A 65,284-nucleotide genomic window follows, 5' to 3' on the forward strand; every position below is an offset into this window, starting at 1 on the left:
AAGATGTTGTCACCGGGACATTGCTCAGCGCTGCATGGCGAGACCATGGTGCCATGACAAGCTTGGATAAGACGCCATGACATCATTAATCAGTATAAATCCCTCAATTTTCATCCAATCACCATCACACTTACAGTGATTAATCAGGGTCTGCTCCTGAACAGATACATACAACTACTTCTGGTCTTGACCTAAGCCCTGCCCACTTGAAACAGGAAATGCCCCTTTCAGACACGCGGGTCCCTTTCTTCAGGAATGAGTCTCACACATTCTAAAGTGCTTCAGATAAGGTCAAACCCTTTCATGATACTACAGAAAAAAGCCCTCAAGTTCCTTCGCTAAGTAAAACCATGGCGAATGGCGTCCACCGCCATGAAACAGGAAGTACTTGTAACTGACCCAATGTACTCCCGATCTCCACAAAAGTCGGCAGGGAGGACAGTGGTCAGACCTGTATCTGATTCAAATGGACATATGCTGGTTATGTGGCTCTATAGCGCCATCTATAAATATTAAATCTATCAGCTCCAACCACTGCTTTGACTAACATTGATGAAATGTAGCATATTTATTTAACATGCCAGGAAATACAAAAAAGCCTCGTCGAGTCCTGATGTTGTCAACGCCATAGCCGCGCCCCCTGGGAATAGGAAGTCCCACCATTTTAACCCTTTATTATCTGTAAAACCAATTCAGACTCATTAATATCATCCTGCATGAACTCATGGTTGAAAATAGAACTGAATTCTTGCAGCATCATGATTAAAATAGTTTCCTGTTCCGCTGGAGGGAGGCTGCTGGCTGATGGGGCGGTACAATAGGCCGAAGCGGCGCCAGAGGTGCGAGGGCCTCCAACGCTGCTTGCAGCTTTAATTCTTCTTCTTCTTCTTCTTCTTCTTCTTCTTCTTCTTCTTAAACATTGGAGGCATTTTTGGGGACCTGAACATGCACGAAAACGCGCCTATTTTTGTGTACCCCCCCAAAGGAATGTGAAAAATTTGATATTTTGGGGTGCTTGGGACTGTTCGGGCAAAATTGAATGAGAGCGCCACCTATTTACGATGCCCCGCCACTGCACGTCATCAATCTTTATGAAAATTGCTACAAATATTCTAAATGTTCGGGCGAACAAAAAATCCTCTTGGAGCAACAGACTAAAACCAACAGGAAGTCGGCCATTTTGGGTCAAAGTCGCCATTTTGGCGTTTTACTGACATTTTCAAAATCTATCTCCTCCTAGAGATTTTATCGTACCGCTACCAAAATAGCTCAGGATGTCCAGAAGGCATGTGTCTTTAAAAGTTATTGAAAGTTTTCTAATAGGAGAAAGGGCATGGAGGGGGTGGGGCCTCAAATTTTGATGTGTCGCCGTGAAGAACGAAAGTGATATAGCTTCCACATAAAACAATGTATCTGAACCAAAATGGCCATGTATGATGCCAGTCCCATCCTGAACACATCTACATGTCAATATTTGGGTTATGAATTGGCCACGCCCCCTGGCGACAGTAAGTCATGGTTTTTACTTGGAGACCCTCTTATCTGACGTTTTGAACACAACCAGGTCCAAACTGGGTCAGACAGCAGAAAACAAGTTGGTGATGATAACCAGTGAAAACTGTTGCTCTATGCTGCAGGGCGAGACCGTGGCGCCATGGCGAACTTTGATAAGACGCCATGACATCATAAATCACTATAAATCCCTCAATTCTGATCCAATCCCCATCAGACTTGCAGGGATTAATCAGGGTCCGGCCCTGAACAGATTCATATCACCAATTCCGGTCTAGCCCTAAGCCCCGCCCACTTCCAACAGGAAGTGCTTTTTTTCAGACGCAGGGGTCCATCTCCTCAGGAATAAAACGTGCACACTTGAAAGTACTTCACAACAGGTCAAACCCTTTCATGATACCACAATAAAAATCTCAAGCTCCTTCGCCAAACGTAACCATGGCGAATAGCGGTCCGACGCCATCAAACAGGAAGTACTTGTAACTGACCCATTGTACTGCTGATCTACACCAAACCTGGCAGGGAGGAGCGCGGACCAGCCGAGAACTCAGCCACATTGACATATGTTGGAAAAATTGCAATATGGCTCTATAGCGCCACCTACAAATATTTAATTGATCATATCTGCCCACTACATTGACTGATATGGCTGAAATCCAGTATATTGATAGAACTTGGAAGGATGTACAAAAAAGCCTCTTGGACCTATATGATAACTTCAACAGGAAGTCAGCCATTTTGAAAAAAGTGTCATTTTTGGGGTCATTTTTGCATGTTTCTTTGCCTTGCATTTGAACGAACTCCTCCTACAGATTTTATCGTATTTACCTCAAACTCAGTCTGAACACTCCAGAGGCATGCGTGGTCAAAAGTTATTGAAAATTTTCTAATAGGAGGTGGCGTTCAGCGGCGGCGCCTCATCAAGTTTTGATGTTTCGCCAACAAGCACGGAATCTATTATTTCTGCAATACAACACTCATTCTGTACCAAACTGCATATATTTCTCTTCACTTCCATGCCGACCACATCTACAAGTCCTGATGTTGTCATCTGGACATTGCTCAACGCTGCATGGCGAGACCGTGGCGCCATGACAAGGTTGGATAAAACGCCATGACATCATTATTGAGTATAAATCCCTCAATTTTCATCCAATCAGCATCACACTTGCACTGATTAATCAGAGTCTGCTTCTTAACAGATATATGTAATTACTTCTGGTCTTGGCCTAAGCCCCGCCCACTTGAAACAGGAAGTGCCTTTTTCCTGCAGCAGGGTCCCTCTCGTCAGGGATTAACCTCACACACTCTACAGTGCTTCAGATCAGGTCAAACCCTTTCATGATATAAGAGAAAAAAAAACCTCAAGTTCCTTCCTCAAGCAAAACATGGCAAATGGCGTCCACCGCCATGAAACAGGAAGTACTTGTAACTGACCCAATGTACTCCTGATCTCGACCAAACTTGGCAGGGAGGACAGTGGTCAGGCCTGGAACTGATTCAAATACACATATGCTGGTAATATGGCTCTATAGCGCCCCCTATCAATATTTAGTCTATCAGCTCCACCCACTGCTTTGAACGACATAGTAAAATGTGGCATATTTATATAACATGCCAGGACAAACAAAAAAGCCAGTTCATGTCCTGATGTTCTCAACACCATAGCCCTGGGAAAAGGAAGTCCCACCATTTTAACCCTTTATCCTCTGTATAACTAATTCAAACTCATTAACATCGCCCTTCATGAACTCATGGTTGATAAGTTGACTGTCTTCTTGCAGCATCATGATTAAAATGGCTTCCTGTGATGGTTATATCATTCACCATGAAACAGGAATTGGCTCTAAACCTGCAGTCAGTTGACCAATTGATCTGATACTTTCCTGTTCTCATTAGAGTTCCAACCTGAACATGGTCCTACATTAAAACAACTTCACCACCACCTAGTGGCCACGTGGAATTTTCCTCTTGATGAAATCATTTTCCAGTTTGTGGGAATTCAACACAGTTTGTAAGAAACAAGGTCATGAACGCTTCAGATGTCATCACTGGTCAGACTGAGGTGCAAGCTGATCCTCACATGATGAAAATCACCTCTTCATGGAGATAAGCTCTGGAAGAATGGGCATATGGATGTGGGAGCGATTGCGTTCGTGCTGCAGGAGGGAGGTTGCTGGCTGATAGGGCGGTGCAATAGGCCGAAGCGGCGCCAGAGGTGCGAGGGCCTCCAACGCTGCTTGCAGCTTTAATCTTCTTCTTATTATTCTTCTTAAAAGTAAATCGCATTTTAGGGAACCTGAACATGCGCGAAAACGCGCCTAATTTTGCGTACCCCCCCAAAGGAATGCGTAAATTTAGGTATTTTGGGGTGCTCGGGACTGTTCGGGCAAAATTGAACGAGAGCGCCACCTATTTATGATGCCCCGCCACTGCACATCATCAATCTTTATGAAAATCACTACACATATTCCAAATGCTCGGGTGAACAAAAAATCCTCTTGGAGCAACAGCCTAAAACCAACAGGAAGTTGGCCATTTTGGGTCAAAGCCGCCATTTTGGCGTTTTACTGACATTCTCAAAATCTATCTCCTCCTAGAGATTTTATCGTACCGCTACCAAAATAGCTCAGGATGTCCAGAAGGCATGTGTCTTTGAAAGTTATTGAAAGTTTTCTAATAGGAGAAAGGGCATGGAGGGGGCGGGGCCTCAAAGTTTGACGTCTCGCCATGAAGAACGAAAGTGATATAACTTCCACATAAAACAATATATCCCAACCAGAATGGCCATGTATGATGCCAGTCCCATCCTGAAAACATCTACATGTCAATATTTGGGTTATGCATTGGCCACACCCCCTGGCGACAGGAAGTCATGGTTTTTACTCGGACACCCAATGATCTCATGTTTTGGACACAACCAGGTCCAAACTGGGTCAGACAGCAGAAAACAAATTGGTGATGATATCCAGTGCAAACTGTTGCTCTACGCTGCAGGGCAAGACCGTGGCGCCATGGCGATCTTCAATAAGACGCCATGACATCATAAATCACTATAAATCCCTCAATTTTCACCCGATCCTCATCAGACTTTCAGGGATTAATAAGGGTCTGGCCCTGAACAGATCCATTTCAACAATTCCGGTCTAGCCGTAAGCCCCGCCCACTTTCAACAGGAAGTGCTTTTTTTCAGACGCCGGGGTCCATCTCCTCAGGAATGAAACTTACGCACTTGAAACTGCTTCACAACACGTCAAACCCTTTCATGATACCACAATAAAAATCTCAAGTTCCTTCGCCAAACGTAACCATGGCGAATAGTGGTCCGACGCCATCAAACAGGAAGTACTTGTGACTGAACCATTGTAACGTTGATCTCCACCAAACTTGGCAGGAAGGAACGCGGTCAGGCCTTGAACTCAGCCACATTGACATATGCTGGAAAAATTGCAATATGGCTCTATAGCGCCCCCTACAAATATTTAATTGATCATAACTGCCCACTACATTGTCCGATATGGCTGAAATCCAGTATATTGATAGAACTTGGGAGGATGTACAAAAAAGTCTCTTGGACCTATATGACAACTTCAACAGGAAGTCGGCCATTTTGAAAAGACTGTCATTTTTGGGGTCATTTTTGCATGTTTCTTTGCCTTGCATTTGAACGAACTCCTCCTACAGATTTTATCGTATTTACCTCAAACTCAGTCAGAACACTCCAGAGGCATGTGTGGTCAAAAGTTATTGAAAATTTTCTAATAGGAGGTGGCGTTCAGCGGCGGCGCCTCATCAAGTTTTGATGTTTCGCCATCAAGCACAGAATCCATTATTTCTGAAATACAACACTCAGTCTCCACCAAACTGCCCATGTTTCACTTCAGTTCCATGCCGACCACATCTACATGTCCAGATGTTGTCATCTCGACATTGCTCAACGCTGCATGGCGAGACGATGGCGCCATGACAAGGTTGGATAAGACGCCATGACATCATTAATCATTATAAATCCCTCAATTTTCATGTTATCACCATCACACTTACAGTGATTAATCAGGGTCTGCTCCTGAACAGATACATAGAACTACTTCTGGTCTTGGCCTAAGCCCCGCCCACTAGAACCAGGAAGTGCCTTTCTCAGACACCGGGGTCCCTCTCATCAGGGATTAACCTCACACACTCAAAAGTCCTTCAGATCAGGTCAAACCCTTTCATGATACTACAGAAAAAAACCTCAAGTTCCTCCCTCAAGCAAAACATGGCAAATGGCGTCCACCGCCATGAAACAGGAAGTACTTGTAACTGACCCAATGTACTCCTGATCTCCACCAAACTTGGCAGGGGGGACAGTGGTCAGGCCTGGAACTGATTCAAATACACATATGCTGGTAACATGGCTCTATAGCGCCCCCTGTAAATATTTAATCTATCAGCTACAACCACTGCTTTGAACGACATGATAAAATGTGGCATATTTATGTAACATGCCAGGACAAACAAAAAAGTCTCTTCATGTCCTGATGTTCTCAACACCACAGCCCGGCCCCCTGGGAACAGGGAGTCCCACCATTTTAACCCTTTATCCTCTGTATAACTAATTCAAACTCATTAATATCATCCTTCATGAACTCATGGTTGAAAATATCACTGACTTCTCACAGCAGCATGATTAAAATGGCTTCCTGTGATGGTTATATCATTCGCCATTATACAAGAAGTGGCACAAACCCTGCTGTCAGTTGACCAATTGAGCTAATATTTTCCTATTCTCATTAGAGTTCCAACCTACATTAAAACAACTTTACCACCACCTAGTGGCCACGTGGAATTTTCCTCTTGATGAAATCATGCTCCAGATTGTGGGAATTCAACACAGTTTGTAAGAAACAAGGTCATGAATGCTTCAGATGTCATCACTGGACAGGCTGACGTGCAAGTTGATCTTCTGATGAGGAAAATCACCTCTTGATGGAGATAAACTCTGGAAGAATGGGTATATGGCTGTGGGCAAGAGAGGCTGTGTTGCTGGAGGGAGGTTGCCGGCTGATGGGGCGGTGCAATAGGCCGGAGCGGCGCCAGAGGTGCGAGGGCCTCCAACGCTGCTTGCAGCTTTAATTAACTTTATTTCTCTTCCTACTGTGTAAAATGACATTTTCATTATTGCCATAAAAATAAAGAGTTCTTATAAAGAGTTCCTATCGGTTCTAAGACGCCCTCACATGCAGGCTGACATCTTGTCTGTACAGTAAGGGCATCTTACAACTATCACTGAAACCCAAGAAGTCCTTGAAGGGTCCAGTTATCTACTCCATGTTTTCATCTTCTTATTTTAAACTCTGGTAGCAGTGGTCTCTGATTTCCTGTTTCTACCGCGTAAGGTCCCCGTATCTTTCTAGCTCAGTTTGCTCAACATGTTGAAATGTTTTCCCAGTGTGGACGCTTGTGTCTGCAGTAATCATAAGAACTTGTGCTTCAGCAACAAGGAAAAAAAACATTTTGTATGATGGCATGGAATACGTTTAACATAATAAGCAATGAGAATATTTTTACACTTTTGGGCGGCTATATTTAACAAACAACCCGTGATGAAATGTTTTAAACTGAAAGTTTTGCATACATCTGCCCCGTGGCTGTAACATAGTGGTGGAAAAATGTTTCTGATTCTTACATTTTTAAAATATGTCGTTGTATAAAATTTTAAGTTTTTATGGCTTTTTTTTTTTTTTTTGGATTTCTTTAGTATTTTAGCTGGTGGGGATTCTTAATGCAGTAATGCAGTACAGCCTAAAGTAAAACAAAATATTGTGCAGAGGAATGCAGAGGAAGGTAGAAAGTGTGTGTGAGCTGAGGTGAATTCAGCAGCATGGATCAGTGTGAGGACACGGATGAGACGGCTCCTCTGCTCCGGCATCAGCAGAGTCGGAGCAAAGCTCAGAGGTGAGATAATAATGTCCATGATCTCTCCTCCATGTCGGAGCTCATCTTATATCTCTGCATCATCAGCGTTCATACTGAGTTTTATCTGTGTGTGTTGCTACAGTGCAGCACAGCAGAGCACACAACGTTCTGCAGGACCTGAACCGGAACCCAGCAGCGAGTCCTCCAATCTGGTCTCTAGATGTCTGCAGTGGTGTTGCTCTCTCTGGTACCTTCTGTTTTTAGCTTCTCCTTCTTCTGCAGCCCTGAGACGTTTATCCACCTGACAGGAATCCTTAAACTCATTTGTGACTTCACAAAGTTTTTAAGTCAGACTTTAAACTCTGATGGAGCAGTTCAGGTGGAAGTTTGGAGAAATCCACACTTAAGGACCCACTTTCAATTAGTTCTGATCTCTGAGGTCCAAGAAATCTCACCTCAGACCTGATCAGACCAGGTCCTGTTTCCACACCAGTTCTAACTCTATAATCAGAAAACTTCATTTGAAAGAGGAGTTGTGTTCAAACATGTGACCAGCTGTAAGTCTTTAAGTCTTCATCAGAACACCGAGACACTAGAACCAGAACCAGAGTCCCTGTACATGCAGACCTTTTCTACCAGCAGCGTTTTAGTCCAGGTGTGGGCTCGACACAGAGCTGCAGCCAGTGTTCATCTGAACATCTTCATTGTGGTCTTCATCACTGTTTTGCAGTAATACTCAGAGACCAGACTCTCCTGAACCTGGACCTGAACCCATGCCAGAATCTGAGCCAGTATTGGGATTCGAACCAGAACCAGAACCTGCTGAATCAGAAGCTGAGCCTACGTCTGAACCTGCTGTTTTAGAATCTGAACCAACACCTGAACTTGTGCCAGGACCTGAACCAGGATCTGAATCTGTTCCTGAACCTGTACCCGAGTCTCTACTTGTTGAATCAGAAGGTGAACCAGGACCTGGACCTGAACCCGTCTCTCAACCCGAATGTTCTCCTGTAATCTTTCAAGTTCACCTTGATGCTGCTGCACCCAGTTCTTCCAGGTATGTAGCAGGAAGATGGTTCAACATACTGCAGGTCTTTCTACAGGCCTCTGGTGGACCTGGAGTTCTGATCCCAGTTATCAGCATCCCTGTAGTGTGAGTACAGATTTAAAAACGTCTTTCTGGACAGCTGAAATAATTTTAGACTGAAAGACACGGTGAGTCTGCCACTGCTGTTTGGTTCTGTAGTTTAAACAGCCGGTGTTATCAGTCTGCTGATTGGCTGCTTGGAACAGGTAAAAGTTCACAGTAAAACTAAAGTACCGTCCAACTGGTCCAGCCAGAGAGGAGGAGGCAGCCAAATCAGCAGTCTGCAACCACATTCAGCCGTCACAACCCGACAGAGGCCCGAGACACTGACAGAAACCTTTATTAGTCCCTCGGTGGGGAAACTGGTTCAACTGTAAGCAGAAGGTGTAACAACACAATAAGTAATATGTACAGTCTGACAGGGTGATTATGTACAGTATGTAAACATGTACATAAACATGTAAACACCATTTACATGTGTTCATTGTACAGTCTGACAGGGTGAATATGTACAGTATGTAAACATGTACATAAACATGTACATAAACACGTAAACACCATTTACATGTGTTCATTGTACAGTCTGACAGGGTGAATATGTACAGTATATAAACATGTACATAAACACGTATATAAACACGTAAACACCATTTACATGTGTTCATTGTACAGTCTGACAGGGTGAATATGTACAGTATGTAAACATGTACATAAACATGTACATAAACACGTAAACACCATTTACATGTGTTCATTGTACAGTCTGACGGCAGCACGGAGGAAATATCAGTAAAATTCGGGCCCTGTGATTTCTGAGATGCAGTAAACGTGGACAGAATCACAATATTTGACAATGTCCGTGGATCAATAATAAAATGTGGAATCTTGTGGAGTTTGCTCATACGACGGTGTAGATAAATGTCTCCTTACCAGACCTCTGCAGAGCTGAATGAATTCAGTCATTTGACTGAAATTGGGCACCTCTGGTGATCTGTTAATCTCCACCAATTCACACCTTCCTCAGCCAAGAAGGAAAGAACAAGAAAAGCCAGATGAGAGCTTGAATGAATTTTGACTTCTGCAGCTCAGTCTGGTGACGTCACCTTAACCAACGGGGCTGTGGTGGACCCATCAGACCCTTTTCTTAATTTATACATACATCACTCGCACAAAACTGCTTCAGGAGTGCAGAGAGCGTGGCTGTTAGGTCAGCTAGGTTGGGTTTTTCTTTACCGAGGAAATTAGAGCAGTGCTGGACAGTTGTGTATTTGACTGTTAAAACTGCTGAGGTGAGAAGGCATGCGTTCAGGAAATAGGTTTTCAGCAGTTATTTGTGAAGAAACACCGGTGAGTAGCCAGGATTTGTTTCATCAGCTGCACAAACTGGAAGGCAATGGCTGGCACCGGTGTTACACCAAAATCTGTGGCCCATCAGAATCTGTGACCGCAGGGAGGCGATAGTACATTTCTCTGTGTGTGCGTCTTTGAAGACGAGTGAAGTCTTGAAAACAGATGCTGAAGTTGCTGATGCTTTAGTAGTGCATGGCCACATCTGGTGTTAGTGATGCGTTGACACAGCTTGATAATATGTGGCTGCTGAATAACATCTTGTGGCCTTGAAAAGATTGAGTCACATAATGAGACACAAAGTTCAGGATTTGTTGGACTGTCCTCAAATAGAAATGATCTTTTCATGTTGTGCACATGTGTGTAAGTAGGACACTGTGATGGTAGGATGGAGTGTTAGGACACCAACCTGATTTTTAGCTACACAAACTACACCTTGGACCTGTCGGTGTGTGTGGGCCACATATTTAGTCAGGATTAATCATCAGCTCTGCACATTTGCAGGATCCACAGACCCGACCATGTGAACTCTGAGGATCAGGATAAACGCTGTGAAGAGATCCACAGACTGTGGGACGATTCTGTAAGTCCATGTTCATCCACCTCCTGTTCTCTAGTGGAGCCTCGTAGTTTTGTTTTCACTGTGATTCTGACCTTAATTTCCAGGAATGTTGTTGAATGTTCTCCGTGATGTTCATCTGAGGGTGGACTTACTGAAAGACTTTCTTTTTGGTCCCGTTACTTTAAACATTAGAAGGAAGCTGAACTTTCTTTTTCACGTTTTTAAGTAAATTTCTAGATGTAAATATATTAAAATAAAATAGATAAATATAAATTATGGTGAGAAGATGTCGGATGTTTGAATTATTCCATGAAAAAAACTGAAAAACTACAAAAAAAAACAGAATTAGTTATTATATCTATATTTAAAAACATTAGTTCATTCTTTAGCATTTTTAGCCGTGCATTAAGAGCCAGGGTGAAAAGTCCAGAGGGCCACTTGCTGCTCCGGAGCCGCAGGTTGAACACCCCTGAATTAGTGTTGGTAAAGAAAAGATTACTGTATTTTCTTCACATAGCAATAGGCCTTATTTTAAAGGAAAAGGACATTTTGTGCTTAACAATGCGATAATTAATCACGATAAATCACGTTTTTTTTACAATTAATTACGATTTTTAAAAAATTGTAATTGTTTTTTAACCTGGTTCATGTTTTTATTGTGACTAGTTTTGAATGAATAAGTTGAATTTTAACTCGTACTAAAGGTTTTGATGAAAATAGAATTGTTTCTTAGTTTTACCAAAGTCTGGTTGGTCAACAGTTCAAATGAATGAATGAATGAATGAATGAATGAGCGAGCGAACGAACGAACGAACGAACGAACGAACGAACGTTTAAAAGACATAAAAAGAACAGAAACATCATTTAAATTCAACATGTTGAAAAAGTGGTAGGAAAAATCAGTCTGTTTAATAATAATAATGTTAACGCTACTTATTCATTATTTCAGGAATTAAAATGTTGGCTGTTGGAAACTTTGGAAGATTTGGACACCAGGGAGCTGAAATATTTCCACTGGTACCTGCAGAATGCCGATGAATCAGTGGACGGCTTCAGATCCATCAAAAAGAGTCGTCTGGAGCATGCGGACAGGTTGGACACAGTAGATCTGATGGTGCAGATGTACACCACCGAGGCCAGAGAGGTGGCGGAGAAGATTTTAACAAAGCTCGACAGCATTACAGGTCTGTCAGAGGGAAAGAAAACAGAAGAAATGAGATATTATACTCAAAGGTTATGACCATGATGTATTGTAGGAACAAATCTTTCTTGGTCTCCAACAGAAAAGTGTTTTCCTGAAGAGATGCTGCAGGATGACGCTTCCGTTCCCGCTGCTGCAGCAGGTGGGTTCAGCATCGGAAATCCAAGGAAAACTGGTTGAACTGAAGCTGGGATGTAATGATTGTTTATTTTTATTTCAACTACAGTAATATCAGATCCTTCTCAAAGTCCATCCAATTGTTTTTCCCCCATTCAGCGTAGTTATTAAAGTAAAACTAACTATGATGGTCCCAAATTCAGGTGGTGGAGTTTTATTCTGATTATAAAATGTGTTTGAATAATGAAATAAAGGTTTTTTGTTGTGTTTAACCTGCTGCAGACAGATAAGTTTGGAGGTTAAGAGGATTAGAAACGGACTGAGAGATGATATTTAAGGCTAATACTAAACTCTGAAGACAACCCCAGTTCTAAAAATGTGGAGCTTTGTGTAAAATGTCAGAAGTAGAATGATTTCCAAATCTCATGAACCCATATTTTATTTCCAGTAGAACACAAACATCACATGGAACTACTTTTTACAGACGTGCTGCTGCTCATATTTTCCATCACATAGTAAAATTTCAGTTTTATCATCTGATGTGTTGATGATGGTCTGTTGGGAATAAAATTAAAAGTATTTTAGTAAACATATGGGCTGATAAGGTTTAGACATCACTGTATTCTGTTTTATTCACAGTTACAACGTCTTCGGAGTTGAGGTTGTAGAAACACTTTGCTAGTTTGAGTTTATGCACAGAAACGACCGTCAGAACAAGCGATAATTCAATATGGTGTTTAAATAAACCAGCATATGACATCGTCACATCCAGTAATTATGCTGCTGCTCTGCTGGCTCATACATGCAGAATGATTAAAGACTAAAGGATGGATGCTGTCTGTGTTGAACATGACTCTAAATGTAAATTGACCCACACATGATAGACTGAGGAAGTCATTGTGATAGTGTGACTCTGGATCTCAGCGCACCATTGTCCCTGTAAGCTCATTTCCCTGAAACAACACAGTTTGATGTATTCGTCTTCTTCCTCTTCCTGTAGATAAAGAGCTTTCTGTGATGCTGAGTGACTTCATTAAGAAGGTGTCGAAAGAAAACCTTACGCAGCTCTTGGAGTCTCTGATAACAGACAACGTTCTGACTGATCTGGAAAGGGCCTCCATACTCGAGGAGAACCACACCAGAGTAAATAAGGCCAGCTGCTTTGCTGATGTTGTGAGAGAAAAAGGAGATGAAGCCTGCAAGAGGATGATCGGACATCTTGAAATCATAAATCCTTCACTATCCTCCGAGCTGGGTTTGCCCTCTGAACACGTACCTAAATCTGAAACTAAATCACAGCCTGAACCTGTTCCTGAGCCTGAACCTGCACCTCGTCCTGAACAATATTCCCCCTCTCCTCAGAAGTAAGTTTTAATAACATATTTATCTAATGCAGGTATTATGACTGTATGTCAAACATGTTTCATCGTTATTTACAAGCCAAGGATCAGATTCATTAACTTACTGTTAAGCGCCGCATCCAGCATGTAGCAGGTGAGAGGCAGGTACAGTTTTTTTTTATACTATGAGAGATGTTAGCTTCGTAAAAACATGTTCAGTGCAGGCCATCAAAATAAATGTGGCAAAGAAGCTAAAGCCAGAGATCTTTACCTCTGTCACGTTATTTCTCTGAGCTCAGGGCTGGTGATGCTGCAAAGCTCTAACTGAAAGGTGAGGTGTACGTATACGAGGTACTTAGTAAAAAGTGATTATAAACATGTGCTGCAGGAGACTTTTAAATTAACCACAGGAATGACCCAGAAAAACCCCACCTATACCCAGTTTCTGAAGGAATATGACAGAGAGGTTGTTCAACATCTTAAAGAATGTTCCACAGACTTTCAGTTCTTATTTTGCTGTTTGGTCATTTAGTGGTTCGGAAATTAAAATCTGGCTTGAAGAAGGAGTTCCAGTGTGTGTTTGAGGGGATCGCTAAAGCAGGAAACCCAACCCTTCTGAACCAGATCTACACAGAGCTCTACATCACAGAGGGAGGAACTGCAGAGGTCAATGATGAACATGAGGTCAGACAGATTGAAACAGCATCCAGGAAACCAAACAGACCAGAAACAACCATCAGACAAGAAGACATCTTTAAACTCCCACCTGGAAGAGATGAACCAATCAGAACAGTGATGACAAAGGGAGTGGCTGGCATTGGGAAAACTGTCTTAACACAGAAGTTCACTCTGGACTGGGCTGAAGACAAAGCCCACCAGGACATCCAGTTCTTGTTTCCACTGACTTTCAGAGAGCTGAATGTGCTGAAAGAGAGAAAGTTCAGCTTGGTAGAACTTGTTCATCACTTTTTTACTGAAACCAAAGAAGCAGGAATCTGCAGCTTTGAAGAGCTCCACGTTGTCTTCATCTTGGACGGTCTGGATGAGAGTCGATTTCCTCTGGACTTCCACAACAATGAGTCCCTGACTGATGTTACAGAGTCCACCTCAGTGGATGTGCTGCTGACTAACCTCATCAGGAGGAACCTGCTTCCCTCTGCTCGCCTCTGGATAACCACAAGACCTGCAGCAGCCAATCAGATCCCTCCTGACTGTGTTGGCATGGTGACAGAGGTCAGAGGGTTCACTCACCCTCAGAAGGAGGAGTACTTCAGGAAGACGTTCTTAGATGAGGAGCAGGCCAGCAGGATCATCTCCCACATCAAGACATCACGAAGCCTCCACATCATGTGCCACATCCCAGTCTTCTGCTGGATCACTGCTACAGTTCTGAAAGGTTGTTCTGGAAACCAGAGAGGGAGGAGAGCTGCCCAAGACCCTGACTGAGATGTACATCCACTTCCTGGTGGTCCAGACCAAAGTCAAGAAGGTCAAGTATGATGGAATCAGAATCAGAATCAGAATACTTTATTAATCCCTTTGGAATTCCTCAGGGAAATTTGTGTTTCCAGTACAACCCATCCAAGACTAGACAATAACAACAACATATAACACAAACAGGATCAGGCAAACTGAGGCAGCAGCCGTTTCTACAGTGCTCCTTTGTCTTAGATATAGGTGAAAGGTAACATTAGGGGAGTAAGATGCAGCTGGAGAGGATAAAAAAAGGCATCTCCACACTGGGCCTAAGGGCCCATTATTGAGATACAAAAAACACTCCTCAATACATAAAGAACATAACTCAGACATTCACAACGTCAGAAACGCGTGGCGGGGGGTCTCCCGTCGCAGCAAGTGCAGACACAGCTGAGCGCGTCCGATCAACCCGCTGCCAGGGAATGGAGGGAGGGGGGAAGGGACAACCAAGGCAGTGAATCACGGGGAGGTGTATCTGTAGTGGTGTACTTGAGTGTGGTGCGTGTGTGTGCGTAAAAGTGAGCATATGAACTTTGTCCCAGTTCTCCATCACAGTCTCTGCCGCCTGATGATAGTGGGGCATCCTTGGGAGCTGGATCCAGGTTAAAGTCCACCGCCCGTGAGGAGGGTGGGGGACTGAGCATCTGTCAACATAACATTCCAGGGAGCTTTTAACCAGCCATCCAAGGCCAGTACAGGGAGCCGAATTTGATAACAGCATTTGTTTTGGTTCAGGCCAGAGCTGTTTCGTCTGCCTTGAGTCTCTCAGTGGTCCCACTGGCAACTCCAATCATCCGAATTGTGGGTCATTTTCCATCCAGCCGAGCCGACAACTTCTCCAAGTTGGTGACCACCTTACGTACAAGCTCAGAAATCGCAACCAGTTTGCCATCCAGAGCTTGAATAGCCTCCAGTTTACGATTTAGCTCCTGCAACGCCAAAGTCTGATTGTTCATAGCTCGACACACACCAGCACAGAAATCCGGCAGCTTGCCAGTGACCGCCGACAGTGTCCGAATTTTGCGATATGCCAGGAAACCGCCCGCTCCAAACAGCAGGAACCCAGTTATCATGAATCCGAATGTATAGATGTCTTCAGCGTCCTCGACAGACAGGATCGACAGACACATGACTTTCCACGCTCCCCAGGAATCCATCACATATCCAGCCGAAAACGTTCCGCCAGGGCAAGCAGGCTCCCCTACGCCTGTTTTCCGGTTCGAATAAATTTGGTCGACTGCATTTAGGGACCAACTGATCAAATCCATATTCAAGATTTGAGTTTTGGAAAGAAATGCAGAGAGAGACTCAGAGATGACAGGACAAGTAGCAGGGCAGAGTGGGAGAGGGAGGGAGAAGAAAAGCGTCTGCCTCGGTTGAGAGCCGGAAGAAGACGAAACAAACAAGAAATGTAAAACATCTCAATCAGAGAGATGTGGACGAGGCCTTACTGAGTCCAAATGGACACCTGGACTTGTTCCTCCGCTTCCTCCTGGGTCTTTCACTGCAGACCAATCAGAGTCTCCTACGAGGTCTGATGACACAGACAGGAAGTAGCTCACAGACCAATCAGGAAACAGTCCAGTACATCAAGAAGAAGATCAGTGAGAATCATTCTGAAGAGAGAATCATCAATCTGTTCCACTGTCTGAATGAACTGAATGATCGTTCTCTAGAGAAGGAGATCCAACAGTCCCTGAGATAAGGAAGTCTCTCCACAGAGAACCTGTCTCCTGCTCAGTGGTCAGCTCTGGCCTTCATCTTACTGTCATCAGAACAAGATCTGGATGTGTTTGACCTGCAGAAATACTCTGCTTCAGAGGAGGCGCCGCACAACAAACACAGCAGCTGAGGCCGGCCTGCAGCAGTCTTTGTTATTGTCATGGTTGGAGGCGAGGCCAGATGTTGTAGATGTGGTTTTCCCATGTCAGAAAATGGCTGAATGCAGTGCTCAGGTATTTTGTTTAGCACTCAAATTAAAGCATCTCACTTTTGAATTCAGTCTTACTTTAAACATTTTATTTTTTAATGAAGATGGTCCTACAAACATAATCAGGCCTGAAGAAGGGTAGGAGGATGAGGGCGGATGCTCGGCTGGTGTAAAACCCTTAGTTGCTGGCTACCTACGCTGATTTGTGGAGACTGATATATTGTGTGTTTTCCAGAATATGTGCCTTAAGGATGCTCAGGTTTATTTAGAACAAATTTTATATTTAGAGCATGATTGTAAGAATATTTACCTCAAACTGTCTAAATGACTTTAAAAGCTGCCTACAAAGGTTTCTATAAACCTCAGTAATACACAAGAACGAAATGTGTATTGGAAAACTTTACTAATAATCGGAATATTGAATTTTTGGTCTTAATCATAATTTTGTCATTTCTTCATGTTTAGTGACGGAAAAGACATGGAAGCAATTGGTAATTTTCTGGTTTGGCTGGGAGATTCCCTTGCATGACATGCGGGTGGAGGTGGTACAAGCAGACCATCCGACATCTTCCACCTGCTTCCACATCCTACGCTTGCATAGCCACTAAATACGATCAGTTCCAACTAAGTCTGGAAGGCTGCATTACAACTAATGACTCTGACTTTGGACTAATATGAACTCTAAAACATGACATCACAAGCAGTTTGGCTGCATTCTTTTGTTAGGCCACTTTACACAGATTGTACAACACCAGAATTAGTTAAAAGCATCCATTTTGTTAATGGTAAGTATAGTAAGTTTTTATTACAAATGGTATCAAAACGAAAATGTTTTTCATGCATGCAGCGCTGGCGTTGAAGTCTGCCGTCCCACAGAGACATCAGAGTTGGTGACCCCTGACTGGAATGCAGGCACTGGGTCCTAAGACCCACGGGGATGGGAAACCCTGTTCTAATCCTCATGTTCATGAAAAAAACGAGGAAATGATTTTTATGTTGTTTGCATCTTCATTCTTAATTTTCAAACCTGTTTGGTTTTCTCTAAAATTGCAAGTTAGTGTCTGTTTTACCATTTTAGACAACATTAAGAATAGAAAATATTGGGTCATTGAATTTGTGTAAAGTTTGGCAGTTTGATTGCAGTTTCCATTGTACATGGCAATAAACTTTATCAAAAACCATCTAAAGAAGCCGACTCAGTTCAGGAGAAACGTTTTTGGAACCGATTAAACCAGGGGTCTGTGACCTTTACAATCCAAAGAGCCAATTTTCCCTCAGTCCAGGTAAATAAAACTCTTTAAAAAAACAACTTTTGATAAAGATCTACTATAGGAAATTGTCATTTTTAAATAACCACATTTTTATTTCTATTTTTAGCTTTTAAAATAAACATAAAACTTTTGAAAAAATAGGATAAACAGACTTTCTTCTATGGTATGTAGATATTTGTGGAAAATGATGCATAAGAAAAACAGCCCAGAGTTTCTGACCTTATGACACGGTACTTTTAGTGTCATTATGTTGTGGAAATTCAATGCAATTTTTCCATGAAAAAAATAAAAACAAAAATGCTAAAAACCTGCATTTATTATATCTATATTTAAAATCATTAGGTATTTCTTTAGCATGTTTAGCCATGTATTAAGAGCCATTGTGGAAGGTCCAAAGAGCCACTTGTGGCTCCGGAGCCGCAGGTTGCAGACCTCTGGATTAAACTAAAATCAACTTGTACCAGAATGGTGGGAAGAAGAAAGTATGGATCAGGCCGGGAACTAATCACATACTGTGGAAGCAACAAAGGATTTTTTTAAAAATAAAGAAATATATTATTCTGCAATGGATGAGTCAGTCATCAGATATCAACACTACTGGCCATGAAGGTCCCTTGCTTTAGACAAAACTTAAAGCAGAAAGACCCACAAACAGCCACTGACAGAAGACAGTTGCTGTAAAGGTGGAGAAACAGATCACAGAGGAGAAAACCAAATGTTTGATTATGTCCATGGGTTCCAGACTTTATTCAGTCGTTGCTTGCAAAGGATTTTCACACAGTAAACAAACATTTATGGTAAAGTTGACTGATCCATTAACTTTTGAGCCCATGAACTGAGGATAATTCCCATAAAATTTCATAGCATATTTTTTTTCCAACTACTTGAATTATAATTGAAAGCCTGCACTTCAATTACATCTTGGTTGGCTCAAATCAAGTCCTGTGTGGTGGCATGCAGAGCCCAAATCATGGAAATTGTTTTACGGTCCAAATATTTCAGGGCCTAACTGTGATTACTAAAATTAGCTCCAAGAGTGGCGTTGGATGACTCGATCAGTTATTTTTTACAACACTCTTTACTTATTCACAACAAATGATTTTGAAACAAGTGAAATGTTGCCAAGGCATCAAGAAAGAGTACAATGCCTTTATTTCTTCTGTACTAGATTATCAAACCTAGGCAGATTACATGTAGGCAATGCTAGTGTTGCTAAATAAACATCAGTGCCGATGTTTTTTACAGTAACAGTCAAGCCACCAAGTTCCTGCTGGCTCAGTGGGCATTCAGTCTCTGGAATGGAGATGCCAGAGTTGGGTCACTGGGTAAGAGGCCGCTGCTTTCCCAGTCAATTTGTGGAATCTGTAGATCCTGTATGTTAAGTGAGATATAATTATGTAGAAAATAAATGAAGTCTTAATAGCTGTAATATTTGCACAGTAGACAAGCCAACCTCCTCACACTGCTGGGAATGATGCTGCTGCCCCGAATGCCACAGCTGACTGGGAGAGAGGTTCCCCTCTGCTGAAAGGGGAAGGTCATCCCAGCCTCTGAATATGTTGAGGTGTTCTTGAATAAGGGGAGTGAAGACATAATGGAAGCAAAAGATGTGAAAGATCGAGATGGCCCTCCTCTTTAAACTGGTGGAGGACTTCATAGAAGCGACTGGTGACGACAGTGATCTCGCCACAACCGTTCGATCCTGCTTTAAGCACATATGGTACATCAGTAAATATTCATTACATTAGCACATATCTACAAAGAATTATGAATATCTAGATACTTGTCAGCCTTTTCTGCATGGTAATACATCAACAACCATAAACTTAAGAAAAGAAAAACTATAAACGTTGATGATAAACTCAGATGGGGTTGCTTTAGTATTCATGCTGGAATGATTAAAAAACACTTGCCTCTGGTTGTGAACCCTTTTGCCTGCAATGAAACTACTCCTTCCTGTTCCTCGGACAGAAAACATGAAGCAAGCTACATCAGCATTCTCCACACCGTGATCACCACGAACCCTGATGAAATACAGTTGAGACAAAGCACACAGTCCATGGTACTGACATTAGGCACTCTACCTTACACAATTATGTGTAATCTATATTATATCTCGTCTACACAGATCAAGTTTTATGTTAAATGGTTTGTGTAAAAATTGGAGTAACAGATAACTTGACATTGACAAAACTGGATTTTACCTAACTGGTAAACCAAAAGTCTCCACTGCTTCCTGGAAGAAGGCCAGGGTTGTTGATGCCAGATTAATGTTTGAGACCCGTAGATACACGATGTAGGTGTAAAAATATACCAAACATGGCATAAGTACTCAAATGAATACTTAAATATTGTTACATTAAGATTAAATTTCAAATAATAACACAAAATTACAAAGTATGTGCATATGTGTCCTAAGCCGTTTAACCAATAAAATTATATTTAACCAATAAAACTGTACAGATGGAGAGCCTTTGGCAAAAATAATTTTAAATGCCATTACAACAATATGACAACAGGCATGGTATGACATGGACCATAAAGTCCAGGAAATATCAGGAATGAACATCAGTATTGATACTTAGTATTGTTGTACACATCACAATAAAACCATCATAGATTCCCAACAATTGTGTAGGCATATCAGTCAAACACTGCATATATTACTGAAACAAAACCATTTTTATACGGTTCAGTACCTTTCTGGAAAAGCCATCTATGCCTCCGAAAATGACAATGTTGTACCTTTGTTGATGTAAAAAACAAAAGAAAACGTGCATCAAAAAACACGAACACATAAAATAAAGAAACACTATCAATCTCAACGTTACTTACCGTATTAATTTGTGATTTGTGACAACATGCATCAGAGATTTTGAGCTCGGGACAGAGCATGTTCTTCTGACCAAACAACGAAGCTGGGACATCCTGGAAACAATGCTTGTGGTGTCTACTCAGTGCATTGAAGACTGAACTCTGTCCCACTGCACTCTATGTCCCCGAGCTCTCAGAAAACCCACCATCATCCTTTACCCTGCATCTGGATTACTGTTGTGGATCTCAGACACACTGGAGTCCAGTTCCTCATCAGTAAGTTACTATAGCTTCCTCTGACTGGTAAACCCCATTCTGTCATATGCCTGGAGTTGGGCGATACATGCCAATGGTAATCCTATACTGAGAAGGTGTGGCGCGTACTCTTGTGACATCAATATTCTAGGTTGTCCAAGCCTTCCTGTTTCGTGTGCAACAATAATAAAAAAAAATAAAAAACAGCGTTAAAAGTGCCATTTTATGTGACAAAATGGTGTCAAATACTGTATGCCGTTTCTTAAAGCTTCGGTAAACGCAGAAAAATACGACGTTTTTGGTGGTCATTAAACACACATAAAAAGCGCCGTTTTGTTGTATTATAATTATCCCAGCCCCTTTTTTGTACAGCCAGTAAAACTGAACCGTGATCATCCAGTCAGTAAAGAATAAGAGCAGACCCTCCAGTTCATCACTGGTCTCTGCTGAAGGATTGTCTGCATTGTTCCAGTAACCATGTGGTCTGCTGGTGTGTTTACATCTCCAGCCATATGCCAGGATACAGATTCAGATATAGATTAAATTTGTTTTATATTTTCTAAAGAAATAAAAGAAAGAAAGAATTCTTTCTTCACAGATGTCGACATACATACATTATTGTCTGAAACCACACTGAGGACCAACCTATGCATTACAATGACACACTAAATTAATAGCATCTATATTTAATAATATAGATAATAAAGTATATATACTACTATATTTACTATAGTATAATGTACTTATAGAAGAACAGCATGATAAAAGATAAGAAAAAACCTTATTAATCCCACAACAGGTAAATTTGTGTGTTACTATAAATCAACTACAGAAAAAAAGAGGGAGAAAAGCAGATAAAAAAAAAATACAAATATTAAATACAAATGCAATAGAATGAAAACTATATACCACAGTAACTGGTGTTCTATGTACATGCACACACAGCACACACATTATGGAGGAAGGGTTTATGTATGGACATACATATATACACACATATTCAAATATCTATCCATACGCATACATGTACTGTATGTTCATATGTGTGAATAATCATTGTGAAATGTAAATAGTTTGTGTTTACACGAATCTATTTATTATACGTGTAGTATAAATGACTAAAGGAACTATAGCACATAGAGCCTAAAGAACAACATATTAAGATGTAGCACATGACACATGCTGTTGACTTGAAGGTAGTTTTTGATGCTTATGTCTCTGGAGCAAAAGCTGTATAGAAATTGTGTGGTGCCTCTTCTTAGTGGATCTGCATCATTTAGCAACTGGATTTAGAAAAATTTATCTTCCATTCTTCATGCTTTTCCTCCAGCATGTTGGTATTGACAGAACATGAAGGTCCTCTGTGATGTGGCTGCTCAGGATTTTAAAGCTTATTACCGTATCCAGATTCTCACTGTTGATATACAGTGTTGTGTTATTCTTTTTATTAAAGGCAATAATGACTTGTTTCTATTTTGTTTGATTTTTTTACATAGTGTGTCATGTTATTTTCTTTGCATGACACTGTCAGCCCTCGTCCTTCCTCCCTGTAGTCAGACTCATCGTTCTTACAGATCAACCACATTGTTGTCACATCATTTGTGGATGGAACTGGTGTAACGTGACGGAGTACAGTCATGTGTGTACAGCCAGGAAAGGAAGTAGCTCAGCACACAACCCTGTAGGGTTCCTGTGGTCAGGGTCAGGGTGGAGCAATGAAAGGGTCCCATCCTGACAGACTGACTGTGGCCTATTTGGTGAAGAAGACCTTTATCCACAGGCAGATGTTTTGTTGTAACTAGCTTGGACATCTTGCAGTGCAGTGTGTTGATATGGTCTCATCCTGTCCTGTCTGCAGACTGATGAGGATCCAGGACGGTTGGAAAGCCACCTTGATCAGACTTTACTCTTCCTCATGTTCTTTGCACATTGTACTGTCATGTGACCTGCTTTAACAGGTTGTTTTCCCTACTGTGGGATCAATAAAGATTTTTTGTTGGTCTTCTTTTTGCATCAGTCTCATGAAACATTTTGTGATGTTTAAAGCCTCTGAACTGGAATCATTTAGGGATGCCAGAGTGACAGGTCTTCAGACAGGTGAGAACAGTACAAGGTACCAGTAAATATCCTCAGCTAACTGAAGCACAGTCCCTAGGAACCATCCTGGGACTCATCTAGGCCAGCTGCCTTCTGCATGCAGATGTTCTGGAAGGTACAAATGTAACAGCTCAGTGTGGTTTCAGACAATAATGTATGTATGTCGACATCTGTGAAGAAAGAATTCTTTCTTTCTTTTATTTCTTTAGAAAATATAAAACAAATTTAATCTATATCTGAATCTGTATCCTGGCATATGACTGGAGATGTAAACACACCAGCAGACCACATGGTTACTGGAACAATGCAGACAATCCTTCAGCAGAGACCAGTGATGAACTGGAGGGTCTGCTCTTATTCTTTACTGATTGGATGATCACGGTTCAGTTTTACTGGCTGTACAAAAAAGGGGCTGGGATAATTATAATACAACAAAACGGCGCTTTTTACGTGCGTTAAAGTGCGACAAAACTATGGAAGCTGAATGGACCAAAACGTCTATTTTGACGTTCGTGTTAAGACGAACAAAATTAACATCTAAAGATGTAAAAAATTGGGTGCTACCACTTCATCAGTTTCTGAGGGGAATTCTTACATACAATCCCTGGAAATGATAAATTGATGTTTTTTTGACAAACGCCACTAGATGACGCTGCGGTACTGCAGTTACCATTTTGGGCTAGAGACACCAATGGGACCCAATGACACAGCACAGGACCTACAGACAGAGACAACCTGAGCCAAAAAGAAAAGTTGGATAACAAATCAATCTTCAGTAAACCACTGCAAAAAAACAAAAGGACAAACACATTTTGTTTAATAGCTGTTGGCATCCAGCTTATCGGTCTTTGTCAAACACATGACCTAACTAGTCGACACACACCCCTGGGCCGTATAATTTGCACCTCGGATATAAACAAGCAACACCAGGAGCTGTACTTTAGTTACTAATACGTTTTAAAACCGTTTACTCGGTCATCAATATGGATAAAAAGAAGAATGATGAGAGGATACCGTACAGGGACAAGCTTATCAAGGAGGCCCGGGATCGGTATTTGGCCAAATTGTCAACAATCAATAACATAGATCCTTACGACCTCAAAGCTAAGGAATGGAGCTCTGATGCTACATTACTACCTCCAACCTCATCGCTGGACATAAGCTACCTCATTTATGGTATCAGTGTTTACACGTATGAACAGTTCAGAAAATACAAATCTCTGGAAGCTCACGGACGTTTCAGGAATGTCTGGATGCAGATCTGTTCACACTTCCACCGCAGGACTGAACAACACCGTCTCACTGCAAAGGTAAGCTCACCTGCTGTTCCTGAAGTTATGATGCTGCTTAGGGTTACTTTACTTGTGTTGTCTGATTTCTTTACTTATTTAAACTCTGAGAATAAAGGATTCATGTCCATTACAATGTTGCAAAAGAAACAACTTCATATTTATTTTACATAACTCAGAAAAAGATTTAAATGATCTAATAATCCTCCACATGTTCATACAACATAATTACTGAAGCTAACACGTCAGTCTGGCATCAGCCTGTAAACAGAACCTGTAATAATATAAACGTCCTTTAAATGAAGCTAAATAAAGCAAACGGCTGAACACTGTTGTAAACGGTTGTTGTCTACCAGTGTGTGTCTACAGGTCTCCCAGCACCTGACTGACTCTCCACTGAAGCTCTGGGTCATCATGGAGGTCTACAGCCTGCAGCAGATAAAGAAGACGTCTGGATCTGTTCATTGTTGCTCTTGTTACAAATTTGCTCATATTTTGCAGTTTTTAGCACAATTGCACATTATATGTATTCAGTGTTGAAATTGCCATCAAAGATGTAAAATTGTCTCTCTACATTACTTGAAGATGTTGCGCCACAACTTCAGTGTTTTTATTATATCACGTGTGCATATTCTGTATTTTCTTTTATTGAAATTTCATGTTTTATCTGCTGCTAGTGTTTATTCTGACAGAGAATTTCAATAAAAACTGATATGAAAAAGTAAAACTGTCAAGCTTCTCGTCTGTTTAACAATCATGTTTCTATTCAGTGTTTATCTCCACAAGATTTTTATATGTAATTAAAATTTAATGTAATTTTCATTTTCAAAACTGACACTGGTTATTTATGTGCTTAAGAGGCAACAAAGAGTCAAAATACTTGAAAATGCCTTTGACACACTTTATTATTCATGTTTAAGCCATGTACAAAAAAAAGTGCACATTTTTGCTGCACAAATAGTATAAAAAAAACTTCCAACTGTCTGACTGAACACATAGATCTTCATCATCATGTGTCTCATCCTCTGTGATCAGCTGATCACCATCCTCTCCAGCATCAGGTGTTCTCTTCATGGTCTGTACATCTCCAGTGTCTGGATCCTGGTGGACTCCATCTCTGCTGCTTGCAGTGTCTCTTTCCTCAGCGGATGCGTCTTCTTCGTCTTGCAGATGTGTAGCGTTTGTGGGTGGAACTGATGTGTGTCCTAGAAGCAGGAATGGTGCACAGTCTTAAGCTGGTTGACCTGCAATCATATATTTGGTGTTATTAAAAAACTAGTTAAAATTGGTGCTTCCATTATATTTTACAATCTTAACCACTTAATCCAACCAGTTAACCATCCAATCAGATCTCAAAGAGCACTCTTGGTATTTACATGTGTGGCAGGTCTAGTGGGGTGGGAGGAATTGAATGAATGCGACAACTCCATCGAAGGTGCATTCAGCCCTCTAAGCAAAAAAGGGGTTAAACATGCAACAGAACATGCATTACTTAAATCAAAATTAAAACGGGCAACCAAGGAAAACTCAAACAACGTTACATCCTGGGCAGCACCCACAATAATGATCAGTCCGTGCTTTACCCCTCACTGGGGCACAAGAGCATATTTGTCAGTCTCAGAAGTTAAGCTCCACCTGCTGATGCACTGGAGGAGCCAATAGGAAATCACATGGAGACAAAACTGGAAGGTGTCCACACACAGATAGCTTGGGTCACGCTAGTCCCCTTACCTAAAAGAGAAACAGACCCTGTTATTACCTACATTAATGTTCTGCTCTGCCTGCAGAGCAAATGCCGTCTTACCCGTAGCTACAACCCCCTCTCGTAGGGAGGGAGAAAGAAGAAAAGTCTCCCGACACCTGAATAATTTTCTTCAGCAGAGTGACAGAACACCCAGTCCCTCAAAGTTTCCTCCAGATTTATCTCAGTTCTACATGTCTCACTTACATATTCTGACAACAGAAACAGAAACCGCCATGAAGCTCTTCAAAGATCATCCACCAACTCTGGCTGATCTATTATGACAAGACTTTATATTTCAGCTGGAGAGTCACTTTTCTCAGTCTCGGTTCAAACCATAGTTCTAGTCTTTTCTCCTTGTATAAATTCTCAGTTTTGTAATAAAGAAGTCTTTAACTCCACGTAACAATCTGATAATGTAACAGAGGAACGTCTTGCTGCTTGATGAACAGCAAACATGTTGGCAGCAAATCTCAAAAGCTGAGAGGCTGCTGCAGGAAATCCTCCACCACTGTGATCAAAGTGATGCAGGTTGAGCAGCTGTGGTGGTGAGGTGTTGCTGAGATCTGTTGTTTAACATCATCATCAAATGGATAACTGGCTGGATCATTTGAAAGCTGAGTGTACATAAATTAATGTATGTATGCATGAAGCAGAGACATAGAAGAAAAAAAAACATCACTAATAAAATCCTCGTTTCTCTTCCTCATCACAGCATTTTATTTCTAACATTTTAGCCATTTTAGGAGTACTGCAGCAGGTCTCGATGAACTGCCCTGGCACCAAACTCGATTGTTAAGCAGGACGCCGCCGAAGTGAAACTACATGGAATGCAGCATTCAACACGGCCTGGACAGCCAGTGGACTGCAACAGTTTGCAGGGGAGATGATATTGACACTGGCACGCAACATGTCAGCAAATAAAGCTTACTCATTAACATTACTTACACAATAAAATCAACAAAAACAACAAAAACTCTCCTACTTGCCTTTATGAAAATGTCGAGCAAACATGCATGAAGGGAGATGGTGGTGACAGTGATGTCCTTCTCTCACCGCTGTGACCCAGGCCATAACCTGCTGTCCAAAGCCTTGTTTACAAGTGGAAAGCTGAAAAAAACGTTGTGGGCTACTTTTTAAAAGTTTTTTGTCGTCTTTTTGCAGTCTTTCACACAACAGGAGACTCCCATTTTATCAAAGATTATAACGCAGGCAAAGACGATACACAGCTGCTAACAACAATGCAACCAACATGGCGACCGACTCGCCACCTTCTGCTCCAGACTTTGGAACAGACAATAGACTTGCTACATTTCCCCCACATTAATAGACTGTCCCAAACAGTGAATCACAGTTGCGTATACAACAGCTGACAGGTACGTAGCCCAAACATATCCAATAGTAAGAGCGCATAAGACCAGAATGTAGGTAAAGTACAGCCCAACATAGCACTGACGTACTATGAGGGGAGGGTATGTTGATGCCAACCAATCAGATGGAAACCTTAAGGTCCAAACATCTTAAGATGTTAACTTTGTACGTCTTAACACGTAAAAAATGTACGTTTTAACACTAACGTCAAAATAGACGTTTTGGTCCATTCGGCCTTCCATACAAGTCCAAGGCCAGGAGGCGGGCTTATCGCACCAAACATCTGACTCCAGGTTGGCTTGCCTCTGTTGTTAGGCAGAGTTTCTTCTTATCAGTCACTGCTCTTTGATCTGGACCTGTGTGTGACAGGAGACTCACAGAGAGTTTGCACACCAAAAACTGCAGTTATTAAGAGTACCCACCCTTTTTGGAGTCCAGGGACTCCCTCGTTCTGCTTGGGGACTTCAATGCCAATGTGGGCAATGACAGCAAGACCTGGAGGGGTGCGATTGGGAGGAATGGCCCCCCTGATCTAAATCCAAGTGGTGCTTGTCATGGATTGTCCATAACGAACACCTTGTTCAGGTATAAGAGCGTCCACACGTGCACCAAGACACTGTAGGCCGCAGTTCAACTTTGTAGTCGTGTTGTCTGACTTGCAGCTGCATGTCTTGGACACTCGGGTGAAGAGAGGGGCGGAGATGTTAACTGATCACCACCTGGTTGTGAGTTGGCTCAGATGATGGGGGAGGATGCCAGTCAGGCCTGGCAGACCCAAGCGTGTTGTGAGGGTCTGCTGGAAACGTCTGGCGGAGTCCCCTGTCAGAAAGAGTTTCAACTCCCATTTCCGGGAGAGCTTCAACCATGTCCTGGGTGAAGCGTGGGACATTGAGTCCAAGTGGGCTGTGTTCGGTGCTTCTATTGTTGAGGCGGCCAGCCACAGCTGTGGCAGCAAGGTCTTTGGTACCTGTCGTGGCGGTAACTCTCGAACTCGTTGGTGGACACCAGCAGTGAGGGATGTTGTCAAGCTGAAGGAGGAGTCCTGTTGGGCCTTTTTGGCCTGTGGGACTCCAGAGGCAGCTGATGAGTATCGACGGGCGAAGTGGAGCGCAGCTTCAGCAGTCACTAAGGCAAAAACTCACGCATGGGAGGAGTTAGGAGAGGCCATGGAGAATGACTTCCGGACGGCTTCAAGGAGATTCTGGTACACCATCCGGCAGCTCAGGAGGGGAAAGCAGTGCTTCGTCAACACTGTGTACAGTAGGGATGGGGGGCTGCTGACCTCAACTCGGGATGTTGTGTGGCAGTGGGGGGAATACTTTGAAGACCTTCTCAATCCCACCAACACGTCTTCCGATGTGGAAGCAGAGTCTGGGGACCCTGGTGTTGGCTTTCCCATTTCTGGGGCTGGTTAAAAAGCTCCTCGGTGGCAGGGCTCTGGGGGTGGATGAAGTCCGCCCGGAGTTCCTTAAGGCTCTGGATGCTGTATGGCTGTCTTGGCTGACACGCCTCTGCAGCATCGTATGGACATCGGGGACAGTTCCCCTGGACCGGCAGCCTGGGGTGGTGGTCCCCCTCTTCAAAAAGAGGGATCAGAGGGTGTGCTCCAACTACAGGGGGATCCCTCTACTCAGTCGGCCTGGTAAGGTCTATTCAGGGGTGCTGGGGTCAGTCGGATTGTTGAACCTTGGATTGAGGAGGAGCAGGTTGGTTTTGTCCTGGTCGTGGAACAGTGGACCAGCTCTACACTCTCTTCAGGGTCTTGGAGGGGGGATGGGAGTTTGCTGAACCTGTCTACATGTGAGGCTGCAAATGTGCTTTGTGGATTTGGAGAAGGCATTCAACCGGGGACTCTTGTGGGGGGTACTCCGGCAGTATGGAGTGCCGGACCCCCTTGTGTGAGCTGTCCAGTCCCTGTACAAACGGTGTCAGAGCTTGGTCCACGTCGCCGGCAGTAAATCCGAGTCGTTTCCAGTGAGGTTTGGACTCCCCCAGGGCTGCCCTTTGTCATCAATTCTGTTCAAAAGACAAAAGACAGAATTAATAAGCGCAGTCAAGGTGTTGAGGGGATCAAGTTTGGTGACCTCAGGACTGGGTCTCTGCCCTTTGCAGATGATGTGGTTCTGTTGGCTTTATCGGGCCGTGATCTTCAGCTCTCACTGGAGTGATTCTCCCAAGTGTGAAGCGGCTGGGATGAGAATCAGCACCTCCAAATCCAAGACCATGGTCCTCAGCTGGAAAGGGGTGGAGTGCCTTCTCCGGGTTGGCAATGAGGTCCTGCCCCAAGTGGAGTTCACGTATCTCGGGGTCTTGTTCATGAGTAAGGGAAGGATGGAGCGGGAGATCGACAGGCGGATCAGTGCGGCATCTGCAGTGATGCTGACTCTGCATCAGTTTGTTGTGCTGAAGAGGGAGCTGAGCAAAAAAGCAAGGCTCTCAATTTACCGGTCGATCTACGTTCCTACCCTCACCTATGGTCACGAGCTGTGGGTAGAGACCAAAAGAACAAGATCGCGAATACAGGCGACTGAAATGAGTTTTCTCCGCAGGGTGGCTGGGCTCTCCTTTAGAGATAGGGTGAGAAGCTTGGTGATCCGGGAGGGGCTGAGTGGAGTCGCTGCTTCTCCGCATCGAGAGGAGCCAGATGAGGTGGCTTGGGCATCTGGTCTGGATGTCTCCTGGACGGCTCCCTGGTGAGGTGTTCCAGGCACGTCCCACCGGAAAGAGGCCCCGAGGAAGACCCAGGATACGCTGGATGGACTACATCTCTCGGCTAGCCTGGTAACGCCTCAGGATCTTTCTGGATGAGCTGGTGAATGTGGCCGGAGAGAGGGAAGTCTGGGTTTCCCTGCTTAGACAGCTGCCCCCGGGACCCGATTCTGCATAAGCGGCAGAAAATGGCTGGAAAATGAATGAATGGGATGCTGCTTCTAGAGCAGTAAATCTCAAACTTTTTTTAACTTTAGAACCCCATTTCGATGACCACAAACATTCAAAACACAATTTTACTTATTTTTATACCACATTTAGTCTATTTCATGTATGAAAATGTAGGTTAAAGTTGTGTAGTACCTGTCCCATGTAACTCGTAGTTAAACAAATGTTATGATACTATGGGCAGGGCCCTGGGTTTTTTTCTCAGACTGACAGGTATGTTTAAAGTTTTTTGTGATACCTGCATGTTACCTGTTACAACTCAAAATTAGTTGGTGCCTCCGCTTGTTAATATATAACTTATAAATATGAAAAATTTAAACCAAACAAATTAGGACTAAAGACACGTTATTCGAATAGAAACAAATTTTAGTAATATAAACATACATAATACATACAAATAAAACATATAAGATTAAGGGCTTTTCAAAACACGTTGTGTTTATACCTTCTTATTTAAAGATAAAAATAGTATTAAATAAAATAGCACCATAAAATAATACCAGCCTTTTACGTTTTTCCAAATCAGCCCTCAAATTAACTCAAATAGTTGCAGGCCTGAAGCGAAGCTTGGGAACGTTGTGGTCTAAAACTGGATAACCCGTTTACTTGCAAGCAAGCAAAAGAGAAATATAGCATGTGCAAACTGTTTTGGTTACTCACATCCTCTTATATCAGTCAGCGGAAACCTCAGGAGTTGAAATGGCATGATGAGGGATGAAAAGGGGCTTTGATGAGTTGATGTTGCAGACAGACGTTGGTAGCTGCAGACCTCCACGTGGCATACGCTGTCGGCCAGAACTCTGATTATCTATGCTCAACACCAACTAATCAATAACTGATCAATAACTGATTTTAACATTGAACATATGTTATATCCTCCTGACTACCAGAAAAAAAATGGTTTAATCAATATTTTTTTTAATTTCCCCGACTGTTTGAAGGGTAATGAGAAAACTTTGACAATGAAACTCGTTCTTCTTAATTAAAAAATACAGAACAAAATTCAGGTAATAGCAACAAATGTCCACTACAGAAGACAATTCTTAAACTTATGTTGTGGTAAAATGTTGTTATATTCATTTAGAAAATGTGTTCTCAAGAGATATTATAAAGAAATATTACAATAATACTTCAGGACTACATTTGCACAAAAAGAAGTTATGCACTTACTTTTCCTCTTCTTATGAAATGTGATTGTGGTAATGAATGCCATTTTCCTTGAGGAAAAACAGGATGTTCCCAAGGCCCCAACCCTATAAATGTGGTACCATTCAAAGGCCCTGGATGTCCTTTTTAGAGAACAAAATGAGTGGGTTTAATAGCATGCAGGGGGATGGAGATATTCAGCTTTACAAATGTCCTCCACAGAGGACAAATTTGAACTACTGGTAGTCAGGAGGATATGAACTGAACATAAACTTTATAAACTAACAATGACTTAGGCCCAATCCCATTTCACCCCTTACCCCTACCGCTTGCCCCTTACCCCTTACAACGGAGCTAGAAGGTGTAGGGCTGAAAAGTCAACCCCTACGAATTGGGACACCCCTTCAACAGTCACATATGTCATCAGTAGTCACTAAAGAACATTTTACACAGGAACTGGAAGAAACTAAATAAAATCAAAACAATAAATATATTAAAAAATATTAAACATGGGGCTAAAACAGGAAAAACCAGCAAAACTGCCGGCTGTTTTTAAAAAAACTAGGAAAAACTATATTGTGCATCGTTGCCGTCTGTGAAGCTGAAATATCTCCCTCATCACTGCGTGTCAGTCTGATCTATGAGGAGTGAGCGAACCGCTGCTGCAACGCGACACTGCGTCTTTTTGACATATACGCCGGGACACCGACCCAGAAGTAATGCGGCCCACTGGGAATCCTCTAGAACTTCTTAGTTAGCCAGCATTGCTCTTAAAGTGTATTCCAGCGTGAGAAATAAGAGGTTTAGCGTGAGAGCGTAAGAAGCCACTCAAATGCATGAGTCTAACGGCCGATGCGTGACAGTAGCCCTGTAAACAAATGCAGCGTACCGGCTCGCACAGGTTAGTGGTTCACCATGATCTCGTGCTGCTACATGCTGCTGTCATACATGACATGAGAGAGATCACTCCGCAAGAGTGTTCAGTCGAGATACTCCTAGTGAAACCTGTTGTCATACAGTCTATGGTGAAGTAAGATGGGGGAGACTAATAAAATCGCGGCGGCAAACTTGTTGCGCTCATTTTTTCGTTACAGTGCAATTAATTCACTTATTGCTTATCGACAGGCATATGTGGGACGTAATGTACGAATTTTGCATGCAACTAAAATTAATCGTGTGCTGTTATACTCTCTTTTACTCTGAGGCTGTTTTTTTTTGTGCGAGTGTGTGTTGCCCTGCACCTCAAGAAAGCGTGATGTGCGTAGAAACACTTGCTTTCTCATATAGAACAGGAAATTTTTCATACCCCTCCGTTTCAAGTGGGCCTCTGAAAAATCTTCGTTTGAAGGGGTATATAGCCCTACCCCTTACCTATGGTCACGAGCTGTGGGTAGAACAAGATCGCGAATACAGGCGACTGAAATGAGTTTTCTCCGCAGGGTGGCCGGGCTCTCCTTTAGAGATAGGGTGAGAAGCTTGGTGATCCGGGAGGGGCTGAGTGGAGTCGCTGCTTCTCCACATCGAGAGGAGCCAGATGAGGTGGCTCGGGCATCTGGTCAGGATGTCTCCTGGACGCCTCCCTGGTGAGGTGTTCCAGGCACGTCCCACCGGAAAGAGGCCCCGAGGAAGACCCAGGATACTCTGGATGGACTACATCTCTCGGCTAGCCTGGGAACGCCTCAGGATCTTTCTGGATGAGCTGGTGAATGTGGCCGGGGAGAGGGAAGTCTGGGTTTCCCTGCTTAGACAGCTGCCCCCGGGACCCGATTCTGCATAAGCGGCAAAAAATGGCTGGAAAATGAATGAATGGGATGCTGCTCCTAGAGCAGTAAATCTCAAACTTTTTTTAGCTTAAAACCCCATTTTGATGACCACAAACATTCAAAACACAATTTTACTTATTTTTATACCACATTTAGTCTATTTCATGTATGAAAATGTAGGTTAAAGTTGTGTAGTACCTGTCCCATGTAACTCGTAGTTAAACAAATGGTATGATACTATGGGCAGGGCCCTGGGTTTTTTTCTCAGACTGACAGGTGCTTCTGTATGTTTAAAGTTTTTTGTGATACCTGCATGTTACCTGTTACAACTCAAAATTAGTCGGTGCCTCCGCTTGTTAATATATAACTTATAAATATGAAAAATTTAAACCAAACAAATTAGGACTAAAGACACGTTATTCGAATAGAAACAAATTTTAGTAATATAAACATACATAATACATACAAATAAAACATATAAGATTAAGGGCTTTTCAAAACACGTTGTGTTTATACCTTCTTATTTAAAGATAAAAATAGTATTAAATAAAATAGCACCATAAAATAATACCAGCCTTTTACGTTTTTCCAAATCAGCCCTCAAATTAACTCAAATAGTTGCAGGCCTGGAGCGAAGCTTGGGAACGTTGTGGTCTAAAACTGGATGACCCGTTTACTTGCAAGCAAGCAAAAGAGAAATATAGCATGTGCAAACTGTTTTGGTTACTCACAACCTCTTATATCAGTCAGCGGAAACCTCAGGAGTTGAAATGGCATGATGAGGGATGAAAAGGGGGTTTGTTGGGTTGATGTTGCAGACAGACATTGGTAGCTGCAGACCTCCACGTGGCATACGCTGTCGGCCAGAACTCTGATTATCTATGCTCAACACCAACTAATCAATAACTGATCAATAACTGATTTTAACATTGAACATATGTTATATCCTCCTGACTACTAGAAAAAAAATTGTTTAATCAATATTTTTTTTAATTTCCCCGACTGTTTGAAGGGTAATGAGAAAACTTTGACAATGAAACTCGTTCTTCTTAATTGAAAAATACAGAACAAAATTCAGGAAATAGCAACAAATGTCCACTACAGAAGACAATTCTCAAACTTATGTTGTGGTAAAATGTTGTTATATTCATTTAGAAAATGGTTTAATGTGTTCTCAAGAGATATTATAAAGAAATATTACAATAATACTTCAGGACTACATTTGCACAAAAAGAAGTTATGCACTTACTTTTCCTCTTCTTATGAAATGTGATTGTGGTAATGAATGCCATTTTCCTTGAGGAAAACAGGATGTTCCCAAGGCCCCACCCCTATAAATGTGGTACCATTCAAAGGCCCTGGATGTCCTTTTTAGAGAACAAAATGAGTGGGTTTAATAGTATGCAGGGGGATGGAGATATTCGGCTTTACAAATGTCCTCCACAGAGGACAAATTTGAACTACTGGTAGTCAGGAGGATATGAACTGAACATAAACTTTATAAACTAACAATGACTTAAGCCCAATCCCATTTCACCCCTTACCCCTACCCCTTGCCCCTTACCCCTTACAACGGAGCTAGGTGTAGGGCTGAAAAGTCAACCCCTACGAATTGGGACACCCCTTCAACAGTCACATATGTCATCAGTAGTCACTAAAGAACATTTTAAACAGGAACTGGAAGAAACTAAATAAAATCAAAACAATAAATATATAAAAAAAATATTAAACATGGGGCTAAAACAGGAAAAACCAGCAAAACTGCCGGCTCTATTTAAAAAAAATAGGAAAAACTATATTGTGCATCGTTGCCGTCTGTGAAGCTGAAATATCTCCCTCATCACTGCGTGTCAGTCTGATCTATGAGCAGTGAGCGAACCGCTGCTGCAACGCGACACTGCGTCTTCTTGACATATACGCCGGGACACCGACCCAGAAGTAATGCGGCCCACTGGGAATCCTCTAGAACCTCTTAGTTAGCCGGCATTGCTCTTAAAGTGTATTCCAGCGTGAGAAATAAGAGGTTTAGCGTGAGAGCGTAAGAAGCCACTCAAATGCTTGAGTCTAACGGCTGATGCGTGACAGTAGCCCTGTAAACAAATGCAGCGTACCGGCTCGCACAGGTTAGTGGTTCACCACGATCTCGTGCTGCTACATGCTGCTGTCAAACATGACATGAGGGAGATCACTCTGCAAGAGCGTTCAGTCTAGATACTTCATAGTGAAACCTGTTGTCATACACAGTCTATGGTGAAGTAAGATGGGGGAAACTAATAAAATCGCGGCGGCAAACTTGTTGCGCTCATTTTTTCATTACAGTGCAATTAATTGACTTATTGCTTATCGACAGGCATATGTGGGACGTAATGTACGAATTTTGCATGCAATTAAAATTAAAGCCGCAAGCGGCATCCATCGGGTCCGAGCGGCCTGGACCCCGCCACCCGATGTCGCCATGACAACAGGTGGTGTAATTCGTTAAGGACCCAAACTGTATGAATCCTGTCAAGTTTGGTGGAGATCCCATGTATTCCTGTGGAGATATAAGCAAACCGTGTTTCATGGCGAGAAGGTCATTTTCCGTCGGTTGCCACGGTAACACGCTTTCTGCTATTAGAAACACTTGAATAGCGTTTTGTCCCCAACTTGTCAGGAAGCTTCCCACCAAGTTTGGAGTCAATCGCACGAATCCCCTCAGACTAGTTCGTTCAAATGGCAGTGAAATCCAAGATGGCGGGCACCCCGTTGCCATGGCAACAGGTGTTCGATTGACCTCTTTGCTGGACTTGGGGTGTCACAGGTATGAGTCCTGTGAACTTTGGTGCAGATCCCGTGTATTTCTATGGAGATATTAGCAAACCGTGTTTCATGGCGAGGTCATTTTCCGTCGGTTGCCACGGTAACACGCTTTCTGCTATTAGAAAGATTTGAATAGCGTTTGGTCCCCAACTTGTCAGGAAGCTTCCCACCAAGTTTGGAGTCAGTCGCACGAATCCCCTCAGACTAGTTCGTTCAAATACGATGTGTGTAAAGTGCAAAAAATGGCAAAAAAATGGCCGAACACGCCAAGATGGCGGGCACGCCGTTGCCATGGCAACAGGTGTTTGATTGACTTTTTTGCTCAGCTTGGGGTGTTAGACGTATGTGCCGAGTTTCGTCTTCCTACGTCGAAGTAGACTTTCAGGACCCCATTCATTTGGGGATTTTTGGGGTGTCTAGGGGGCGCTGTTGAGCCACTTTTGCATTGAAGTGTATGCAGACCTTAGAATATCGCGATTTTCACCGGGCTTGACGTGTGTGCCAAGTTTCACAACTTTTCATGGGTGTTTAGGGGGTGAAATTTGGCCTTGAAGAGCTTAGGAGTATAATAAACATTTGGAAAACAATAGGGTCCTTCCATACTTCGTATGGCTCGGACCCTAATTAATCGTGTGCTGGTATACTCTCTTTTACTCTGAGGCTGTTTTTTTTTTGTGCGAGTGTGTGTTGCCCTGCACCTCAAGAAAGCGTGATGTGCGTAGAAACACTTGCTTTCTCATATAGAACAGGAAATTTTTCATACCCCTCCGTTTCAAGTGGGCCTCTGAAAAATCTTCGTTTGAAGGGGTACATAGCCCTACCCCTTACCCCTACCCCTCTGTCCTAAAAGGAATTGGGACACCCCTACCCCTTCACGTGAACGCGCAAAACGGAGGGGAAGGGCTAAGGGGTAGGGCAAAGGGGTGAAATGGGATTCACCCTTAAACACTTTTTAGACATTTTTTTAAACTATTTATTGTTTTAATATTTTAAGCTTTTCCCCCAAAATACAAGGCAACTGTATCTGGGCTACACTTGTTTTGAATTAAGTGTGGCGTATTATTTTATTTCATCTAGATTATTTGTTTTAGTACATTTTAGTTTTTAGTTTGCATCCATGTGTAGCTGCCCAGGTGTTTTGTGTTCACTATAGTTTGCTAGTGTGGCAGTATGAGGTGAGTGGTTGCAGTATCAACCAATCAGCAGAGGGGGCGACATATTTAAGCAGGCGTAGAGCTAGCTTTGGAAAGATTCGTCTGGTCGACAGGTCACCTGACTTCCGGTTGTCGCGGAGATTATCACCGCTGCGCGTAGAACTGGCTCTCACACCAAGACTGCTGTGGTAGGTTAACTTTGCTTTCCCCGGTATCGGGTTCTCTGGTTAAACCGACGTTAACAGGCTGTGCTCCTGTAGGGAAACTCCCTTGTTGTGCTGCCTCTCGCGCCGAGCCGACTTTCGTGTGTGGCTTCCGTGTGTGGCAAACCCCCGTCATCCGGGTAGGTGAATCCATGGCTTGTGGGCATGTTCCTGTCTGTCGGATGTTTATGGTTGTTTTGTTTTTTTTTTTTTTGCTTTTAGGGGGAATTATTGGACGGCCTTTTAACAACTTAGCTGCCTTCCAGGCGGCTGACAGTGGCTGTGGCGGCGTGTGGTGCTGGAGGATCTACAGTCGTTCCCACACCTACAGATTGGCGTCCTAATTGCTACTGCTTTGCTTTGCTTTGTTTTAATTGCTTTAACATTGACTCTTTTAATTGTTTTGGGACACTTTTATGCCCTGCCGCTCCACTAGAGGCCCGGGACGCGGTCTGTAGCGAGGACTTGGTTGATGGCTGGCCTCTAGTGTATATGTTTTATGTTACGGCAGTTTTATTTTGTTTATCCGTTGTCCCTTTTATTGTGTTTAACTCCACTGTTTCTAACACTTGTATTTCTTTTTATTTTAGTGGTCTGAGAGCTTGGAGTGGTGGTGCCTCTGCGGTGCGGGTCTCCGGTCTAGTCTAATCCTCCCCTCATCTGCATGCTGATCACGTTTGCCTGTGCTGTGGGACTGAAGTGCGGTGTGAAGTGTGTTTGTCTTGCACGTGTGCCTGGGGTGGCCTTTGTTTGGATCCCCTCACCTCATTTAGCCCACCTATCTCCTGGTAAGCCTCAGCCATCTTTTATTTTTGAATCGTGGGTTTTGTTTTGTTGATTTTAAATAAATGTTTAATTGATTGGACGCTTGTCTCCCGCCTCGTTAGTATAACGGACCTGGTTGCCTTGTTGGAGTCCTGTTATTCCCTGGGTGAAAGTCCCAGGGTGGCGTTGTCGCAATTTTTAAAATATTATTTACATACTTCCCCAAGCTTGCCACACTAGCAACTCCTAGATTAGCTCACTTCTGTCTGCTTTAGTTCAACTTGCAATCCAACTAAAAACATAGCTGCCCAGCCAGCATTACGTACCTAAGTTAGCATAAATTCAACTTCACACACAATATCAACAAGTGGCTACTACTGCTACAATCTACGAAGCTAGTAAGTTAGCCAGTGGTTTGCGGTCGGTTTAAGGTTATTGTTGGAACATTACAGCCGGTGGTTTAATGTTACGTTATACACCACCAAACGTTTTGTTAACTTATCACGTTGTCTTTGTGGTGAATTGTGACATGTCTCATCAGGTTTGTTGTCATAAGGTTTTTAAACTCCACTTCAGTGAAGCGAAAATGGGTCCACATATCACGTCTTCTCTTTCTCTTGGGCCCCGTGCAAAGCATGGCCATTGATGTTTCACTTTTAAATTTTTGCCGTGAATCCACATCCTGTCTGTCCCTTGTGTTTTTGCGCCTGCACGCTGCAGGTTTGAAAGAGTGTGTGTGTGTGTGTGTGTGTGAGTGGCGGAAAAGCCGCACCGGCTACAGGGGACTAGCTAGCTACTGGGTTAGCTACCACTGTGTGAAGCCAAGCTAAATCCAGACCTCCAGGGGTTAATGATTTTGATTTCCATTGATAATTCTTTTTTTTTTTTACTGTTCTCAACACATTCTACTGTTTAATAAATAACGATTTTTGACTGGAATATTTCATTCAAGATCTAAGATGTGTTGTTCAAGTATTCTTAGTTTTCAGTAGTGTACAGATCTACACGTATATGACTGAGTCCCATTGTATGTCTGACAATAAGGTTCCCCATAATTACCTTTGTGATCTGAGTCCTGTATTTAATTGTACTGAGTGATCCGTTATTAACAGTGGACTAGTATTTTGGTCAATGTTTATACTGCGGCTGCTATCATTACTTCCATGATCAGACTGTTTCAGCCTGTCGGTGTGATTTCAAGATGATTTACGTTTTTGTGGTTAATATAACAGTTTTAGTCAACAAGTGTTGACTACCATGCCAGCTCATTGTCACATGGGCGTCAGAAAAACACATCTTAACTCCATTTACCAATATTTCCTTTTACTGCCAGAATACTGAGTAGAACTTTGGTCAACCATGCCCAAAATCACTGTTCGATCCACTGGGCCACCATTACCTGGTGAATCTGGTATAGGTGGGATACACTCGATCAGGACCATTTTCTGTCTTTCTATGAATTGGTGGCAAACTTGCCAGTTTTTGGTGGCGTTTTAATTCTTCATGCAGATCAATCAGCAGGATTTGATCTGCTGATGAGGAGAAGGTTTCTCTTATTCTGCCTCTAGCGTCCCTCGTTTAAACAACTTTTCCCTTCATCCACTCATTTGGACTTGTTAGACATCCCAGGTGTGTGCACCGAGTTTATGCAGGTCTGTCTTGAGTCAGTCTGGATGAAATCAGGCTGAGCTGTGTTCCTAGAACGACATGATGCTTCAGTAGAAGATGGTGCTGGTTTGGCTTTTTCAGGCATCTCTCGAGCGACTTTCCTGAAACACCCCCATGAACAGGAAACAGAAACCTGACAGAGACATACTGTAAACAACTCATTTATTTGTACAACTTGGCTTCCACCATCAGTGTGTGAATGAATAACAGATTCACAATGTAAAGCACTTTGGGTGCCTTGATAAAGCACTAAATAAATCTAAACCATTAGTATTATTATTACTCTGTTATGACTAACAAAGTACATAGTTATATACAGTATTATTTAATTCAAACTCAAATATGTTGCGACAATCACCTCACAGTTGCTACAGAACAGCTGCAGAACAGTTTCTCTTCAGAGGGAGGTCGTCTTTCTATGACTAAACTTCATAACTTTACTAAACATTTACAAGAAGTGGCTGCAAATCCCCCTACCGTTTGCCAAAACTTTACAAATATGCACAATATCATTTTGTTTTACCTCACAGGTCTTCTTAGTGATACCTTTGTTAATAAAGTTTTAATCCAGCAGTACACATTAGTTTTTCCACAACATTTGGTATAATTTTTTTAATAGTCTGAATGAATACAAGCTGCACCATCCTCCTGGCACATTTAAGGTTTCTCTCCAGTGTGAATACGTTGGTGCCTTTTTAAAGCACCAGATATAGTGAAAGCTGCTCCACACTGATCACACTTGTAAGGTTTCTCTCCAGTGTGAATACGTTGGTGCCTTTTTAAAGCACCTGACTGACTGAAAGCTGCTCCACACTGATCACACCTGTAAGGTTTCTCTCCAGTGTGAATACGTTGGTGATTTTGTAAAGCACCAGATATAGTGAAAGCTGCTCCACACTGATCACACCTGTAAGGTTTCTCTCCAGTGTGAATACGTTGGTGATTTTGTAAAGCACCAGACATAGTGAAAGCTGCTCCACACTGATCACACCTGTAAGGTTTCTCTCCAGTGTGAATACGTTGGTGATTTTTTTAAAGCACCAGATATAGTGAAAGCTGCTCCACACTGATCACACCTGTAAGGTTTCTCTCCAGTGTGAATACGTTGGTGACTTTGTAAATGACCTGACTGACTGAAAGCTGCTCCACACTGATCACACCTGTAAGGTTTCTCTCCAGTGTGAATACGTTGGTGCCTTTTTAAATGACCTGATCGACTGAAAGCTACTCCACACTGATCACAGGTGTACGGTTTCTCTCCAACGTGAATCTTCTGACATCTCTTTGGTCGTGATGCACCAGTGAAAACTTTCTTACAGCCTCGACCACCTCGATGTTTAGGTTTTCTTTGGCCTCCATGTTTCTGTAACGAGCAGGAAGAAAACATTTACATTTCACCCAAACTAAGTATTATGGACAAGTATTATTCAACCTCAAACATCTGGTAGGTACCACAAACTGATTCTTATTTACAGCTGGATGACTGCAGACACAGCAGCAGGAGGTCATGTAATTCCTTGATCTGTTAGTGTTTGTAGTCTGTGCTAACAACCCAGAAGCTGCTTTAGTCTAAGAGAGGTGTCAGTCTAAAACTGAAGATGTTGTCTGGACCAGTCAGGTCACTGTACTGTAAAATGATTTGAATGAATGAAGTCACAAGAATCTTAAAAACACTGATAAGTAGAGAAATGTGGAGAATTTATTTTTTAGATTTCATACTTCCTTGTTTTCAAACTCAAATACTGTACTGTTCTCTCTCCAAACTCTGTCCTCAGACTCAGAAAGTCTCTAAAAACAGATTTAATGTGAAGCAGTCTCAAATATGATGCTGACCATACAGATACTTGGACGTGTGTGTGTCTGTAGTTGAAAGAATGTCCAGATTATAATCCTATCAAAAAAATCTAAAGACATAATAGAGTTTGATGATTTTCACATTTGTTATGCTTTAATTAATTTCACCACTTTCTAGTGTGTGAAAATAACATGAACACTTCTTATATGTATTTTTTTATCCATTTATTTCTTCTGGTGCCAAAATCATAAAATGATCCATCCATCCATTTTCTTCTGCTTATCCGGAGTCGGGTCATGGGGGCAGCTGCCTAAGCAGGGAAACCCAGACTTCCCTCTCCCCGGCCACATTCACCAGCTCATCCAAAGGGACCCCGAGGCGTTCCCAGGCCAGCCAAGAGATGTAGTCCGTCCAGCGTGTCCTGGGTCTTCCCCGGGGCCTCTTTCCGGTGGGATGTGCCCGGAACACCTCACCAGGGAGGCATCCTGACCAGATGCCCGAGCCACCTCATCTGGCTCCTCTCGATGTGGAGGAGCAGTGACTCTACTCTGAGCTCCTCCCGGATCACCGAGTTTCTCACCCTATCTCTAAGGGAGAGCCCGTCCACCCTGCGGAGAAAACTAATTTTGGCCGCTTGTACTCGCGATCTTGTTCTTTCGGTCAATACCCACAGCTCATGACCATAGGTGAGGGTAAGAACGTAGATCGACCGGTAAATCGAGAGCTTTGCCTTTTGGCTCAGCTCTCTCTTTACCACGACAGACCAATGCAGAGCCCACATCACTGCGGACGCCACACCGATCCGCCTGTCGATCTCCCGCTCCATCCTTCCCCCACTCGTGAACAAGACCCCGAGATATGTAAACTCCTCCACTTGGGGCAGGACCCCATCGCAGACCCGGAGAGAGCACTCCACCCATTTCTGGCTGAGGACCATGGTCTCGGACTTGGAGGTGCTGATTCTCCTCCCAGCCGCTTCACACTCGGCTGCGAATCGCTAAAGTGAGAGCTGAAGATCACGTCCCGATGAAGCCAACAGAACCACGTCATCCACAAAGAGCAGAGACCCAATTCTGAGGCCACACCTCGGCTGCGCCTAGAAATTCTGTCCATAAAAGTTATGAACAGAATCGGTGACAATGGACAGCCTTGGCAGAGTCCAACCCGCACTGGAAACGATTCTAATTTACTGCCGGCAATGCGGACCAAGCTCTGACACCGGTTGTACAGGGACCGGACAGCTCTTACAAGCGAGTCCGGCACTCCATACTCCCGGAGTACCCCCCACAGGAGTCCCCGGGGAACACGGTCAAATGCCTTCTCCAAATCCACAAAACACATGTAGATTGGTTGGACAAACTCCCATGCCCCCACCACCCCAGTCTGCCAGTCCAGGTGGACTGTCCCCGATGTCCACGCGATGCTGCAGAGGCGTGTCAATCAAGACAGCCCTACAGCATCCAGAGCCTTAAGGAACTCTGGGCGGACCTCATCCACCCCCGGGGCCTTGCCACCAAGGAGATTTTTAACCACCTCAGCGACCTCAGCCCCAGAGATAAGCGAGCCAGCACCAGCTACCCCAGACTCTGCTTCCTCATCAGCAGACGTGTTGGTGGGATTGAGGAGGTCTTCGAAGTACTCCCCCCACCGCCTCACAACGTCTCGAGTTGAGGTCAGCAGCCCCCCATCCCCACTGTACACAGTGTTGACGGAGCACTGCTTTCCCCTCCCGAGCCGCCGGATGGTTGACCAGAATCTCCTCGAAGCCGTCCGGAAGTCATTCTCCATGGCCTCTCCAAACCCCTCCCATGCCCGAGCTTTTGCCTTAGCGACTGCCGAACATATAGAAGCAAAGTAAAGTAACCAATAGGGGTTTGCAATATCGTATCATTCACAACAATATCAATTAGGGCAGGGTGATATGGCCAAAGATACTTATCATGATATAAATTTGAAAATGTGCAATAATGATATAACTGATGATATAATTTACGCTAGACAAAATACTTCAAAACTGCACTTTATGGGTGCACATTCAAAATAGGAACAATTTCTTATCAACTGAACAGGCAGGCATAACCATGTATATGGTTATCAAAAGTAAAACAGAGTTGCTTTGCAACATAAAACTGCAGTGTGCAAAATAAAGAAGTTAAATAAGAAAATTGCAAAAACTCTTGAGTAAACATAAAAATAACATTTAGCTGAATAATGTTACTGTTTATGGAGGTAGAAATTATCTACATTTGTTCAAGTTTTAAGATTCTTTGTCAGAAATACTAACATGTTCACAGTTGTGGGCTTAAGGGATGACCTTTGACAAGTTACTGTGTTTCCACCTGTGCTGAACAACCTTTCAGATGCAGAGCTGGTAGCTGGAATGCATAGGTACTTTCTGGATAATCTGCTGATGTGGGGAAAGTTTACTGTGTCTTTTCCACCACATAAGTGGATCACAGTCACTGTCTACTGCTGGGTTATTCAGATAGCTGCTCAGCTCAGATAAAACCTTTCTGCAGTTACATCTGTCTTGGCACTAACTGCTCCCTTCAAAAAGCTTCCAGGCTCGTCTTTGGCTTTTTAGCAGCACCCCGACTCATCTAGTCACCTGATGATGGAGGAGGGGTTTCTGAAACACCTGGAGCTGTGCTACCCTGGTCTGACACAAGATGCTCCAGTTCACTAAGAGCTTGGACTTTGCTGGCTTCACTCACTGGGATATTCTGTGTGAAAGCGTGGATCAAGGAGAGAAGCCATGTTACAAAGCCTCTCTGTGACACTGTCTTTGTAGCTTTTGTTCATGTAGTCAAGTATTGCTATTCTTTAGTGCTGGGCAACGATTAAAATTTTTAATTGCGATTAATTGCATGACATGCTGCGATTAATCGCATTGTTACGCGCAAAATGTCTCTTTCCTTCAAAAAAAGGCCTACAGCTATAAAAAGAAAATGCAGTAAGTTTTGGTTTACAAACACGACATCAGGGGTCTCCAACCTGCAACTCTGGAGCTGCAAGTGTCTCTCTCCTTTTATAAAGGTTTTATGCTTTTCTTTGTTTTAAAACCTTAAAAATGGAAATAAAAATGCAGGTGGTCGCAGGTAAGTGACGTCATGAGGTAAGTGACACTGGTGAGTGAGAGACGGCAGACTGAGACAAGGCGCTAAATAACAAATTCATTTATTCAATTCTGTACCATCGCCAATTCACTAACCCTGTAAAAACATTGTTTTTTCTAAAGAAGGAAAAAGGAACTTATTAAGAGATACTCTGGAGCACAGCGGGGAGGATTTGGCTGGCCTGACCAGTTACATAGATCAGTGCTACGAATTAATAGTTATGGGGAAGTCAAACAAAACTTCGACTCCGTCCACCTCTTCAGCGGCGAAGCGACAGCGCGATGAGGAATCACCTGGATCCATCTCTCCTCCGAGCAAAGACTCAACGGATGTATTAATATCAATAGATAACAAGCTCTCCAGCTTTGACGCCCGTCTGAGCTTGTTGGAGATTCTCCACCGAGAGTTCCAGGCCGTCCGAGAATCGCTGGAGTTTAGCCAGAAGCAGGTGGAGGCGCTAGCGACAGAGAATGTCAACCTTAGGGAGTCGGTGAAATCCCTCACGGAGGGAGTGACCCGACTCACAGTAGAAAATAGAAAAATGAAAGAAACGGTAATAGACCTACAGGCCAGGAGTATGCGGGACAATCTGGTGTTTATGGGAATCCCAGAACAGACGGATGAGGACCCTGAAGCCACTGTAAGAAGCTTTATATCCACCAAACTTAAACTTCCTGCAGAAGTTACAAATGATATACAGTTTCACAGAGTCCATCGTCTGGGAGGAAAGAAGCCCGGAGCCCGAAGACCGCGGCATATTGTTGCAAAGTTCGGGGATTTTAAGCAAAAGGAAAGAGTTAAACGCCAGGGCCGAGAACTAAGGGGAACCAACTTTGGAGTAAACGACCAGTTTCCAAAGGAAATTCTTGACCGGAGAAGAATCCTTTTCCCGATTAGACGAAAATTCATCACGGAAGGATCCCGAGCAGTCATCGCAGTGGACAAATTATTTATTGACGGCCAGCTTTACCGGGACCCCAACATCACGCCGTGGCTCTTCTGATCCCAGGTGCTGTAAGTCAATCTCTCACAATGATCACTCTTAACTCGCCATTATAGATCACTGACAGTAGAACACACCGCTCGTCCTCACCACAGCCTCTACACCTAGATTGATGTATTTTTTTTCTGTTTTGTTCTTCTCTTACACACAACCACTCTCACTTTTCACTCTCTTTCTATTTCACGCCTTCACTGTTAATTGTAATCCAGCTCGTAATATCAGCAGCGCACGCAGCCGGTCGAACACCATACATGATACATATAAATACTCGCGTTTTATGTATGAGAGAACACGCATTAAGGTACATATACGGATATTTAACACACGGATAAACACGCGCAGTCAGGCTGCACGCAAACACGCGCGAACACGCAGAGGGGCGCACAAAGACACACGCGTCAGTAACACGCATGAAGCATTAAACCGTTCGCAATAACCATGTTAAAAATCGTCTGTTGGAATGTACATGGAGCCGGTTCCAGGGAGAAGAGGTTGAAGATCTTTAATAAATTACAGGAGCTGCAGGCTGACATTGTCTTACTACAAGAGGCTCATCTAACAAACTCAACCATAGATCTTCTTCAAACAGCTCAGTTTCCTCATGTTTATTCAGCTTGTTACAATTCTAGGCAGAGAGGAGTAGCTACTCTTATTAATAAGAGACTAAATTTTGACATAGATAGCACAGTAGTGGATCCGGAAGGCAGATTTCTGATAACTTTATTATCTATTTGCAATATCAAATTATGTATTACCAATGTGTACGGTCCCAATGCAGATGATCCCTCCTTTTTCCACTCCCTGTTTGCTACACTCCAGAATTATTCAGATAACAGAATAGTGCTAGCTGGTGATTTTAATGTAGTCTTGACTGAACAAGATCGCTGCAGCACATCAGGTAGTCATCGAGTCTGGCAGTCGTCAGAAACTATCAAACAGTACATGAAGGATTTTGGTCTTTGCGATGCTTGGCGCTCTCACCATCCTAAACTAAGAGAATACACCTTCTTCTCTTCAGTTCACCACTCCTTCTCTAGAATAGATTATATATTAAATAGTAATTCACTAATGGGCGACATTTCAGAGACTCAGATACATCCAATCAGCATCAGCGATCACGCACCAGTTTCATTCACTCTGAGAAACAAAAATAATAAACCGATTGGTCAAAGCTGGAGATTTAACACCTCTTTATTGAAAGATCCTGAGTTTATTGATTATTTTAAAAAAGAATGGTCAATTTATATAGAAAAAAATGACATGCCTGAAACTTCAGCGTGTCTCCTTTGGGAAGCAGGAAAAGCAGTAATGCGAGGGAAAATAATTTCCTTCTCCTCACATAAGAAGAAGAAGGAAACAGCAAGAGTTTTAGAATTAGAACTCAGGATTAAATCATTGGAGGAGGCTTACCGCATTTCCCCCGAAGAGCACACAATGAATAATATAAGGAAAACTAAATTGCAACTTAAAGAAATTATAGATAAAAAAACACAATTTTTAGTGCAAAGACTTCGCTTGGAGAACTTTGAACATAGTAACAAATCTGGAAAGTTTTTAGCAAATCAACTAAAAACAAACAAGGAGAAAACAACAATCTCCTCTGTTAAAGATCAAGACGGAAACATCAGCCATGACCCAGACAAGATAAATGACACGTTTAGAAGCTTCTATAAAACATTATATGAATCACAGATTAATCCAACAGATGAACATATTGAACAATTTTTAAACAACATTAATCTACCAAAACTAAAAAATGAAAATAAAATAAATTTAGATGCACCTATTACTGTAGATGAACTCCACGAAGCTCTCCAACCCCACACTTCCATGCAGTTACCGTCCCATATCTTTAATAAATGTAGACCTGAAAATAATTAGTAAAGCTCTTGCCAGAAGGATAGAAAAAATAACCCCTCTTATAATACATCCGGACCAGACAGGTTTTATAAAAAAGGTCGACATTCATCTACTAACACGCGTAGACTAATTAACCTCATAGATTACTCTACTTTACATAATCTAGAATCCACAATCATTTCTCTAGATGCAGAAAAAGCCTTCGACAGGGTAAACTGGAAGTTTCTATTTGCAACACTAGACAAATTTGGGTTTGGGCCTTCTTTCATAGAGAGGATTAAAATATTATATAATAACCCAAATGCATGTGTGAAAACCAACGATCAAACTTCTCCAAGCTTCCGCTTACAGAGAGGCACCAGACAGGGCTGTCCACTCTCCCCCTCACTTTTTGCCATTTTCATAGAGCCGTTAGCAGCTGCTATTAGACAAAATATAGAAATTAAAGGAATCCAGGGCAAAAATATAGAACATAAAATAAGTCTTTATGCAGATGATGTATTACTCTTCCTTCAGAACTCACAAACATCACTCTCTCAGACAATCACGGTTATTAATAAGTTCTCATCAATATCTGATTATTCTATTAACTGGTCTAAGACTACAGCCATGTCCATCAACTGTGACCTACAAAACATCCCTAATATCAAAATACAGACAGGAAACATTAGATATTTAGGTATAAATATTTCCCCCAGATTATCAGATTTAACAAAATTAAACTATGTTCAGCTACTAAAAACAATAGAAGATGATCTCTTACGGTGGAGGCGCTTACCCATCTCACTAATGGGGAGAGTTGCCACCATTAAGATGATGATCCTACCTAAAGTTAATTACTTATTTTCAATGATAACCACTAAACCCTCCACCAGTTGATTTAAATCTCTGGACTCTTTCATATCCAAGTTTCTTTGGAAAAACAAGCCGTCACGTATCAGTCTTAAAACCTTACAGCAGACTAAAGATAGAGGAGGACTGGATCTACCAAACTTTAATCACTACTTTATAGCTAACAGGCTGCAGTACATCTCAATGTGGCTCAAACCCAGTTATCTGGATGAGCCGTGGCTAGATGTGGAGCAGGCTTTGTGTGAGGACTTAGTCATCTCTGACCTGCCGTTCATCAGCTCAACCATTAAACCATATAAGTGCTTTAAAAGCCTTAACATCCGTTTTTCCTTAATGGCTTGGTGGGAATTCTGTAAGATAACCAGATCTTCCCTCTTTCCATGTAGACTAACACCCATCTGGAACAACCCTGACATCCTGCAGAACAAAAAGATGATAAACTCAATGGAAGACTAAAGGAATACAACAGTTAGGACAGATAATAGAAAATGGAAACTTGGTATCTTTCAGCACAATAATCTCACAGTATGGAATCATCAGTAATAAATTCTTACCACCAACTAAAATCAATTATATATAAGAAGTATACCCCTGTACAGTTAGACTTGCAGCTTCCTGTCAGAATAGCAGAATTCTTGAATCTTAATACTCCAAAATTATTATCAAAAATATATAGATTACTTGCAAAGCTAGAAGACAGGATATCTCTCCCAACTTCAAAATGGGAAGATGATTTATCTAATAACTTTGATCAGAAAAGATGGTCACAAATATGTTTAAACACGTTTAAAATGACTCAGAATTCAAATATACAACTAATACAATTCAAAATTCTCCATAGAACTCATTATACAGGACACAGGATGTTCAAGATGGGCCTTTCACTAGAGATGCACCGGTCAATCGGCCGCCGATCAAAAAGGCCGGTTTTCTATCCAATCGGCCCAATTGGTGACCGGCCGGTCACTGTCGTCATTTCCGGTTTTTGGCCGGTCACGCTGACACGCATGCGCAGCAGCTCAACGCGGACAGCTCAAAACTGAACCAAAGCAAAACAAAGATGTCGTTGATCTGGACATATTTTACCGTGCGCCAGGACGAACCGAAACAGGCTATGTGTAATGCTTGTAAGTCTAAAGTAAGCCGTGGAGGATCAACGCCTAAGACTTATGGAACTTATGAAGTAAATATGGTGTCTATTGTATGATTATAATGATTTCTTAGATAGAAAATCGGTATCGGTAAAACCGGTTTTGGCAGGTCAGACCCCCTCAAAAACCGGAAATCGGTATCGGCCAAGAATTTTGCAATCGGTGCATCTCTACCTTTCACCATCAGATATCTGCCCACACTGCTCTGAGAACACTTCTGATAGCTACATCCATGCGCTGTGGTCCTGCACACCTGTCCAAAGGTTCTGGATTAAGGTGTGTGAAGATCTCTCAAAATGGTTTAAAACCAGTTTTTCTGCAAACCCCACATTTTGCCTACTGGGCGACCTGGGCGACACCAACATAGGAATACACTCCATAAACTTGGTCCTCGCAGTCTTATGCATCGCAAAGAAAACTATTCTTGTGAACTGGAAAGATAAGAATAATTTGTCTATCCAGCAGTTTAGAAATCTCCTGTTAGATCACATCAGCATTGAGACAATGTCTGCCTCCTCCAGGAACCAATCAGATGACTTTCATTCCCTCTGGTCCCCTGTGACTGGCTACATCACCTAATGTAGGTGGAGGATTGCGGCTTCGCTTGGATGGGGGTGGATATGGGTGGGGGGTCCCTGGTGGCTTCGGGTCTCCGGTTGTCTCCTGGGTGGGGATCTCGGCTGCTCCGCTGCTGGGTCGGCTGGGGGTTCCGGTCTGGGCGGGCGGCATTGGGTGGGCCCCAGGGTGGGGCTGCCTCGTGGCGGTGGGGGGTGGCTGCCGGGGTGCCTGGGTCGGTGTCCGTCGGCCCCTGGCCGGGTGGCCAGTCGGGCCCGGGGTGGGCCGGGTGGGGGCCCCGGGCTCTGGGGCGTCAGGTCTCCCCCCGCTCCTGGGGGTGGGGGGTCTGCCGCTGCTGGGGGGGGGCTGGGCCCGTCCGGATGTGCCGTGCCGGGGGCTGGTTTGTCCGTGCCCTGGTGCTTGGTCGCAGCCCCAGAACCTGGGTGGGGGTGTGTGTGTATATAAGTGGGTGTGTGTGTGTGTGTCTGTAGGTATGATTGTGTGTGGGTGGGTGTAGAGGGATGTGTGTGCTGTACGGGTGTGTAGGTGTGTATGAAGGTCTGGGTGTGTACGTCTATGTGTGTGTGTGTGTGTGAGGGCTGTGCGGGTGTATGTGTGGAGGTCTATGTGGGATGTGTGTGAAGGTGTGTATATGTGAGTGTGTGCATGTGGAGGTCGATGTGTGTGTGGAGGAGTGAAGGTGTGGGTGGAGGCGTGAGTATGTATGGAGGTGTTTGTGTGTATATGCAGGTATGTATGTGTAGTGGTGTATGTGTATGGAGGGGTATGAGAGTGTGTGTGTGTATGTGGGCGTGTGTGTATGAAAGTTTCCATGTGTGTGTATGGAGGCACCGGTGTGTGTGTTTATAGGTATGTGCCTGAGGTGTGTGTGTGTGGAGGTATGTGCACGTATTGAGGTGTTTGTGTATAGAGGTGTGTGAGAGGGTGTGTGAGTGGCTGGAGGAGAAAAAAAAAAAAAAAAAAAAAAAAAAAGGGTGTGTGTTTGCAGGGGTTAGGACGTGTCCTCTGGGGGGGCGCCCTGGCCGGGTGTCGGGGGCGTGGGCCTGGGGTTCCCTTCCTTCGCCTCGCCCCCCTCCCACTCAGAAAGAGGAAAGTGGCCCTACATCTCCTGACCCCTCCCCTCCCCCACTCTTCACTACATACACAGGTAGGGCTGTGGGAGGTGTGCTTGTTGCGCTGGGCGGGGCAGGGGGGTCATCATAGTGGCCCCATTGCTTCGCCAAGCGGCAGCATGCCTCCCAGCTTTTAATTCCACTTAGTCACTGAGCACAAATAACATTTGCAACATACAAACACGTTTTGGGGGGCAGAACATGCGAGGTCAGGTGGGTGGGACTGCTCAGGTGGCCCCACCCCCTCCTCAATGCAGTTACTGCCCCCCAATTATAACTCTTTTAATTGCAAACAGCACATAATATATTCCCTCACTAGTGGGGGAGGGAAGGGGGATGGGGTCTTTAAGCGCCCCTGTCTCCATGGATGGCCCGGGGGTGGGGCGGGCCGGGTGGCCTGTCGCATTGGCCCGGGGCGTGGGCGGGCTGTCCCGGGGGATTCTGGCTGCTGGCCCTGGGGGGAAGGTGCTGTTTTGGGGGTGGGGAGCTGGGGCGGGGTGGGGGGGTGGGGGCCTGGCTCATGTCTCCTCGCCTCCTGGCTGAGGCTGTCCCCCCGGGACATAAGGTGGCGGGAGGATGATGGTGAAAGGATGGTGTTTGTGTGGGAGGAAGGTGTATGTGAGGGAGGATGGTGTATGGGTAGGAGAATGGTGTGAGGATGGGTAGTGGAAGGATAGTGTGTGTGTGTGTGGGAGGATGGGGTATGTGTGGGAGGATGAATGGTGGAAGGATGATGTATGTGTGGGAGGATGGGGTATGTGTGGGAGGATGGATGGTGGAAGGATGGTGTGTGTGGGAGGATGGATGGTGTATGAGAGGGAGGATGGTGTATGTGTAGGAGAATGGTGTATGTGTGGGAGGATGGGTAGTGGAAGGATAGTGTGTGTGTGAGTGGGAGAATGGGGTATGTGAAGGTGGATGTATGGTGTAGAAGAGGGAGGATGGTGTATGTGTGGGAGAATGGTGTATGTGTGGGAGGATGGGTAGTGGAAGGATAGTGTGTGTGTGTGTGTGTGGGAGGATGGGGTATGTGAAGGTGGATGTATGGTGTATGAGAGGGAGGATGGTGTATGTGTGGGAGGATGAATGGTGGAAGGATGATGTATGTGTGGGAGAATGTATGGTGGAAGGATGGTGTATGTGTGGGAGGATGGATGGTGGAAGGATGGTGTGTGTGTGTGGGAGGAAAGAGTATGTGAGGGATGGATGGTGTATGCGTGGGAGGATGAATGGAGGAGTGGAAGGAGAGTGTGTGTGTGTGTTTGTTGGTGGGTGTGTTGGTCTGGGGGGGGGGGGCAGGATTGGTTCTCGGGGTGTGCGGCTGGGCACTGGGGTGTGGGGCTGGCCTCTGGCGGTGGCCGTCTGGGCGGGCCGGGTCCCCCCGGGTGGCGTGCTGGCCCTCGGCCTGTGGGGGTGGGGGGTGTCCCTGCGCTCCTGGGTCCGGGCCCTCTGCCCCGTCTGTCCCGGGCGGCCGGTGCTCGGGGGGGGTCGGGGACTGCTGGCCTCGGCTTACTGGGGCCAGTGCCCTGTGTCCGCGGGGGGTCTCCTGCTGCTGTCTTCCTGGGCGGGCGAGTGGTCGTCTCTGTGGACCGGTCGGGGTCTGTTACCTACGGGGGGGCTGGTGGCCTGGGTCTCGGGACCGCTGGCCTGACTCTGGCCTCTGTTCAGGTGAGGTGGCATCTGCATGATCACTCTGCATGGTCACTCCTTCCTGAACGTCTCCACTCCGTATATTCGGTATGTTGACACAGTCTCTGCGTCGCCGTGTAGCCGAGTCCTCCAGCACATCCACACAGGTTTCTCTGCGCGTGTTCTTGAATACAGCAGTTTCACTTATATCTATTATCATATTATTATTTATTTTTTTTTCTTCAATATACCTTTTCTCTCTATTCTTATAATTATTCTTAAAATTTTATTATTATTTCTGTTATTATTATTATTATTGTGATTATTATTATTACTCTTACTCTTATTATTATTATTGTTACTATTATCAACTAGCTGTGTAATGACCTACTGGCTAGGATGATCTTAGCTATATATGTTGTAAGTAGTATGGATTACATGGTTTTTTGTATGATGTCTGAAGTCCCCACCTACACTCCCCACACCCTTTCTGTCCCTCTCCCTCCCCTCCCTCTTCTCTCTCCCTTCTTTTCTCTCTCTCTCTCTCTGTCCCCTCCGGTCGAGTCCAGCATTAAGAGTTTGATTTAATAAAGTTTTTCATATCATCAAGAGGGACTTTATACATGTAGTATAAATCCCTGCTTGATAGAGTAAAATTGCCCGGCACCAGACGGCAGCCAGACATTCATTCTGTTTGCAACGATGCTGGACAAGACAGGTGAAAAAAAAAAACAAAAAAAAAAAAAAAAAAAAAACATCTGTCTTGGCACTAACTGCTCCCTTCAAAAAGCTTCCAGGCTCGTCTTTGGCTTTTTAGCAGCACCCCGACTCATCTAATCACCTGATGATGGAGGAGGGGTTTCTAAAACACCTGGAGCTGTGCTACCCTGGTCTGACACTAGATGCTCCAGTTCACTAAGAGCTTGGACTTTGCTGGCTTCACTCACCGGGATATTCTGTGTGAAAGCGTGGATCAAGGAGGGAAGCCATGTTACAAAGCCTCTCTGTGACACTGTCTTTGTAGCTTTTGTTCATGTAGTCAAGTATTGCTATTCTTTAGTGCTGGGCAAAGATTAAAATTTTTAATTGCGATTAATCGCATGACATGCTGCGATTAATTGCATTGTTACGCGCAAAATGTCTCTTTCCTTCAAAAAAAGGCCTACAGCTATAAAAAGAAAATGCAGTAAGTTTTGGTTTACAAACACGACATCAGGGGTCTCCAACCTGCAACTCTGGAGCTGCAAGTGTCTCTCTCCTTTTATAAAGGTTTTATGCTTTTCTTTGTTTTAAAACCTTAAAAATGGAAATAAAAATGTGGTTCTTCAAAAATAACAAACATCCTATGGTGGCTCTTCATTAAAAATATATATTAAGTTTCCTTTTTGAAAAGTCTGGTAACATTTGCGTCTCTAAAGGAGTTTTATTTAGCTGGCTGAGGGAAAAATGTCTCTTTGGATTGGAAAGGCTGCAGACGCCTGCACTAAACACATAAACAGGTTTAGCAGCAGTTTTCTCTTCAAACAGCAACAGTTAAAATATTTCTTCATATATAAAATCAAATATTTATGAGAAAGAAGGATGAAATGTTCAGGATTTACTAACTAAAAGGTAAAAAGTCAGCAGGATGAATTTAAAGCTGTGAAGCTGCTTCCTTCTAAACACAGAAGGAACAATATGTGATGAATATCAGCATCAGGTGAACAGACAGAAAGCAGGATGAGAATCTCACAGCTTCTAGATGGTGAGGAGAGAGAAATATTCACAATATGCACAATAACTTCCATCCATGCACCTTCACTGCTTCATTATCCACATTTCTGGCCTTTAAATTCTCTAAACTTTAATTTTTAGTTTGACTGCACCTGCAGCCTCCGCTACCCGGAGTTAAAGGGTTAACATCTCGTTTCCGGTAGCGTCATATGGCAAGCCGTTTGAGCATTTATTCCATATTCTTGATATCAAACATCAGTTTCCTTCACTAGCTTGCATTATGCACAAACTAGTTAACATGTGCTCATATTTTATGGGCATTTTTAATAGACTAGTGGAACTCAAAATCTGACTAGTAACAGTTTTTTAACAACTAGTGACACTTTTGTGCAAGTAGTTTGAACAGAAGTTGTACAAGTGAGGCCACTTGCTATAATAGTCAAATAAAATGAATATCTTGTCAGCGTTTTAATGCACTAGTAGGACTTTGGACCAAACTAGTTGACTAGTATGTTTTACTAGTTAACTTGTGAACTGCACAATATCAGCATGTTAACTAGTCAACATATAGTCTTCTCCTCTAGTTAAGTAGTGGCCAACAATAATCTGCACTAAATTACCAGGCGAAGCCCAAATGTTTAACTAATTATCTAGTAAAGATAAAAAAGCTTACTATTTAATTAGTAAATGCCAGTTTTGATCTTACTAGAGAACAAGTGTGACTAAAGAGGGATTACTAGTTAACTAGTGAAGCCAAAATACCCTCTAGCAATACTAGTAAGTGACATACCTTCTCAGCTTGTGAACACCTGACGTAGCACTCCCTAGTTCAACTAGTTAATTATATGCAAATAAATAGGTGGGGCAAAGGCTTATTGAGGCCTCCCATTGGCTCCCCAATTCAAAATTTAAAATGCCTACAAATCATATCTCCAGGATTTCATTACAGCCCACCCAGTTCATTACCATTTGAGATACTAGCTAACATGTGGTCCAGTGAACTGCAAATAGCCACCTAGTGGCTGCAAGTTGCAGCTTACACGTAAACTTGTAAAGACAAAGTGCTAACTAGTTGACTAGTTTAAGTATATTTTGATGTTACATGTTCACTAGTGAGACTAAAGACCATGGACTAATTAACAAGTGTAAAAAAAAGGCTAACATGTAAAACAAATGACTTACTAGTAGCATATACTTATCCACAAGTAACAAGAAATGAATAACTAGTTAAAGGACAGATCTAACATGTAAGAAAAATGACCAACATGTCATACCAAAAGCTTTACATGTTTGACAAATAGTCTGGCTGGTAGGAGACAACACTCTCCACTTGTTTACGTGTGCAAAACAGAATAGGTGTCACTAGCTTACTAGTCACTATTTTGGTAGCTAACTAGTTCACTAGTAAAATTGTAATTGTGTTACTTGTTAAAGAGTGAAAAAACAAAAGTGGAACTCAAACAATTTGTGCCTCACAAGCTAACAAGTAAATCTTTATGTCTTACTTGTTAACTTGTAAAATAAAAAGTAAACCTTAGCTAGTCATCTAGTTGGCATTTTTGTCTTGATAAGTTGGCATGTAACCTCTTAAAACCTTATCATATTGCTAGATCAGTAAGAAAAGACCGTAGCTAGTGCAACTAGTAAGGATTTGGACCTATAGTTAACATGTAAAGAGAAATAAGCTGCCCCTAGTTAACTTGCATAATCTTAATGTCAGCAGGTTCACGTGTATATTGTATGTAAAGAGGCGGGAGAAGGATTCTGATTGGTCAGTGATCAAACTGTGTGCTTCAGAACCTTAAAGGGCCCTTTTCTAATAATGTGATATAATAATAATAATATCATCATCATCATAATAATAATATCATCATCATCATGACCAGTTGTTGTTTGTGTGCACAGCGACAGTGTGTGAGGGAAACTATAATAAATTTATTTTTTAAATGGCTATGTATGTATTTGTGTGAAGGTTTGTTTTATTTTAATATGCAGACTCCTCCCACAGCTGCAGACTCCTCCCACTGCTGCAGACTCCTCCCACAGCCGCTTTAGTTTTATTCAGAACGAGTTGCAGACACCTGGACACACGTCGCTCCTTCTCCATCATTTTCTATGTAAACTTGCGCGAGGAAGCGAAAATCGCTGCCCTCCTCCAGCCAAGCGACAGGCGACAGTCGTGCATGTAAAATGTTGCGTTCGTGCACGCAGACGTGCACACGGGGGCTTGCGACGCAACACAAAAAAATAGAAAAATTTTCAATTTTTGTAAGTCGCGACTAAATAATCCACCAGCTCCCAGAGTCACAGAGAGACAAACGTTATAAACAAACAGAACTTTTTTCTCTATTAACACAGTGAACAATCCGGGATTTAAGAACCTCATCAACACTTTGGACAAACGGCATCACTGCCGTCTCACCACCATGTTAGTGGACTGTCTCTTTCTTCCCTGTATGATGAGTGTAGTGAGGATGGTGTGAAAGACGTGGTGACAGTCCGATGTTTCTCCACCGCTACGGACCTGTGGTAAAGCCGCACCAGAGCCGTATAGAAATGTCGCGCTACATTTTATTGACGTGGATTTCAACGTGAAAACGAAATGTCTCCAGACTATTTTTTTCCAGATCAGACCAAGCGGAACAAAGCTGCTGGTCTGAGACAAACAATAGCTATGGGGACCTGGTGGAAACAAACTAGTCGGCATTACCACAGTAAACACTTCAAATGTCCCCCCCCCAAAACCTCTTATCTATAATCGTGTTAAATAATCGAGATCTCAATTTCAGTCAAAATAATCGTGATGATCATTTTTCCCATAATCGAGCAGCCCTAGTGCATACAGTCCTTGTAAGTAAAATTGTACACATGAAGTAATGCTCTGTGTTCTTCTTGTGTTGAAAGGTTTACGTTGCAGTGCTTCTGTTGGGCAGAATTTCCCAAACAGCAGACGTCTCAGTTTTAGTCTTCAGGACGAAAATACTTTAGTTTTAGTCACATTTTAGTCATGACTAAGTTTGATAGTTTTAGTCCAGTTTTAGTCCAATGAAAAATGTATTAGTCTTTTAACAAATGAATTTAGGTCAATAATATGTATTAAAAAGTGGAATAAAGGTCGACAGGTTATAACAAGTAATTCATAAAACAAGTTAACCTTAAAGCTTTTACATAATAACCAGGGGTCTCATTTATAACCGTTGCGTACGCCCAAAATGGGGCCTGAAACTGGCGTACGCCTCTTTTCACGCAAAGGTTGTGATTTATAAAAAACAAACTTGACGTGAAAATGTGCGGTCTTTCACGGCAGCTCTGACCCATGCGTACGCTGGTTTTGGAGGCTGGGGGAATTGGCGACACAGATGGAGAGGTGGGGAATTAACAACACACTGCATCCAGAGTCCTCTTGTGGCAGCGTGGGGTCCTGTCACCATGTCTCCAATTAATTTTGCGCTCTGGCTGTATGACCGCAGATGTGATTTCGGCTCACTGGTCAGCGTGCAGGACTTCAACCCGGCAAGAGTTCATAACCAGTCTCCGCTGTCTATGCGTCCTGCTACACTCTTCCACATAGGGTTGTCACGATACCAGAAATTCAGTAGTCGATACCAATACCTGTGAAGTTACACAATACTCGATACCTAATTCGATACCACGGCAAAAAAATAAAAAGACTAATTTATTCAAGATATCCAGCATCTTTATTAAAATATTAATCTGTTTACATTGTGGTTACAGCTAATCTTGTGCTATAAATTAGCCACTCCATTGTACGGGCTTGTCCTGAGTTAGTTACATACAAATTACCAGATAAATGTCAAATTAAAATGTGCCTCAGTAAGGCTCCGTTGTGGTCCGCTAGCAAAAACTTCGTAAAGTTCTGCTCACCTTGAATTCTTTGTATAGATCCGGGTGCCTGTCTTTAAGGTGCTTTGCTAGATTGGACGTGTTTCCTCCTTTCGTATTGAATCCCTTTCCACATCTTCGGCAAATTGGGTTTTGGGGATTTATTATGTCCCCTTTGTCGTTTGGCCTGAAGCCAAAGTACTTCCATATGTGGCTCCTGGTTCCCTTTTTTTCAACGAGCTGAGGCGGAGCAGCCGCTCCCGCTGCACTCAATGTAGCCATCTCCACCCAACTGTTTAGCTAGCAGCGGGCGGATGTAAACATCTCTTACGTCCGTTTCCTTCAGTACCATCGGTACTACCGGTACCATGAAAATACAAGTACCGACAGTACGACAGCAGTGCTGGTACCGACTTGGTACCGAAGTACCGAGTACCGTGACAACCCTACTTCCACATCCAATTTCCCTATCTTGCAGGAGAACAGGCCGACATTAAAAGGCAATTTGCAGCAATGTCCGGTTTTCCTAATGTAATCGGCGCAATTGACTGCACTTATATTGCTATAAGGGCCCCATATGTCGATGAATTCATGTATGTCAATAGGAAGCATGTGCATACTATCAGTGTTCAAGTCATATGTCAATCCAACATGATGTTGACAAATGTAGTTGCACGATGGCCTGGCTCTACACATGACTCTTACATCCTAGCGCGAAGCAGTGTAGAGAAGAGACTGCAGGCAGGCGCTGTACGTGATGGCTGGCTTCTTGGTAAGACAATAAATTTATATTGACAACCAGCTTAGCCAGATGCAGACCACTGATGCACTGTTTCATTGAAATGCAGGGGACAGTGGCTACCCCCTCCGGCGCTGGCTCCTGACCCCCTTCCCAAACCCCCAGAGCGCAGAGGAGACCCTGTTCAATACCGCTCACTCCCGTGCGCGCTCAACTGTAGAGCGCGCCATCGGCCTTTTAAAATGCCGGTGGCGGTGTCTGGATGCGTCATGGGGTAGATTATTGTACCATCCCCAAAAGGTGCGCAGGATCGTGAGGGCGTGTGGCGTGCTGCACAACCTGGCACTGAGGCACGGCATCCAACTACCTCCTGGCCTCCCCCCTCCTCGGAATGCCGACCCTCACCCACAGCCCCCTCCCAGACACAGGGAGTTCCAACACGGGGCACGGCTCCGTGAGGAGGTCATGCAGCGATTAAGCAGACAATAAGGTTCACTTTTTCACAAGCTCTTTTAATGTGTTTGAAATGTCGAACATAATGTCACACAAATTATGCAGTGTTGTTCTGATTTCCTTCAGTTCATTGATGGTTTCTTTTTGATCTCCGCCATGGTCCGCTCTGTCCCGCTCACAGAGTTAACTGAGGTAACTATGTGTTGCCACTCACGACACTTACTCTTATTTGTCACGCCACTACTGTGGCTACCAAACAAATAATTTTTCGACTCTCCACCTCACTCACTAATGCATCGATTTCTGCCTCTGTGAAGTTGCGTTTTTTGGTTCGCTTCCCTGCGGTTGCCATTGTTCGTGGATCACAACATGGATCAGCTGGCTCATTTTAATACACGCTGAGCTACTTTGCATTGACCATTTATGGTGGAAAGTGGGCGTGTAGTGGGCGGAACATGAGCCAAATTCACCTGCGCAAACTTCAAGGACGAGTGTGATTTATAAAGGGGAAATTGCTTGCACCTGTGCGTACGCACGGTTTTATAAATCAGAATATTTTATGGCGTACGCCAACTTCCGGTTTTGGGCGTAAGCACACTTTTAGTAAGAATCCTACGCACAGTTTTATAAATGAGACCCCAGGTCCTTTACCAGACTGAAAGCTTTAGCCGAGACTTTCCCATCAACAGGGAAGAAATGCTGCCGCGTTTTGCTTAAAATGCTGTTGGACAGAAACCTTTAATTTCTATATTTCAGCTTTTATCATGAATTGATGCTTCATCATACAAACATGTCACACAAGAAAATAGCAGATCTATAAGTTTAACATACAGCAACACATTGTGTTTGGTTATTTTCATCAATAATTAGAAAATTAAAGGAAGGTTTGTAGACTTAGAAGGTTTCCAACCAACAGCAGATACTTTCTGATCTACTTAGGGTGATGCTTTGTACAGATAAAGTTCTAACTGTGGAATCAATTACTCCAAAAGAGCAAAGAGCAACAACATCCTGACTTTGGTAACTGTGGCTTTATTTCTGAGAATTTTCTGAAGTGTAAAACTCCACCCTGAAGACACACATGTCCACAATATGAGCAAAGGATGAGGAACACATGCTCAACGTGACCTGGTCTGCCAGTGAAATTATGATGGATTATAGTTAAAATATGTCCATGTATCGTTTCATCGCTTCCACCAAACCCCTTCAATTTAATGAAGACAAGACAGATTATTCTGTTTGGTAGCAAAGAGAAGAGGGTCAGCATGTTCAGAGAATATAAACCTAGCAGAGCTCTTAGATCCAAAGACTCTGGTCAACTAGTCCAGACCAGAGTCCAGACTAAACATGGAGAAGCAGAATTTAGCTGTTATGCTGCAAACAAGTGGAACAAACTGCCAATGTCGACATTTTTAGATCCAGGTTAAAAATATTTCTTTTCTCATGCGCCCATGCATGAATTCTGAACAGTAACATTGTAACTTAACGTTAACATTAGCAGCTAACATGAGGGCCTGCAGTTTTAGCGTTAGCAGCTAACATGAGAGCATACGGTTTTGGCGTAAGCTGCTAACGTGAGAGCCTGCGGTTTTAGTGTTAGCTGCTAATGTGAGAGCCTGCGGTTTTAGCGTTCGCTGCTAACGTGGGAGCCTGCGGTTTTAGCGTTCGCTGCTAACGTGAGAGCCTGCGGTTTTAGTGTTAGCTGCTAACGTGAGAGCCTGCGGTTTTAGCGTTCGCTGCTAACGTGAGAGCCTGCGGTTTTAGTGTTAGCTGCTAACGTGAGAGCCTGCGGTTTTAGTGTTAGCTGCTAACGTGAGAGCCTGCGGTTTTAGCGTTAACTGCTAACATGAAAGCCTGCGGATTTAGCATTAGCTGATAACATGAGAGCCTGCGGTTTTAGCGCTAGCTGCTAATGTGAGCATCTGCGGTTTTACCGTTAGCTGCTAACGTGAGAGTCTGTGGTTTTAGCGTTAGCTGCTAACGTGAGAGCCTGCGGTGTTAGCGGTGGCAGCTAACGTGAGAGCCTGCGGTTTTAGCGTTCGCTGCTAACGTGGGAGCCTGCGGTTTTAGCGTTCGCTGCTAACGTGAGAGCCTGTGGTTTTAGCGTTAGCTGCTAACGTGAGAGCCTGCGGTTTTAGCGTTAGCTGCTAATGTGAGCATCTGCGGTTTTACCGTTAGCTGCTAACGTGAGAGTCTGTGGTTTTAGCGTTAGCTACTAACGTGAGAGCCTGCGGTTTTAGCGGTGGCAGCTAACGTGAGAGCCTGCGGTTTTAGCGTTCGCTGTTAACGTGGGAGCCTGCGGTTTTAGCGTTCGCTGCTAACGTGAGAGCTTGCGGTTTTAGCGTTAGCTGCTAACGTGAGAGCCTGCGGTTTTAGCGTTAGCTGCTAACGTGAGAATCTGTGGTTTTAGCATTAGCTGCTAACGTGAGAGCCTGCGATTTTAGCGTTAGCTGCTAATGTGAGAGCCTGCGGTTTTAGCGTTAGCTGCTAATGTGAGAGCCTGCGGTTTTAGCGTTAGCTGCTAATGTGAGCAGCAACACACTGCAATAAGTTTACAGGAGAACGTAATCCACATTGGTGAATGAAAACATCTGAGTTTGACATCATCTTGACAAGAGTAGCTGATTTTGGACGGAGGAGACACAGGAAACCAGTGCAGAGTCTCAATAAGTCACATGAAAGTAAGCTCACGTCACTGGAAACAGACGTAATAACCCATAAGAGTCCCACATGACATGTTTGTCACATACAGATTGTGAGACATTTTGCTTCAATTTATGGTATGAACTTTGCTTAAATTCCTGTTGAACACAATCTGATACTTGTATTTTGTCCCCTAATAGATACCCAGAAGCAGAAAACCACATTATAATATGTTTAAACTATCACATGGTAATAAATGGTAGATTAATGGATTTAATATTCTTAGTAGATTTTATTAACTTTAACACGTTATCTGAGACCTGAACTTTAAGAATATGTAGAGTGACTCCACAGAATGAAACAGTTTTATCAGGATAAAACTTTGTGTTAAATATGAGATGAACCACAAACCGCTAGTTGAAAGATGAAGAAGAGCAACAACAAAGTAGGGCTGGACGATTAAACGCATTTTAATCTCAATTACGATCTGGGTTTTCAACGATCATAAAAATGAAATGATTATTTTCTCAGTTTCCTCTTTTGCTGTTTTCAGCTGTAAATCGAGCGGCGCTGGCATCGCAGCGCTCTGCTGCAGACTCCTCCCACCGCCCCAACCGCTTTGCTTTAATTCAACTCCAGTTGCAAACACCTCTCAAGTTGCGGGCTGGACACACGTGTTGGTGGCGTGTCTCTCTCATGAGCATTTTCCTTCTTGGAGGGAATCTGGATCCAGTTTGATAAGATGTAGAGAAAAAGTGCAGCAGGTAGAATTGTGTGAATGAGTTTAATGCGGCTCTATGGAGCATCGTTGTGGAGCCGAGGTCGTTCTCCCTGATAGGAAATGTTTCCCCTGGACGAGAGAACATGCACTCGTTCAGTAGAGCTGGATCCTCCTGACTACGCTCTATTTCACCACGGAAACAGAAAAATAACAGCATGCAGGTCCCTTCACTTCTTGTTTGAGGCTTGTTGTTCCCTCACTGAGGTTTGCTTGAGTCTGGACCAACTAATAAACTATTGGTTTCTAATGAGAGAGAAGAGCTGCTGAAACATTAAAACAATCATAGTGTCGCCTAAACTCTCATTTCCTCCAACATCAGCTTCATCATCATTTAACAAAGTTCTCATGCATGAACGTCGTGACGTTGACGACACAGATCCTGGAAAGAAGTGACGTCCAATAACACGCTGGAGAAGTTTAGAAGCGAACTACCATCCAGATCACCTGGAAGGACTTTTACTCTCTTTGGCTCCGTTTACTTGATATGAAATATAACAGAATTTAATACGTTTAGTCCATGTTTCCATCGTAAACAAGAAGCTGTTTCTGGATGTTTCTGATCCAAAACGTGGCCTCCATGAAGGGAAAATAGGACGTGAACGTCTTTGCATTGACAGCAGAAAGTTCCATCCCATCATACAGTCGCTCATATCGTCTCTCTTTGAAGCCCAATCTCTGTTCAAACATCAGCTTTTTATTTCCACGCAGGCTGGATCATGTTTCATTACTCTAGTAAATATCATCCCTTTCTCCCTCCAAGAAAGCTGCTCTGACATCATTTCTGTCCCTTCTCCAGGTGATATTTAGCAGAAACGTCACGTCATCTTTTCTGACTCTTGTACATGTGCAGAGGTTTGGACTTTCTTTACTAAAGTGAAGCAGGGATGAGTTTCCATGTTGGAACATAAAAACATGCATGTTAGCTTCATCCATGTCTCTGAACTCTCCATTGGAGTGAGTGACAGCTTGTTTGTCTCTGTGTTGGTCCTGTGATGGACTGGTGACCTGTCCAGGGTGGAAACTGTCTCTCAGCTGGTAGCAGCAGGGATGGCCTCCACCCCCCCCACAACCCTGTGTTGGACTAAGCAGGGACAGCAAATGAACGAATGGATGGAAGTGAAGCAGAGACACGTGCTGTGGTCGATGTTTATGGCTGATTTTTCTTTATAAAACCAGTTTCCTCTTTCTAGAAAGACCAGTGTGTTCAAACTGGAATTGTTTTATTTTACACACAGATCGTGTTTCATTTCTCTAGTAAATATGAGGACCTTTCTTCTTTATTTACTAAAGTTTTATGGGGAAACAGATTCTGGCTGAAGGACAAATACAGTCGACCAGAATCTGAATCCACAAACAAGTTTACTAGAATAACCACAGATGAGCTGACATGTGTGTAAACATGAGAAATAAATAAAAACACTGACGTTTGGACTGAAACTGTGTTTTATTGTTAGAGGAAACTATATCTGGTAAAAGGGAAAATACTACCAGAAAAATCTACTATTGAAATCCTGTGTAAAGACAGAAACCTGTAAATCTTTACTAGAATAATGAAACATGATCTGAAATATGAACAAAACTAAAGTTGATGTTAGAAAATACTCTGTGTGTTAAAGAAAAGGACTAAACTTTTAGTCTAATATAGAAAAAGCTTATTTATTAGAAAAAGAGGTTTTGACTAATGTTACGGCCCCTGCTTGTTGCAGGCAGCTGTGGTCGTTTACGCGCTGATTAGGGACTGCAGAGCGCTGCCCGGAGTGGCCAAGGCCAGCGACTCTGCCCCCGCCCCGTTTTGACTGGCATCCCTCTGGACCAGTCAGGCTGCAGCCCGAAGGAAAGCTGAGGCTGAAAAGGCTGCAGCCGAGGCAGGTCTGGAGGGGGAGAAACCAGAATGGCTCCGGTCTCCCCCTCATGTTGTGCACTGGGTGTGTGTGTGGCGACCACCTCCTTTTCCACAATGGGTGTTTAAGTGTTTAGTTGTGTTAAGTTTACTTTGTGGTTGTGTTAGAGCTGGGCTAGGTTAGCGTTTTATTGTGTTGTGACGACGGTCACTTTAGTTTATGGGCCTGTTGCTTTTGTTTGGTTTTAGTTTCCTCACCGAGTTGCGGTGGTGTCTGTGTGTGCACTCGGTGAGTGTTTGGTACAGGTTTTGGTTTGTTTCTTTCTGCAGGTCCGCTAACCCCAGCTCATCTTTTGTTTTACAGGTTGTCCATCACTTACCATGGGAGTTGTAAATAAATGTGCTTTTATTTTGAAATACCATCTGTCCTCACCG

The 65,284-nt window shown here is 43.2% G+C and overlaps 2 protein-coding genes and 1 long non-coding RNA gene across 3 annotated transcripts; 2 read left to right on the plus strand and 1 right to left on the minus strand.

Annotated features, from left to right (window-relative positions):
* Nucleotides 1-6,935: 6,935 nt before the first annotated feature.
* On the plus strand, nt 6,936-13,092 carry LOC121635931. The gene is made up of 9 exons (XM_041979369.1): nt 6,936-7,010; nt 7,333-7,449; nt 7,553-7,657; nt 8,141-8,467; nt 8,711-8,716; nt 10,349-10,427; nt 11,356-11,590; nt 11,690-11,749; nt 12,725-13,092. The coding sequence occupies exons 2-9, from the start codon at nt 7,376-7,378 to the stop codon at nt 13,090-13,092; spliced, it is 1,254 nt and encodes a 417-aa protein (XP_041835303.1). The 5' UTR covers nt 6,936-7,010; nt 7,333-7,375.
* A 24,132-nt stretch (nt 13,093-37,224) lies between these two features.
* Nucleotides 37,225-38,129, plus strand: LOC121635336. The gene is made up of 3 exons (XR_006009407.1): nt 37,225-37,295; nt 37,368-37,450; nt 37,901-38,129. It is a non-coding gene; the product is annotated as an uncharacterized LOC121635336 (long non-coding RNA).
* Nucleotides 38,130-39,888: 1,759 nt separating this feature from the next.
* On the minus strand, nt 39,889-41,789 carry LOC121635307 (zinc finger protein 79-like). Its single transcript, XM_041978445.1, is given in 2 exon segments — nt 39,889-40,769; nt 40,771-41,789. Coding segments are annotated over 2 exon segments (729 nt in total). The 5' UTR covers nt 41,131-41,789; the 3' UTR covers nt 39,889-40,400.
* Between the last annotated feature and the right edge of the window lie 23,495 nt (nt 41,790-65,284).

This window comes from Melanotaenia boesemani, chromosome 24, assembly GCF_017639745.1.
Source record: "Melanotaenia boesemani isolate fMelBoe1 chromosome 24, fMelBoe1.pri, whole genome shotgun sequence".
Classification (NCBI taxonomy): Eukaryota; Metazoa; Chordata; class Actinopteri; order Atheriniformes; family Melanotaeniidae; genus Melanotaenia; species Melanotaenia boesemani.

Bases quoted from the DNA above. Each gene is read 5' to 3' on its own strand.
- LOC121635931 (XM_041979369.1), top strand. From the start codon at position 7,376: ATGGATCAGTGTGAGGACACGGATGAGACGGCTCCTCTGCTCCGGCAT. The intron at 7,450-7,552 runs GTGAGATAATAA...GTGTTGCTACAG, and splicing joins AGTCGGAGCAAAGCTCAGAG to TGCAGCACAGCAGAGCACAC. The intron at 11,750-12,724 runs GTGGGTTCAGCA...CTCTTCCTGTAG, and splicing joins CGTTCCCGCTGCTGCAGCAG to ATAAAGAGCTTTCTGTGATG.